General features: G+C 46.2%; 1 long non-coding RNA gene across 1 annotated transcript; it reads right to left on the reverse strand.

Moving 5' to 3' along the window:
* Window positions 1-3,176: 3,176 nt before the first annotated feature.
* LOC148183116 (uncharacterized) lies at window positions 3,177-53,727 on the reverse strand. The gene is made up of 3 exons (XR_015773783.1): window positions 53,689-53,727; window positions 7,636-7,740; window positions 3,177-3,198 (listed from the first exon to the last, which is right to left on the reverse strand). It is a non-coding gene; the product is annotated as an uncharacterized LOC148183116 (long non-coding RNA).
* Between the last annotated feature and the right edge of the window lie 18,362 nt (window positions 53,728-72,089).

The following is a 72,089-nucleotide window of genomic DNA, read 5'->3' on the forward strand; positions in this document are numbered from 1 at the left end:
AGGCCAGGTAGGACGGGGCTTGGAGCAGCCTGGGGTACTGGAAGGGATGGCAAGGATGGAATGGGATGGGATTTAAGGTCTGTTCCCCCCCAAGCAAGTCTGGGGTTCTGAGAACGAGCTGACTGACAAATCTAAAATGTCTTGGCCTGAGAAGTCCAGAAGCTGGAGCTGGGGAAACTCAGACACAAAGATGTACACAGCAAAGCCTGACTGGGTGGTGAGGGAAGAACAGATTCTCCTCCTGGAAACAGCAACAGGAGCTGAAGCAGCACAATACAGACTATTTAAACACAGAATTGAGACCCAATACAGAATTAACCATTTTAATGGCACACGTTATCCAGGATGTCAGACTCCTTCCTGGCCTTCAAATCCTTAACCAATGCAATAACCCATCAGTTGCACCTTAGAGAGTTTGTCCCATGTTCTTGTGAAGGATCTGGGGCGGCCAAAGCTCCACTCCCAGACTGCTGCTCCCTGTTCCTGCAGCATTTTAAAGCCCTCACATTTTAATTCTCCCCAGAGAGCAGAGCAGGCTGCTGAGCTCGCTGCAGTGAGCTCATCACCAAATACACACATCAGAAAAGCTGTTGCACACCACTAAGAAACTGGAAAAGTTCGTCTGACTGGGATAAGCAATTATTTTCCACATTCTCGCTTCAGCTGAAAATTATTGGTTTAAGCTTTTAAAAAAAATTAAAAGAAAATTAAAAAATCTAATGTCTTGTACGAGAGTTTTAACAATTCCCAGGGACCATGCAGACCTAAGAAAACCTTCTACTTTAATAATTATGATTGTTTACAGTAGTAGCAACCGTACAGAGTTCCTTATAGTATTCTAGAATCTTATTCTTCAAATAAACTGTGTAATTATAACACACTGGAGAAACCATGCCATTATCTCATTTCCATTAAACTAATGGAAATTATTTACTCTTTTGTTTTCCACAGAATTAATGCACATGGTGAACTATTTTTAACTAGTCCTAAGGCTTAAACAAGTTACACTCAGTTCACAGATTTCTTGCCAATGAATTTGACTTAATGAATTCCAGCTATTTTAAGGGGAAAATGTCTATAACAATCATTACAGCAAGGGAAGGTATGTGAAATATCCTGTGCTTCTTTTGAAGTAACAAAAGCTGCAGTCAGTGTGTTTTAAAGGAAACAGTTCCAAACCTGCAACTGAGTAGGGCTATTCTGAAAAAACTGATCCCTGTGTGATGGACCCTTCCCAAAGGGCCCATGGGAGGAGCACGTTTGACTGAGAGGAGCGACCCTGGTTCCCAGCCAAGGAAAAGCCATAAATTTGCTCCATGAGCACCGTGGCTTTGCACCAGGGTAAAGCAGGATGTGAAGCCACTACAAGGCTCTGGGAGGTGTCACTGAGGGCCACCTCCAGGAAATGTTATTTCCAAGGAGAACAACAGAGCCCTGTTTGTTTCTGCCAGTCACACACCAGTCCAGTGCCACCAAGCTCTACTGGGGCACCTCCCTCTTCCTGCTTCTCCCAGCAGAGGCCATTTCTGGGCTGTTTTGGAGAAGGGGCTGGAGAAATCTGCTGCAGTACAAAGACAGCTGGTGCTATTGAGAGAATCAGTTTACAAGTGTGTGCCTTGAGGAGGGAAACTGCAGTGTCCCAGCGGTCACCAGGATGAGGGTCTGCCATCAGCCCAAACCTTCACATCCTGTCCTTCTCCCAGCACTCCCCAGTCTGTTGCTACAGCTGTAACACAGGACACGATTTTCCCATCTCCCAAGTTTTTATGCTCCTGAGCTGTGGAAGGGAGATCCCAGAGCTAAAGTGACAGGGGCAGGAGGAGCTGCCCTTTCCCCAGGGCCCACTCTGTGAACGTGCTGCTCTCACAGGCATCTCCAAACACGCTGCCTTCAGCTAGGAAAGAAAGTTTCCAAATGCAATTAGCAAATTAACACAGTCTAAATATTGTGACTGCAGGGATTTAGAAGTGATGTGAAACCCACAGATATGAAAAGCACAAAAGGCAGGTGCTGCAAAGAAGCTGCAGCGCTGCCTGCCCGGGGTGTCTGCACACCCTCACAGCCACACGGGAGAGCAGAGAACACATTCCCTGTTTGGATACTACACAGAAAGGGATTTTCAAATAGGAAGCCTGCTTTCTCTCTCTAGCCAATTTCAACTCCCAATCATTAAAATTTGCATTGCATTATTCCCAATGTAGTGTCTATGTCCTATCTTTAAAAGTGAGCCCGTTCTAGAGCAACAAATGGGAAATTATCTGGCAGGTAACTGTGAGAAAATTATTACATAAAATCATATATTCACTAACCTAACTTTATATCCACCTTCAATAATAATTGCAACAACATATACTAAATGTTAAGAGTATTGTGACTAGAAATTGGGTTCCAAATTACTGTTCTTTTAATTGGAAGCTTGGAAATTGGGTGGGGAGAATGAAGGAGGCTGGTTTCCACTAAATACCAGCTGGGAGAATTCCCATGCTGCTTTATGGTGAAAACCGGTGACAGCTCACAAGTGCTGCAGAGACAGAAAGGACAGAAAATGTGCAAAGATGCAGGGGAACAGACAGGGAAATCCATGCTGGTTGTCTTTACTACCTCCTCCACTGCTGGATACGAGTTCCCATGGCAGCAGTGGCACCTGGGATGAGCAGCTGGGTGTCCGAAGGGATGAGGGAGCAGCAGGATCGGATCCCCTGGGCTGCTGCACGAGGAGAGCCCCTGGCTGAGCTGGGGCTGCTGCCCTGGTGGTGTCACCTGCAAACGCAACTGATGCATGCTGAAATATTCCAGGGTTTGATTCTTCTTTTGACAGAGAGCAGGGCTCCACTGAAAGCTCATTTAATAAAAATAATGCAATGCAAATGAACCTGAATCAGAAAAATTAGATTGATGGAAGTAGTTCGGTCGCTGTAATTACACAAGGTGTATTATTTCTTAAATTCTCTTTGCATTAAACATATACCATACATTTATCAAACATAATTAGCAGTTTAGGTGACAAGGATTTGATTTTCCTCCTGCAACAAAAAATCCTTCTACATGGGTATACACATCTGAAATGTATGAACATTTCCACACTCTCATTGTTTGCTCCTTAAAGAAAAATTCCATAAAATCAAAGAATCAGAGAGGAAATACTGTGTGGGACTTACAAAGCAGAAGAAGAGGAAGATGGCCAGCCAGGTCAGCCTTCTGTGGATTTCATGAGCATAAAAGAAAATTAAATCAGTCCCAGCTTTTAAGGGTGTGAGTCAAATAAATCATATTTGAAATTAAAATAACGGATGATGCCCCAGATTTCCTTCATAATCAATCTCTAGTTTTTATAATCATAGAAATAAATTGATGGAAAAACAGCAAGAGAAACAGAAGACACAAAAGAAAGTTGACAAAGTTGAATTTCCAACACAATTAAGATAATCAAGTTTTTCCCTCTCTTGGTGTTTCTTGGGGATTTTGGACTAGTGGGGGGCTTTGTTTAGGTTTCAGGTGGTCTGGGGTATTTTTTAAACAGTTTCACAGGAAATAACTGTATCAAAAGAATGGCAAAAAGCACTTTCCTTTTTTTTCCTCTTCAAATCCCCATGGACTACGTGGGGACCTCAAGTCAAAAACCTTCACTTTAGAACAATAAATAAATAAACCCGCTAAACCCTTCCCAAGGCTGGTCAACTGTAGCATAAGTAATGCAAGAGGCTGAGAGATGCCAGATAAATTTGATTACTATAAAAGATGGGAATATGTTTCTTTCCTCGGAGAATTCACAAAAAGGGGTCAACAAAAACAAAGCAGCACTGAAAGCCAACAACTTCATTTTGCCAGCAACTCAAGGCGAAAATACAATACAATTCCATGGGAGCATTTTATCACATCGGTGCAGACACCTTCTAATCTTCTATTTCTGTAAAAGGAAAATAGCAAAGATAGAGTCCAGGCAAAATGGGGCTCTTCTTTTCTGGAAAAGGCACTCTGATTAGTATATCAATTTAGCAGAGAGCTCAAGAACTGTTTTCTTCTTTCACCTGCTACCAGTGTCATGGAGGCTCTAACACATTTCAGTTGGGAAAAAAATAATCCTACATTTCATGTTATTCTTCCAGTTTGTCAGAATACCAAATCATTTATCTCAAATGCATTCAGGACCATCATCAAGAGAAAGACCCATTGTCTTTTCCTTGTTAAAGAAAAACAAAGTCCTGACTCAGTGTTAATTGTTCCAGCCCTGAGTAATGATGAGATCCAGAGATCCCCCTGCACTGTCTCCCACTCAGAGATAGTCCTGATTTGCACATTTTTCCTCTGTAAATAGACCAGCTCCTGCCAGCTGTTGTTACAACACCACCAGTAGTTTGCAAACATCTCTGGAATTACTTTTTCCTTCACATATCTGGCAGTGGCACTTGATTTTTTCACAAACACATCATGTTGGTGGCACAGTCGTACCACAGTCAGCTCCTGGCCCCTCCTCCCAAGAAAGGGCTACTACCCTTCCAGCCAGCAGAAAAGCCATTCTTACTTGAATCTATTTGATTTTACCTTCTTTTCATCATTTCTTCAAAGTCATCCAGTTGTTCCTATTTAACATCCCAAACTCCTGCTCCATTAACAGCATCTCCTAGCACTGGGTCTTCAGCCCAGTTCCAGTAAACCACAGGTAACTTATACAGTAGAGCTACAATGTATAAAAGAAGGTTGATTTTTGAAGAACAAGTAACTTCCAGTCAGCCTGATAAATCCACTTTAGGCACACAAACATTTCTTGCACAACGCTTCTTACAGACAACCTGCTGCAAAAACCATTTTCCACGGGCTGACAGCACCAGTTGCTCTGCATGACTCAAGAAAGGACAGGCTTGCAGCATTTTTTTTGTGGGTATATTTTTCAGAGACTAAGATCCACACCCAAATTTGGTCAAAACCTGTTCAGATTCAGTATTAAATGCTCTGCAACAATCAAGCAGAGTCCTTTTCTGTGTCAAACAATTTCAGTTTAAAAAAACAGGTTGACTATCTGGTTTATTCATGCTATTTTATCATGGTCTACTACATAATTGCCCTGCAAATATCAGGTAACTCCTTATTTCCTTTTTTTATATTCATTCCAAACCCCTCCATTTCAAGTAAAGCAAAGTCTAATTCATATTTGCAATAACCCATACAAAATACTATCTACAGTAAATGATATTAAAGGTAACACCTTCATTTTCAACTTCAAGGTCAGAAGACACCCCAGCCGGGAAGGAAGAGCTGTTTCCTCAGAAGAACTAAACATATACCAGCACATTAAGAACCATCCCCAACCCCAAAGCCACTTCTCCAAGGCTGCCCCCAAGGCAAGGAACAGGAACAGGAGAGTGCCTGGGAGCAGCTGGTGCCACAGCCCAGCCAAACACAGCCTGGGACCTGCTGAGGACACCTGAGACAGGAGAGCGCGAGGAGCTGGGCTGGTGTGAGAGCACCACCAGCACCAGGGAATTCAAGGGTTTGTTCATCACCTCAAAGTTCTGCCCTTCTGCTCTGACAGGAGAGCTCAACAGCAGGGAAATTCAACTGCATGGATCAGACAGGCAATTCAGAAGCCCCAGACACTGAATGAAGGAAACAATACTGAGGAACTAAGAAAAGGGCAATACTGACTATCATGACAACAAACAAATCAGCTGCTGCCTTTAAAAGCCATCTATATGCTGTTCTCTTATCTTTTTTCTTTCTAACCATGAAAAGCTTGCTTGCATCAGCACAGCACAACAGCAGAGATGGAAGGAAGTCTGTGCTTTTAGAGAGCAGAAACACAACGTGAATATGCTGAAAAAAACACCAAAGTACAATTTATGAAAGTGTTCTCAATTTCTTCAGACACTGTGTTCTCCTTTCTAAAAAGCCTGATGGCACAATATAAAAACTATTTCTCTTCCAGTATTGTTTTCAATAATAATGTAAAAATTCCTGACCACCAGCAATTTAAAAACACAACAAAATTCTCTGCTAAGAGACTTGGGGACTCAAATATGCAAAGACTACACAGAAAGGGTGCTGAAAGGCAACTTCTAGAACATCTATAAAACCAAAATGCAAAAGTGTAAGGAGTTGCCTGTGCACACATTCCTTAAATGCTCAAAACTACATTTGCAGACTGGCACAGACATATCAAACTCAATTGCTAGAAAATACAGATGTTTGACTAACCAAGATAATGTTACTTCGGATCCTTGTGTGTCTCTTATAACTGAAACCACCTTATTTTTCCCTACAGGAGCTGCATCATGAAATGCAGGAAGACAGTTTGGGTGACTAAGCTGGAAAAAAAGAATGTTCTGTCCCCATTTGCTGCCCTGGAGCTCCTGCTCTGTGTCAGCCACGCAAATCCATCTCTCCCCCAAACTCTGCACTCCTGCTTTTCCAGTGGGCATTGCTCTTACTCCATTCCTGCTCCTAAGCCCACTTTACCTCTCAAACAAACCACTGCACTCCTGATCTTGAATCCCATCATTCAACTTTTAAAATTCTCACTTTAGGATAGTTCAAAGCATCCTCACCAGCAGCCTCACACTGCATGGCACTCTGTAAAGCAGTGCTGCTCAGGCTCAAAAACCCACACAAACCTAGAAAACTGCCTTAGGATATTTATTGATGCACCATCTTGAAAGATTTTTCTAATAAATTTTGTTGCTGTGAAAGTCTTCTGCCTTTAAAAAGCAGAAGAGTTTTATAAAAAAAATCAAAAGTTGGAATTTCTGAAATATTACCAGAAAAACTTGAACAACCTGGTCTAGGGGAAGGTGTTCCTGTCCATGGCAGGGGGAGGAACGAGATGATTTTTGAGGTCCCTCCCAACCCAAACACCCTGTGAGTCTGAAATAGCCTCTGCAGCAGTGATTTCACAGACTTCAATGGCTCCGCTCGCCCTGTGCATCAGACAGGAATTTTTCATTTCATACATCATTTAAAACTTACTGCAGTGATTCCACAAACCTGTCTACGAGCACCTTCTTTTCCAGCCCCCTCCAATTCAGGTTATTTTGGCCAAAAGTGAACATGCAAGTAGACTAGCCCAACACTGAGACAAAGCAACACTTAGTACTAGATAATGCAGAGAGAGATCTTGTACTCCCAAATAATATTGCATCTTGTATTTGAATACACCAAAATAAAATCACACTGACAACATCATCAGCAAACTTACCCCAAACATCCCAAAGCAAGCAACCAGCATTAGCACACAGCCATTTCAGTACTTCTAAACTCAGATTTGCACTTTTGTCACATTTTCAGAAATTCCTCTCCCAGGACAGTGTAAGAGTGGAGACAAAACCTTCTCTTTCCAAAACCACTTGTTTAGATATCTGTATTCTAGAGCCATTCACACAGACAGATCACTGACTGCTGCAGCTACACAGATAAAATTATAAAGATCACGATTTTTGTTGCATTTATTATTTTTTAAATAGGCCTTTAATGCTCAAATATGGAGATAAGTTCTGAAAATACAGAATTCCATAACCTACATGCAAAAACTCCAATTCACACATCTCCAGACTGAGAGCTGAAAATCAGACAGCTTTTCCCTAAAACTCATTGAAACAAAGCTGAAAACTCAGTGTGGAAATCCACAGCTAGAGGTTTACTCACCATTTATGAAGGACTTCTGAACTGCAGCATCAAACACAGGACACTTTCTGCCTGGGTGTTAATTCAGTAGTTCCTCTTCTCATTCAAGATAAATCCAGAAAGTAGCTGGCACAAAGAAATGGAAAACACACATTTATCTGGGGTTGGATGTGAACAAACAGAATTTCTTCTTGTCTATATGACTAACAATAATCTTCCATAACATCTTTCTTTTCAGTCAACACCAAAACATTTCTGTAAGCGCTGGGAAAAAAAACTTTGATTTAAATTAAATGAAAAGGTACAATGATTACCTGAATACTCCTAATACATTTAAACATGATGGAACACATGTGAGTTTCAAAATGTGGTAAGTCATAGCGCTCAAATGTTCTTGAGTCAGGAGAATTCTTGTGCACAGCACAGCATGGGAACACAAGGAATGTTATAAAATCTAAGACCACTCAATGACAGCTTCTGGAAAGCTTCCCACATTACTTGTCCCCAGTAACCACCCACACAATGAAAGATGCTACTAACCACAAATAAACACCAAGGGTTATTTGGCTCTGCCTGTGCAGGCAGTATGGGAATGTGCCAGTGTGCTCCCAGCCCAGGGCAGAGCTTTAGGGCACCACCAGGTGCTGAGGGCAGCGGAGGTGAGAGCCAGCAGGGACAGCCTCTGCTGCAGGTGCCTCTGGCACAGCTCCCGCAGGCTCCCCACCCGCTACGCGTCACAAAGTAAAGATCCATAGCTCTAAACTGTTCCGCTTCATCATGAACTTCTCAACTCACCAATCAATACAATATTGAGCAATAAAGAAGCCAGAAATATTCTTGAACAGAAAAACCAAGCCCACCCTTATTCAGAGCTGTGAATTGTGCAGCTCACACGTTTTCCAACGTAAGTTCAGGAAATAAAAATCTCATTAAAGCTTTAGCCAAAATTTCTAATTCATCAAAGGACCATGTTTTGAATACCAATGAATTTCATGAAAAAGAAGTGCTCCTTTTTTTTCTTGTCTGCACGTCTGTAAAATCTCTCTCAGGTTACAAAACCAAATCTGATGACACTGAAAAGTCTTTCAGGAACAAAGACAGATGAGTAAAACAACCACCAGATCTCTTTAATTCCATGCAAAAGTGTCAACAGCAAAATCACTGCATCTCTGCCATAGCAGAATATTAAATAGTTCATTAATATCCATTTTCCCTTCTTCTCTTTTCAGAGGCTACTAAAATTGTTTCTGTTTGATTTTACATGAGTGAAACTCCTCCCAAATGAAACAGGTACAAGGATCTTGAAAGAACACTCAAGTGCACATCACTCAAGCCCTTGGCAGGCCCTATCTCTGCGAAACAACAATAGCATCCCACTAATAACAATGACTTGCTTAACTATTCATTTTGGTAAATAATGGAACTGAAAATTATCTAGTGATGGATTTACACTTTTACAATGCATCTCGGGGATGAAAATGAATAGGGACGGAGAAATTATGTGTGTTACAATGGCTGACGCCACAACTTCAGATCCTGCCTCGCTCCACAGAACAACACTAGCTGGAAAATGTGGCACTGCAGTTCTGAGCATTTTACCTTTGTCTAGTTCTACTGCAAGACACCCTATATATATTATTTGTATTATAGAAGCACTTACAGACACCAATTAAAGTCCAGACACAGCTGCATTAGGGAGAAATAGTATGAAAATTACAATAGGTGTCATTGCCAATTTTAATTCCAACTGCAATAAGGCCCCGTTCCTCAGATATTCCTTCTTTTATCAGTTACCAATGAATTTCACATATTAAGGTTTCTGTTTGAGGGAGCACTAACAGAATGGCCTAGGCAGCCTTTGCAGCCTGTTTTTATTTGAAAAACCACATTAATATTTTCAGTGGAGGCCCAGAGGGACAAAGCCTGGTGACACGAGACTCGCTCTCCTTCATCACCTTCCTTGAGAAGCCCGTGGAACCCCAAGATCGTGTGGAGCAGCAGGTGAAAAATCAGAATTTTGGACGCAGGAAGCTGACAAAGGCAACAACTTTTGTGGAAGCAGTGGGAAACACTAACTTTCTCTTTTAAAAGTTAAAGATTACTTTGTGTTTCAATAACAAATGGCAAGTGTTTACCTGTGACTATTAGTTCTTTCCTAGGGAGTTTATTATAAACAGTATTTCAAACACAGGACTTTAAGAGACAAAGTATAAATATTTTAAATGGTAAAATATAGGTGCTGGCTTTTTTTGTACTATGTCCAGAAAATTTGCACAAACACATCAAATTCTCCACCTAGGGAATTTACTTTATTGTTAAGTTTGCATTTAAAACAAATGTACATGACCTATTTTGGGGCTAATATAACTAAAAGGAGCCTATTTGTTGTTTATTATTTATAGAAGATTCACTTCAGATTAGGCCTTTTGCGGACGTGTGTATCTGTGTGGCATCACAAAGCATCTCCAGATCGCCCCAGCACTAAAACACACAAGGAAATGACAAGTTAGGATGTATCCAGTACACAGAGTGTTTTATAAAAGCCAAGATTAAAAGCTGGTTTTTCCCTCCTCAGAAAGGCCACATGAAAGAGCCACTACCCTGGGTAATGCATTGACCTTCTGGGGCTGATAATGACAAGTTCAAGTTCCTGGAGTTGGGGAAGATGTGGGACTAAAGTAAGTGCACTCAAGCAATGAGTCCATCTGCTCTGTTAGAATCCCACTCATAAACCAGCCCCATGCAAAGAAATAGGAAAACAGTTTAATTTTTTTTTATTTATATAAACCAGGAGTTTTTCTACACATCAGCATGGCTCAAAACTCCTTTCTTAGAGGCTTAAGTCTAAGGCACTGATGGTTTCTTTCCATTTTAATAGAAAACCTAAAATTATTTCATATAAAAGGTGTCAAATTTATGAAAATAGAGATGCAAAATTGCTACTCATGTCTAAAATTTGGCATTTCCAGCTTTTTCTTGTAAATGGGGAAAGAGTAAAACATGGCAAAATCATATCTATTCTGAAAGAGATAAAACATCTCTTAAAACTTCTAGAAAATCAGAAATGCATTTTTGTACATCAGCTAAGGAAAACTAGAGTGGACACAAAGCCTCTCTTCCTACCAGTCATTAGTTTTGTAGGGTTTTGTGGGTCACGGTGCCTGGAGCTCTTCAGGGGCAGAGAAAACTCCACCACGATGCTGCTGGCAGGGCTGAGGTGTGGAAAAGCAAGCTCAAATCTACTAATGGTACGTAGCAGGATGTTCTACTGCTGCACACACTTGACTGCATGGTAGCACATTTTGCATTTTCAAATATTTATATTTCAATTTACACAGTGATATTACAACTTTTACATCTTTGTTTAAGTTATATAAGACAAAAAAATAAAGGCTAAAACAAATGCTATGGCTCCAGTTGGTATAAATCAACGTGTACATCATCAGGTTTAAATCTTCAGCTCATGTCAAATGGTTTACATTGAAAGATGCCTGCCAGGACAGGCAGTGAGCACAAAGGGAGTAAAATAATTCCAAAATAAATTCTCTCTTAAATTTCACTCTAACACAGAATTTCTAATTTCTTCCTCCTTGCCCTCAATTCGATTTCACCTCAAAAACATTAATTTATTTAGAAAGACAAATTCATCAAGGGCATCTCTAAAGTCGTGGGTGATTCCAGGCCAGTCAATTTTCGCAGATTTTTTGCCTTTCCTTAGAAAACACTGTGATATTAAATACAAAGCCCCACACATTCAAAGAACACTAACATTACTGAAAGAAGATCTTGAGCTGAAGTTAAGAAATTGCTATAATTAAACTTGTCCAGGAAGACAGATTAAGGTCAAATATGTCTATTAATTTTGGGGATCCAGCCTAAGCCACCTTAGACTTGATTTTTTCCTCTGAAGCGCGGCGTTTCCCAGCATTTAACAGGTTCCTATCTGGTTTCCAGGGCAGTGATCTGCCAGCCCCCTCGTGCCCAGGCAGAGATGTGGGCACAGGCAGGAGCGCTGCTGTTGGAAGAGTCCTTCACTCCCGGAGTCCCCGCTGCCATCCCTCAGCACAGCCCTAATCCCAAACGCCACTGGGGCAGGATCTCCTCCCCCACAAACCCAAAGCAGCCCGTGGCTGTCTCTGCTCATGGGGAACCGATGGTCTGTGGGGAACCACAGCTGTCCCGGGCTGTCCCTCTGGGTCACCACCCTGCCAGGGAAGGACTCCATATCCCAGTATCCCATCCAGCCCCACCCCGGGCAGTGGGCAGCCGCTCCCTGCAGGCCTGAGAGCGGTGACGGGGCTGTGGAGCCACAAACACTGGAGCAAGCTCAGCCCTGCGCCGGGAGAGTGACCCCAGCATGGCCGAGTGTCCCCACGCTCAGGAAGGCCATGGCTGAGTGTCCCCACGCTCAGGAAGGCCATGGCTGAGTGTCCCTGCTCAGGAAGGCCATGGCTGAGTGTCCCTGCTCAGGAAGGCCATGGCTGAGTGTCCCCACGCTCAGGAAGGCCATGGCCGAGTGTCCCCACGCTCAGGAAGGCCATGGCTGAGTGTCCCCACGCTCAGGAAGGCCATGGCCGAGCGTCCCCACGCTCAGGAAGGCCATGGCTGAGTGTCCCCACGCTCAGGAAGGCCATGGCTGAGTGTCCCTGCTCAGGAAGGCCATGGCTGAGTGTCCCCACGCTCAGGAAGGCCATGGCCGAGTGTCCCCACGCTCAGGAAGGCCATGGCTGAGTGTCCCCACGCTCAGGAAGGCCATGGCCGAGTGTCCCCACGCTCAGGAAGGCCATGGCCGAGTGTCCCCAAGCTCAGGAAGGCCTGCAGGGCTCAGGGGACATCCACAGCCCCTCACCTTGTCCCCACCACTTTGTGTGGGAACAAAAGGCACCGCTCCCACACCCCACACAAAGGAGCCAAATGAGGTTCAGCCACCAAGGGTGGCCAGGGGCTTAAAAACCGAGGTCGAAAACAAATGTTTCCATAATCAACACTTACCACAAGCAACGTTCACAAAACTACAGGAAAAATAATCATTTTCTGCAATTAGCAGAAAAACGTTTTCTTCTTTAGGGTGAAATATCCCTTTTTTCAAGCATGTCTTAACCTTTTCTATTTCAGGTTAGCTTGGAAAACAGAAAAGAAAAGGCTACCCTGGGTTTTATTTTTAATTTGATGCAATAAAAACCAAAATACCTCTCTGAAAATCCTACAGCCTGTGGCATAACTTCTTTATTTAGATAAATTCTAAAGTAGCTGCTATTTACCCAGAAACCAAAGAACAATCTGTACTATTAAGATTTTTTTTTTCCAAGACATAACATTATTTGCAACATTCCTAAATATTCATTATGGGAACACACAGCCTTTATAAAGCTGTTTGTTTCTTTCATTAAATTTGGATACTTGGGAGGATTCTGTGCACAAGTTAGATAAACAGATATCTGGATAATTTTCAAGTGACTGTTTAAAATATGAAGAATATCAATCATGACAAAATCAGGTACTCCCTGTCCCAGTGCTGGTTCCTCCCCAGCCCCTCGAGGAGCCCACCCTTCCCCTCCCAGCCCTGCTGGACTTGCAGGGAGCTCCTGAGTTCTCAGCAACTCTCTCAGAGGGAAGGCAAGAGAATTCTGCTGGTTCGGGATCTTTCACGATCCTGCCTGCGTTTGAAGTTCCATATCTGGTATTTTTAAGTCACATCCTCCTTCCCATCACTCTGTGACACGGAAAATGTCACACTTTGCCCAGACACAATTTCAACAATTTCATTTATATCAGAGGGCCCTTATGAGTACATTCCTTTCAATCAGATACTTATTGGCATTCAAAGTTACTACAAAAAATTTAAGTACTAGAAGAGTTATACAGTGCATTAATGTGAGCATAGTAAAGTCCAGGAGCTGATCCTGAAACACACACTCTAAACTTACCTGTTGACTTTCTACAACTGTACACAAAATTCAAGTAATTGCAGAAAAAAAAAAAGGATATTTTTATAACCTGAGCCAGCCTGTTCCTAACCATTTGTAGGAGCAACTGCTGAGTTTGCACAAGAAAATACCATTTAAAAACAATGTCTGAAACTACATCCCTTTCATAAAGTAATTTTTAATGCAAATTAATCCTTCGTAACCTAAATGGTTTAACCCAAGCCAGAGCTGTTGGCCACCGTGCAAACCAGGGCAGCAGACTTTTACCGCCGGAGGAGATCGGGTCAGAGATGGCTCCTGGTGTCAGATCAGTCACTGACTGCCTCAATTACCTTTGGCAAACCATTTAACCTTTCTGTATTAATGGTTTCCTGCCAGTAGAATAGTTCTTCATCATGGTCAGGAGGAGTTTAGCCTGTTAATTAATAAAAATATCTCTAAAAATACTCTTCTTTAAATTCCAGTAGCTATTTGCACTGCAGGATAGCGTAAACTCCGAACTCTTCTGCACATCAGGTAGAAACGAGCTATTTCTAGGAAGTGGATGCTATTTCAGAGCAGATTTTCAGCATCCACACACCAAAATGGCTTCATAGATTAAGAAGAACAAGGCTCACGGGTTTTTCGCAGCTCGTGACTAACCACAACAAAAAGAAACAGCAGTTTGTCCTGAACTAACAACTTGCATAATTTAGAATACTTCCCTAAGTTTTAATGAGCTAAATGAGTTTAAAAGGTATCAGTTGTGAAAATCACACTGATCTGAAACTTTCCATGCCATGTTTCAGCCTAAACAAACTTTATTATCTGGAAAACACCCCTGGAAAAGGGAGTTTCTAAGGGAAACAGCGACAGCACGCAGCTCCACTGCAGCATCCTGATGGGGACCACTGCAATACAGTCTATTCCAGAATCATTTTTCTTTTTATTATTTCATTAAGTTGTATTTCACTAAAGTTCCTCCTAGGATCTCTCTCCAGCACCAAATTTTTCATTGAGAAAACTATAAATCATAGGCCTAAATTACAATTTAATTATAAACGCCTTCCCTTCTAATGCTGCCTGGGACCTTTTACCCTCCTACATAATTCTAAAAAATGACCCCTGTCATAATTTCCTTCACTAGAATAATATGCAGAGATCTAATCCTGAATCCTGCTGTCTTATAATTTAATATAAGAGGTAATTATTATTCAAAAGATAATGTTGCAGATATTGAAAATATTCTGAAGTTTAAGTCTAAAAAAACCTTCCCTTGGTATGTAAAAGCCTCTTATTTGACTCTTGCAAGAAAGGAAATAAATAAAAAGATTTTAAGACTTTATGCAAAATGCTAGAAATATTATTTGTAGCTGAGATTTGTCAACTATAATTTCTATAACCCTTGAACTACAGAGAAAACACATGCAGCAAAAGCAGGAAGGCACCAGACCATTTATTATTGATCTCTGCTTTCTGCCACAGGTTAGACAGAAAGTTCTGGACTGCTGCTATTCAGCTGAAAAATATGGTTTAGGTGGTTCCACATTTTGGAGCACAAGGAAGTCTAAGGTGAGCCAAAGTCAAAAGAAAACCAAATCAAACAAACAAAACCCACCATCATGAAACCACCTTCTTACCCCTCAAATTTTATTTTAAATTGATCACATCAAAGGCACAGTTACATTTATCCAAAAGACTCCTGTGCATAATGAAATTTTAAGGAACTAGTACATTTTTCCCTAAGACAGAAAAGCAAGGAGTAACACCATAATGTCAGTTCATCCTGCACAAGAGACGTGGATTTAATCTCAGCCCAGGAACACGGCTGGTACTGCCTGGCTGTTCCCTCTACATAGGAAGGCTTTGACCTTAAAACTCTTCTTTCTAAAACTGGGATTCATCAATAAAAATGTGTTTTCTTTCAAGTTAACTCTTTGGGTATGCAGGAATATCTACCAAAGAGAGGAATTGAGTGCAGCTGGAGCAGGAGAAGGTGATGATGAACGTATGGAGAGAGAATTAACAGAAAGAATTCAAGTATAGTAGAGTAAAATTCACAAAACTGGAATGTTTTTCCTGTTTCAAATTCAGGGAGCGAGCCCCATTTTTTCAGGTAAATGAGATATCAAATGAGCTTTATTGCTTCTAACCATATCCAGCTCCATCAGTGAGAACAAATAAAATCCCCTAACTGACAGATTCAACATCCTGAAGAGGGAGAGGCCAGGGAGGTTATCAGAAAATGGGGTTCACAAGAGGTAATTATAGCCTGTGCTCACCCTGCTTAGGTGAGGCAGAACATCACGATACAGCTCCATAAAAATCAAACTATATAATGCAGAGGCACCAGTTTACTGCTCTCTTTGGTTTTGCTTTGGGAGCAGTTCATTTAAGACATAATAAATTGAAGTTTTTTTCCTCCTGTCCCTCCATAAATCCAGGGACAGTGCAAATGAGGAGGTGCTCATTATGGGCAAAGGAAAGGGGCTCCCCAGACAGCGACATGAGCTGGGAGCACCAAAGCTCTCATTAAAGGGAGCCCTGTGCTTTTTTGTAATAAGGAATATTACTTAATAACACTCCAAGCATGGTTCACTTCATACTGCTGAAGTGAGCTTTTGGGGGGCAGTGAAGGGGAAAAGAGGGAGCATCCACAGTACCACAAACATCATAAAAACAGAGATGGAATTTTGCCTGTAAAGAATTAATAGTAAGTAAGAAGCGTCAGTGACTGCCTCTAACTGAATGGCTTCATGCAACACACAGATTCAAGGATCCTAGGGGGATTCATAGAACGTGTTAGCCTTTACTCCTAAATGAACAAACAAAACCAGACTGGAGGGACACAGGCAGAAGATGATTTCAGTTCTCAAAGCAGAAGGATAACAAAAGGTTTGAAGCTACCACCGGGGCAGTTGGCCAAGAAACCACTACTATTAACACATTAAATTCATTGTGCACATCACAAACTTTCCCTAAGATGATCTTGTGGTTGTCCCTACAGAATTTAATTCTGTTTTTGCCGCACCATCACTCCCACCTGCCAGATTATTTTGAGTTGTGCTGCTATCACTGAATGTACTCACTAGCCCAGCTTTCTGTTGTCTGAAAGCTCAGTAAATATATTTCCTACTCTGTGATTCAGCTCATTAACACTGCAGTGACCCAGGGTCAGGACAGACCCCTGCCAAAACTCAGTGTGTACCTCCTTGCATTCTGACAGCGATAAGTTTACCCTAAAAATGATTCTTCAACCTGTTCTACACCACTCATCTCAACCAAATGTCCTCAGCTTGCTAATAAATAAAGTCATGTGAGGGCTGTCAAAAACCTCTCTAAACTGGAGCTGTAGGACAGCAAATGCTCCCTCCCTGCCCACACCTGGTACACTGTACAAGCTGCTGTGTTGCCTGGACAATATTTTTGCTGTCAAGCCTGTGTTTGTTATTCATTCCCGTGTCATCTTCCAAGTGCTCATGAATAGTTTGGTTGCTTTTCCCAGAGTTTCAGCAGGAACTGGAGGTTACCTGGCTGGTCTATAACTCCTGTCTGAAGTCAGGACACTGAACTGTGTTCCAGGATTTCACCTTCCCTGCTTGAATCTTCAGAACAAGCCACCTCTAGGTCTGAGTTTATTTTGGCTCTACATGTTCTTTTAATGAGTTTTGAAACCAACAGTTCTGACAGCAGCTCTCTTGAACACTTTAAGCTGTTTCTTCTCTCTTCAGGACTCAGATCTCACCCCTTTGGCAAGGGCATTAATTAAGGTAACTGCTGTCCCACAGGCAGCTTCAAGAGAGAAGATACAGAAACTTCTGGCTGTCTCAAAATTTTCTTTGCTCTCCACATGGAGTGGACATCCTACACTTTTCTTTATTTTCCCATTCCTCATGCTCTTAGCATTCTTATTTTCGGTATTTTGATACATCTTGCATCCTATTTGATGTATTGACCTCTCTGGTTTTATCATGATGTGCTCTCTGCTGTATTTTTATACTTACTCATGCCAATCCTCAAGGTGGTTCCTTACACCTGGCATCCATCCTCTGCACTAGGATAGTTTGCATTTGATAAAAATATTCCATTTATGTCATTATTCGGGTTCCAGGTCTGAATAATTCCCAATAATTGTCCCATTAGGTGTCCGAGTCTTTCACTGTCACTGATTATTCTTAGTTTTAATTGCCCTCTAAACACAAAACTTGCTGCCCTTTTGCCTCTGGTGGCCCAAGGTTTGGCTTGGCTTTCTGCCTTCCCTTTGGCACACCCACTCTACATTCCAGCAAGCATTTAAGTTGTTATACACTACTGGTATACGGGGGACTAACGATATTGTCACTTTTTTCCTGTCTGTAACTGGAGGCCGCAACACAGAGAGAAAAATCAAACCCAAGCCTGCACTCATTGCTGATGGCAGCATTTATTCATGGGTCCAAGAACATCCATTCCTCCAACTTTGCAGAAGTACTTTTGCAAATGGAACCCAGCCCCAGCACATTTTCTCTCCCATTTAATAGGCTGCTTTAAGAGCACGTTTACTTAGTCCTCATCAAACACGGGTAATTGACAGCTCTCCACCTCCAGCATCCCCACTCCGAGAAGGCCGTTTCCCCAGGAGCCGCCTCAAACAACCTCAAACACTTTATTACTGGTCAATTTGGGTTTCCTGCCCACTGTAAGTGGCAGTGCTGAGGGTCTCTAACTCTCTCTTGTCTCGCTAATCAATATAAGCAGTCACTTCCAGGCGTTTCCCTGCTACTCAGCAAGAAGGACGAGAGAGTGCCACAGGGTTGTAAATAGCAGAACAGCCTCAGTGGAACATCAGAAAGTTAAACTTCAGAAACAGGAGCCTGCTTTTATTTTGGACTTTTGGGCTTCTTTTGGGATTTTTCTGATTTGATTCTTTCCAGGCAGAGCAAAGCCCTGCACTTAGTTTTATGCCATTCCCACTAACAGCCTCCTGGGTGGGGAGGGTCACGCTCCCCCCTCCCAGGAACAAAACTTGTCTGGGAGTAACACGTGGCTGGAGAGAGCACCAAGAAATTCCATAAAGTGCCAACCACAGCTTTACAGTCATCATGTTATGGGTATAAGAAAGTTGGGATTAAACAATTATTGCCTGGAACTAAAGCAGTAAAATTTGTTTATGAGGTAAATTTTAACAAGAAACAAACAGTTAGTGTTGTTTATAAGCAAACTTGAGCTGTAAAATCCAGGGAATGCTTTGTAAATGCCCGTCCATGGGCCAGGTGAGGTCCTGGAGGGAAGCTCCCTGCTGCTTGCAGCTGGCTCTCACACACACAGCGTGGCCAGCTCCAGGTGACATCAGAGCCAGTGGCTTTGCCCAAGGATGGGAGGGACAAAACCTTCACTTGCTGGTGAAAGGTGTTTCTCTTCACAGGTCTCCCCTTGCACTGCATGGAACAACCCCCTTGTCCTGTCCATCCCCAAAGAGCCACAATGACTATTCATGGTATTCTGATATTGGTTAGGTTGGAAAAGGCTTCTGAGCTCCTCAAGTTCAACCATTAATGCACTGCTGCCAAGGCCACTGCTAAACCAGGTCCTGAAGTGCCACCTCTGCATCTGCAAGATGCCAAGAGATAGAACTCTATGATCCAGCAGCAAGTAAGTCAAGCAGAGTCTGCTCGAGTCCCCTCTGGGGTCCAGCAGAGTGCTTGGATCCAGTCCTAAATTCAGGATAGTCTGGCTTCCCACTGCCACCTTGTTTAAGAGGAATGGCCCATGTTCTTACTCAGCACCACGTACTCTGTTTTAATGAAATTATTTCATGAGGGTGAGCCCCAGGAGGACTCTGGGGTGTCCCTGCAGGGCAGTGACCCAGTCCAGTGACCTCAGAGCAGCACAACGAGGAGCAGCCGCTCCAAGCTGCCTCCTGTAGCTGGGCAGTGGAGATGGAGCACCCAACTTCCACACCCCAGCACAGGATGTCCCAGGGATGCTGCAGCTGCGGACACTAAAGACCAGCCCCTGAAAAGCCAGAGCCAAAGGCTGACGTGGAACAGCAGGGACACAGATGTGGGGCCAGAACAGTCCCTGCAGCACAGCCACCCTTGCACCTCCATGGCCACCCAGTGAGCCCACACGAGCTGGGCAGTACCCAGGAGCGTTACTGCTTTCATTAAAACATCTTGGCATACTTTGAGGAAGGAAGTCCACCTTTGCTGATCCCACTTTACTCTTCCACAACAAGAAAGAAATAAAAAACCTGGGGGAAAAAATGTAACATTATTCTTTTTACTGCACACACACGAAAAAAATCTTTAAAAGTGAGTATCTGCCTACTGCAAAGTATTGAGGTGAAAAGGGAGGTGTTATCATCCCCGTTCCCCCAGGATCTCTTAGAGCGTGTGTGTTTCTGTGGTGGTTGGCTTGTGGTTTCGTTGTTCACTACAGTTTCCCAGAGCCCTATATTTTACTGAAACATAAGTACAGGCCCACCAATTTGCTGACAAGCTGATCTATTGGCTCTAGGACACTGAGGGGAATTATGCTCCTGCCGCCCTGATGCTCTCCTTTGTTTAGAAAAAGAAGAGAGAAAGAGAGAGAGTGAAAAAAAAAATCCTCAATCGTTTAGTACAAGTCATTTTACATGCTGGGATAATGAAGTATAAAAATGCCTTCAAAGGACTGATTTCCTACTTTTAACTCACTACCAGCCGAGCTCTTTGTGAGGCCCTCTGGAACATGCATTCCCAGCCCCACTCAAACAAAAGAGCTGCGAATTCATTAAACTATTTAATTATGCCTTTTTATTTTTCTCCATTAGCAAGCCCTGCCAGTACAAAGTAAATAAAGCCACCATGGTCTTTCCCCAGCAGACACACTGACTGTTTTTATTCTTTATTCAGTTTACAATATAAAGGGCTATTTTTCCCCCCTCCTCCTATTCTTGGCGAGTTTCCTAATACAAGCCCTACAAACAGAAGCATCCAACTGTACATGCGACGCATGGAAGCCGGGAGCAGCACTCAGCATTGCGAGCACATACCCCAGACAGCTTTCAAAGCACCAGCAGCCAACGGCAGCCTAACAGCACTTTGCAGCCAACGCGGAAAAGATATTAGCTTTTTTTTTATACTCTAGTAAATTTGCTTTTTACATCTATTTCTTTTCAGAAGGGCTTGTTATTGAGCTTACTGTCCACAAATTCCATTGATCTCAGGCTGTGACTCAATCCATATGCTCACGCTTTGACACCAGCACAGCAAGCAAGCGATACAAATCCTGTTCAGGCTACAAACTTATTGATTTTATAGATTTCCCCCAAAGTTGTGATAATGATATATCATTGTTAAATTTGGTAGAACAAACTGCTTTCCCAATCTGTCAATGCGAGCATGAAAACCAATTCACAGCCTTGTTTAGAAGGCTTTCCCTTCAGAAGAATAACTACTGCTGGCGGAGGCAGATCACCAACACCCCGCCGCTGGCAGTGGGGTGATGGATGTCACCTTTCCAGTTGCCCTTTCCTGACCCACAGCCCGCTGCATTCCCAGACTTGCCTCCTGGTTATGAGAACCACCCTTATTTTTCAGAAGCCTTTCTCAAATTCATTATTTAAAACTTGCAGTAGATGTAAACCGTAATAATAGCTTTTAAACATATTTCCTTTAAATATTTTAGATGCATTAAGATGACATGAGAATTATTGATTTTAGCAAATCACTTTTGCTTGTTCTGTTCCTGGACTCAGACAAATGGCAAAGCCATGCTTTTCCCTTCCATGAGAGGGAGACAGAACACTGGCTTAAAAAGGAGTGGCCTCACTCCCTGCTCCACCACAATTCTTCAACCTCCCAAGAGTGGGAACAAGGGAACATGTCCCTTCACAGCGCCTGCCTTCCCCTGCCAAACCCACTCGGGCATTTTCCCCATGGTGTTCCACTGCCAAAGCAGAAACGTGATCCGCCACATCTCCCAACCAGCCAGCACGGGGCCGTGCCAGAGGCATTAGGAAGAGAAAACTCGAGCTGTTTCTCAGGTTCTGAGAGCGCGACATGAGAAGCTCATCAGTCCTTCTGTGCTTATCACAGGACAGCAAGGCTCTCACCAGCACCACGTCTGCGGGGTGCAGGAGATGGACACAAACTGTAAACAGCTGTTGTGTTTTTAACAAACCATGAAATAGCTCCAACAAAACCGTTTGCTGGAATGACAATGTCAGCTTTCATTCCCACATTCTCCTCCAGCTCTGAAGCAGCTATTAGGCCTCCAGAAGGAGGCCTAGAAACCATGAACAAAACACTTGGCAAAGAAACTGAAGTTAATAAAAAGGCAAGACTTACTAATTTAAACAACTAAATTTAGGAAATCCATGCGAGTAAGTAATTTTCTCTCTTGAAAACCTTCTCTTTTCCAGCCCAGCCTTTCTGCCTGTTATTTATCCATCTTCACTCAACATTCAGCTCTTAGTGCCGGAAAAGCAGCTTAACTCCTCCGACATGATGTCACTGGTTCAACATACCCCACACAGTGAGAGCTTTACTGTGCTCTCCCCAGTCCTGCTGGTGAGAAGTGCCCACATCTGGCAGCACAGCCCTGAGCATTTAACCATGTTCCTAGGACAACAGCTCAGAGACACATTTTGAAGGGTTGAACATCTCCCACCAGTGCCTATCCTTTCACTTCTGATTTAATTCAAGGTGATAGGTGCTGAACTCTTTTACCTACTGTGGCTTTTCCTAAACTTGCTGAACGCCCTTTCCAAATATGTCTTTGTGAAAAGTCTTTCTGAACTTCAGGGCACTTGAAATTCAAGCCTGCAGTCTTCTCTTCTCCATCTCCCAATTCTGATAAGAAACAACGACTCTGATACACTTCTCATTCATCTGTGGTATTTTCACTGTTTTCTCACTGAAACAGCAATGTCAGGCTAAGAAAAAGGTGACAGAAGCACAAATTCAGGTATTTTATTATCATGTTGCTGAGGAGCTGTGCTTCATGCTTCTCTTTCAGAGTGTGGGCACAAAGGGCCTCACAACAACAGACTGTCTATTTGCTGGGCAGAGGAGCTTCTATCAATAACAGAATCAGCATTCAGCTGCTGCTGTTTGAAGAAGTGAAGACTTTAACCCAGGAAGTGTCATCACAAACTCACTTGTGTGATGGGAGAACAGAGACTTGGTGAAACTGCAGGACTTACCAAAGGCCTCACATGAAACCAGTGGTAAGGTGGTGCCCCAGGGATGGAGACCCTCACACAGTGTACATTACACCCATTCTGAATCATGTCAGCTCGTGGTCTTCTTCAAGAGATTGACAAAGGGAACATCCTCTCATGTTCCTCATTATTCCTTGTTAACTGGACAAATAATGACTTTACTGCAGCCAGTCCCTGCAGTAGTAAAGGCATCACAGGCTTCTCCACTTGGTTCCTGATGACCTTTCATACCACTTGATACTGAATTTATATGACCTCCACAATAGGAAAAACCTGTTCTTGGTGTTCTGTGGTGTTCCCACTCAGGGTAACATGGGGGAGGATTAACATCGTGGTTCCAGATGATGACAGAAGGGAACTGCTGTCTCAGAAAAAATTAAGTCTGAATGTGTAACAGGAATGTAAAGTCATCCAAAGAGTGCAAGTACTTCCAAAATTATCTTAATTCCTTCCTTGCCCTGTGCCAAAGCAATCTGTTTGGACAAGCCACAGAATCTCTGCCTTCAATTTACACTTCTGGAAAAATAAGTCTTTCCTTTCTCGCATCCCACTCTTTCTCACTTTTCCACCCCCCCCAAAAAAAGGAGAGAAAAGGGAAAAGAAAAGCCCTTCCTGATAATTGCACTGGTCCAAATGTGCAGGGCTTTCATACAGAATGATGGCTTCCCTTGTCTCCTGCATTTGTTCATCTCCTTTGGGAGGAGCAATTTACAGAAAGCATTATCGATTTTTGCCATAATAGGTACAGAGATGCCTCACTGTCCCCGCTCAGCCAGCTCACTCTCTGCATCACAACTGTCAGGCCAGTTTGTGAAGCCCGTCATTATTTTTTTTCAAGTAAATCCATCACAGGAGTGGGGGAAAAGTGATGAAAATAAAATTATTTTCACCTTGCCATAAAAAAGAATGGCCGTGTTCCCTAACAGAAATAAGTGCAAATGCTGTCAACTAAGAGAGCAGAAGGGAAATTCAAAGCAAATAAAAGTGGGCTGGGGGGGAGGACAGGGAGGGGGGGGTGCGAGGAGGCATGGCAGGAGCTAATTTACTTTGAACACATTCTGGAATTTTCCTGTTAAAGCCGCTATTTACAACTCTTCCAGTTGTTCTTCATGTTCTCATTTCTCAGGAAGTGCTGAAATCTATACTTTATACAGATATTTGCTTTGGCTTTTAGGGTGTAGAGGAGATTGGGGGTTTGGGGCTGCAGTTATTAAATATTATTGGTCTGGGGGATGAAATGTGCTGTGAAAGCTCCCTGTGAATGCAGACCACCCACCCGTCCCAGGATTACCATCGCTCCTGCTCCTTTGTGCGGGGTTGGGGGCTTCTCCTGCTCCCTGGGGCGGCCTGAGGCCACCAAACTCATTCTGTCCCTGATCAGCATGTGAATGTTGTGGGACACTTACTTCAAATATTTCTGAAGCTAAAAAAGCCTTTTAGAAATCACATCTAAAAACAAACAATTCCCCCCTGCCCCTCGCCTGCATTACTGACTCCCCGACAAGCCCTTTGGTATTCATCCCTCCTCCTTGATTAGTTTTTGCTGTACCCTTCATGTTGGTCACTTATCTCACATCTTGAAGGTCACACTCTGTACTCCCCTATTCCAGCGGCCCTGGCTTGTTTTTTATTCCTGAAGACAGCCTTGTTTTGGGCTCAGAAGGTTTAATCCAAGAATTGGCTCTGGATCTAATTCCCAGATCCTCAGTTCATTAGCCATGAAAAGTGATAGCTGCTTAAGATTTTTATGAGCCATTGTTCCAAAGCGGGCCACAGGAATGGCACAATTACCCAGCGCAGCACACAAAGCCCCGGCTGCCTCTGGCACTGACACGAGGAGCTCGATAGCAATCAAACAGCTTAATGAAAAGCAGCAAGTTTGCTCTTGGTAAGGAGTGAGGGATCTGTGAAGTTTGTTTCCAAGTGGTGCTTTCTGTAAGGACACTTGTTAGGACAAAATTTAAATCACCCTACCCGTCCTTCAGGAGCCCTGGTGCTAAAGGAGACAACTTGGCTTTTTGACCCTTCCATGCAAGCACTTGTGAATATCACAGAGTCCTTTGGGTTGGAAAAGGATTTAAAATCATTAAGCCCATCTGTTTCCCCAGCACTGCCAGGGCCACCGCTAACCCATGGCCCCAAGTGCCACATCCACACGGCTATTAAATCCCTCCAGAGATGGGGACTGCACCACTGGCAGCCTCTGCCAGTGCCTGGCCATCCTTTTCATGAAGAAATTCTTCCAGATGTCCAACCTCCCCTGGCACAGCTTAAGGCTGTTTCCTCTTGTCCTGTCCCTTGTCCCCTGGGAGCAGGGAGGAACCCCGAGAACAACTGGACTTCCTATTACCTCCAGAATTTAAAGCTCAGCTGTCCTGTCCCTCTGGACTCCCAAATAGATCTAGACATTAATAGTGAAGCTGGAATTCACTGCAATTAGGCCAGGCAAATAGTGACAAAACCAGCAGGTTTTGTCTGGACAGAAACATCAGGGGATTGCTCCCAGGCAGGGTGCAGCAGAAGCCCAAGAGCAGTCCCATGTCCCAGTAATTACAAGGATGCAGTGCAGGCCAGCAAAATTTCAGAGGTTTAGAAGTAAAGCAGGCACTCAGCTGAGCGTGGGTCCAACGCAGCCAGAGCAGCACAACTCAAGCGCTCTCAGCAGCCCTTGGGCCCAGCCCCTCGAGCTGGGCTGCGGCAGCCTCCAGGATCTGCTCCCAGATCTTTACATCCCACCTTAATCCACCTCGTGGGCCACCCCACAGCTGGCAGCCCCGTGTCTGAGCTCAGCAGCATGTCCTGGACAAAGGGATGTCCCTGTGCCTGGATCTGCTGCCCTTGCTCCCAGCACATGCCACCACACTGCAAACCTCGCAGAGGGAATGTCCCTGCCCTGAGACTGCCCACACAGAGAATCAGCACAGGGCAGCAGTGATGGGGACAGCAGGCACAGACAGTGCTGTGCACTCCTTTTGGGGCTCTCCAGACCCCACAGTGACAGTGACACCCCACCCACCAGCTTTGCATCTGCCTCAGGTACCTATAGAAATTCAAATCCTGCTTTCTCACCAGAAAGAAAAAAATAAACTTTGTCATATAGATCAAACATATCAGTACAATTTTACTGGTTTATTAATTGTATCTCACACTCTCTGCGGTGCAAACAACAGGGCAATCCTGTCAATGAATTACCATCCTAGGGGAAACATTAGTTGAAATTAGTTTAGTTTGTTCCTTCCCTCTAACAAGTACACACGAGATTGTAATTGTTTCTAACTCTCTGCTCGCTCTGTCCACACCGAGGGCTGTGTCAGGGCAGGCAGCCACCTCCTGGCTCTGTCATTTAGCCAATATTGAGCTGCACTTCATTCCTACATATGTTCAGACACAGCCATCCCCGCCCGGAACAGATGTACCCACACACACACATATGTAGCTGCTGGTTAATGCAACAAGCACAGCAAAAACAGGACTGGGAAAATTTGGAAAACAGCCTGCAGAAAAACAGCTTTCATTTAACTTTTTAATTTTAAACTATATTAAATTAACCATGATCACAAGAGGAGTAAGTGCTGAAACCAGACGAGTTCGAGGGTTTGACGCCAATGTTTACATTTGGGAACAAATGGGATTTCACTGTGGACATGGAACAAGTGCAGACCCACCCCTCTTCCTTCCCACTGCAGCGTTAAGTGTAGCTTCACTCTGAAAAATTACAGCAGGAATGGCAACTTCATACTCAAAGATTCCCTCCCCATACGTAAACATGATCAAATCCATTGTCTTTAGCGACAAAACAGCTATTTGCCAAATTTTTGTGATCCCACATCCTTGAAGATACTGGTAAATGTGTAGTAGCACTCCATTCTCCATATTTACAGTTCTAACTGCAGGGGCAAAGAGAGGGACAAGGAAATGCCCAGTTCCCAGGACACTCAAACGAGTGACTGACTCGGATCTTACCAGAGGTGACCCACCTGCACCAGTGCTTGCTTTGGCCAGACAGTATTTGCTGGCATCTCCCAAGGCTTTTCTTTTCCCTTTATTTTTTTTTCTAAGAGACAGAAATTAATTTCTCACATGTCCCTCTACACTCCCTGGGTTTGTCACAACTGGCAAATCCAACTGTTGTCAAACCTGTATTTTAACAACTTTGTTTCTTTTCATGTTTTGTTAAGTCTGACAGTGTCATGCCACACTTCTCACCTACACTTCAAGCACGCTGTTACCATTAAACAAATAAAATATAAAGAGAAATTAACGGAACTGCTCATCTTAGAAGAGATAAATAAAACTGAGTATATAATTTAAATGAGCAAACAGGGTGAGTGATGCACCCACCTTGCGGATTAAAACACATTCATTGAATTTCCAAGGGTTTGGTGGCCCACCACCACACAAAGAGTGAGAGTTGGAAGGAAGAAAAACATCTCTTTTTTTGGGTGGAATTAAACTAGGAAGGGAGTACATAAGAAAGACAGTTGTTTGTGGGAAAAACACTCTGGCTGAACACTAGGGCAGAAATTGAGTCTGCTGTGCTGCTTTGTGCTCAGCCTCTGGCTGTCCAGCTGGTAACCAGATCATGTGGAACGCAGGCCTCTGAAAGGTGGAAAAAGATCTGAAATATGAAGCACTGCTGTTTTACTGCTAATTCAATAGGGAAAAAACCCTATAAAATATTAAAGAAAGTATTTAAAAATATATTAAACACAATTTGTACCATAATAGCTTAACCTGACATCAAAACGCAGCTTACAGCTTGTTTGTGCCGAGTTCCAGAGCGTGGCTAGCGGAATCACAGACAGAATGTTCCACACAGCCTCCAGCGTTCGGCAAAATAGGATTTGGGCTTCGTTAAAACAAATTCCAGGTGGAAAATTGGGCATGCTGATAAAAGCAGTGCAGGAAAGAGTGTTAGCTCTGATAGGGTAGGATGGGTATTGAATTCACTCTTAACATTACAAGACTTAATTAAAGAGGTTGACCTGAGGACCCCAAGCGGCGCTGAGCTAATTCTGAGAGCCATTCCTGCTCCAGTATGGTGTTACCAAAGTTAATTCTCGTTAATATGACTCCAACTGGAATGTGCAGAGAAACATCCTAATTCAGGGGCGAAGGCTGCATCACTGCTCACCAAGGGAAATAAAGAACACACAGATGCAGATAATGCTTCAGCAGCAGCATATTCAAACGCACCTCTCATCCAGGGAAGACTAATTTTTATTTCTGATCAGAATGTTATGTAGCATCCCAAGGACACACAGCATTGTCTTTCCAATGTCCCTTCTTATTCCAAAGGTACCAAAAGGACGGCATGAGGGCTCAGGAACACCCTTGATCTTTGAAGGTGTGGCTCAGTGATGCCGACTCTCAGCCAGCAGCCACACTGGCTGCTACAGCATTAACATTATTCGTAAAGAAAAGCCTAAATTAATGGATATTTTTGAGACAAATTCCTCTGTGATGAATTCTTTTGGTTGAACATGAGTCATGCCAACAGCCATGCCTGTGCTGGACATCGGCACCTGCTGTCCCCCACCTCCTTCCACTCGCTGTCACCCATCAGTGCTTGGGGAAACCACCAAGAAACCACCGAGGTTCTTCAGTAAGACAGGGAGAGGAAGAGACTTTTGTGAGGGGTGAAAATCCTGGGTAATAGGAAGGCAACCCTGCCTTCACCCCAAGGGAAGATGAACTGTTAACATTCCATGTTTGAAGGCCACCAGAGTTAGACAGCACTGGGTTCCTAATGCAGTTCCAAATAGGTTGTTTTGCCCTTGGTTGTGTAACGCTTGCCTGGAGTCAGGACAGGAGGAGATGGGATCAGAACACACCCATGGCTGTGTCCCAGCCCCTTTCTCACAGGGATGGACCTACAGATGAAGATGAGGTTTCCTATCAGGAAGGAGATATTCAGCTGAGAACATTCAGCTTGTCACCCTTCATCTCTGCAGACCCAGGATATTTTATTTCACTAAAAAAAATGTGCTGGAAAAGCTGGAAATCATAGAACTCACAACATCTGCAGAAGTTAAGGTGCAACAACAAAAAAAACTTCCTCCTTTGATAACTTCCTCATTCACCAAACCAGGCCCTCATCAAAATCTACAAAAAGAATTTCTGAACAAAACCACAGTGAGCCTAAACAACATCTGGCCAATCAAATTTACAACAATAGAAAAAGCGCAATAAAAGTTTACTTCTTTTGAAGAAGAAAGATGTATTTTTAAAAGCTTTATATACAAGCCTGAAATTAAGATTTCTAAACCAAACCTCACTTCAGCTGCAAGAGTGGATGAAGACAAGGAGCAGATGAGAGTCAGCCTCTAACTGTGCTCTACCCTCAGCATTAAAACCTTCCTCTGCTAATCCTTGGAAAAACCAAAGAACACCATCAGCAAACTCAAGGCCATTTGTTGTTGTGCCAACCCACAGGGATGCTCTGAGAACCCCCTGGATGACCACCACCACCACCCTGATGGGCCAGCCTGGGCCTGGGCAGGAGCCTAAGGAGCTGTGAGGGTGAGAGCATGACCAGATCTCTGCTGTGATGGCCCCAAGCCATCGCACAAACAGCACTCAAGTGCAGCTCTGCCCTCCCCAGATGACCGCAGAGAGGAGAACGAGCTGCACTGGGTCCCTCCAGATGCCCACCCAGCCCCCTGCCAGCATCCAGCAGCCTTCAGGGGCAAGTGCTCAGCATAAACAGCAGACAGCACTGCTTCCCCCAAAGCCCCAGCATGGGGACCCAGGCCCTGCCCCAGAGAGCAGGGCAGTGTTCAATAGCCTGGATTTCTCCTGCCCTGCACATGCCCTGTCTCCCTTGCACCTACACAAACCTGCAGTATCCACCTCATCTGAGGGGTGAAAAGAGGAAACTTCCATCTCACTTTCTGCACTCCTACCCTGTTCAGCAAACTTTGTGAATAGCTCAAACTTTGCAAGTTCTCCAGTGTCTCTCCTCAGGAAGCCATTCTGATGGCAGCCAGAATCCCTGTTTAACTCCATGATTTCCCCTCTTTACTTTTAGAGAAACTGTTGGAAACTTGTTTTTTGGAAAAGCTGGAATAAATAGCAAGGAGACAAGGGCTGTCAGTGGTGTCTTCCTATGGTAAAGAAGTAACTCCCACAAAAAAAGAAACCAAATCTAGTATGCCCACCAATTTCCAGTTGCCTAGTGCTTCATCACACCAAAAATTAAATGAAGGGCTCTTCATCACTGTGGGCTTTGGCTAAAGAATCCAGAGTGATCCATGTACTTGCCTTGGCTAATGGAGGACAGAACTAGAGATGTGATTATGCAAAGATTACTAAAAACCTGAAAAACTATTTAAAACCCCAACAAACCTGTAATCTGTGTAGGCTGACTGCTCCTGGCCAGAATAGAAGCATATTTTGGAACTACAGAGAATGACTTCTCTTCCCCTCTAAAAGTTATTACCAAGCTTATCCTGTTTGATATTGAGCATTTATTATTATTATTCCATATTTATGTTGTGGCATCATCTTCGAGTTCTGTACCAGCAGAAGAAGCTACAACTGCCTTTGGAACTGACACGTGAACCAGCCAGCAGGGGAAGTGGGTGGGACCGGTGATGGGAGAGCATGGACTGCCTCAATTCCCGAGGGAGCTGGGCCCCGGCCACTGCTGAGAGCTTCAGCGGGCACCGAGGGGCCCGGGAGAGGTGTCAGAAGGGATGGCAGCACGTCTGGGGACTCACACCCACCCCAAAGCACACCAGAGAACTGAGCCCTGGCAGAAGCAGCAGGGGACTGAAAGGCAGGGTTCTGCTGGGAGCAGCAGAGCCGAGGGAGAGCCTCACCCAGAGCAGCAGCCGGGGCTGCGGAGCCGGACACACTGCACAGCCCCGACACAAACCAGAGCAGGATGGTGTGCCACACTTAGAGCCACACTTCCCATGGAGCCTGGCTGTCCTGAGAGCAGAAACAGCAACACAACAGCAACAGTGCACAAAACACCCTTTGGCACAAAATTACTACCTCTGCTCTACAAGAACATCTCCTCTCCACGCCTCTTGTGCCGATCACCCGGCACTTCCCATTTGTCCCTGCATCCAAGCATACAGGAATTTTCTGCCCACAGTCCTTGATCCCTTTGTTATCTGTAGAAAAACATATATTAAAAATGTGTTAACCACACACTTTAACTGAGGCATCAGATCACACTTTTTCCATATAGTTTTGGACCTTCTTTTGTGCCTTGGAAGCACGCACATGTTTTGGGAGCAAGCTTACTCCAGAAAAAATTCACTAGCAGCTTAATTCTGAAACATGACTCCCACGATAAACATGTTAAATCTTGTACCTTAAGTTCAGTTGGTTTTACAGAAGGTCCAACACCATAAATTCTCTAATCCCCAGTTTTGGTCTCCTGTTTATACTGTCAGTCCTCTCTCCTGCTGCTGACTACCCATCCAGGATTTTCCAAACAGTACAGCTGTGCACCCTTCTCTCAAGCTTATGCAAACATCTGGAGAGCCGAGACTGCAGCATGGAAGCTGCAGGACACACTGTGCCCCAGCCCCCTCCTCGAGACAGCCTGAACCGTTGCCTTGGGGTGTTGGAGCTGCCCCGATCTCCTCTGAGATGGGTACAAGGCACACATCGTTCCCTCTTAGGTGAGCCCACCGGTGCAGAGAGAAGGATTGGTCCAACGCCCATCACTGCTGCTTCACCTCACGCCCAGCTTCACTCCTACAATTCAGGCACAGGGGATGAGGTTAAGAACCGGCTGTTTCCTGGGTCTTGCCTCTCTGACGTTCACAACTCCCTGACATTCAAGGGTATAAACTTCCATTTAATGCTACTTTGAAACAATTCCTTTTCCAGAAATGCTGCTGCTACCCCAGAAGCACCAACCTCCCACAGGCAAGGAGCAGCCAGCACAGCCCACAGATACAGATATTTACACTACTGCTTCAGAAAACAAGTAGGAAAATATTGAACACCTTGGGCTTTTCAGCCTTGGGTATGACAAGTCAGAATGAACTTCAGTTTTCCCAAAGAGCCTAGTGCAGGTCAGGCTGCAGCGACAGCCATAAAATGGTTTGGGTTGGGAGGGACCTTAAACCTCATCCTGTTCCATCCCCTGCCATGGGCAGGAACACCTTCCACTGTCCCAGTCTGCTCCCAGCCCTGTCCAGTGGCCTTGGGCACTCCACAGCCTCTTCACAACACAAAGGGAGAGCAGCTCACTGTAGGAACACTGGACTGTCTTTCCGCTCCAAAAGAAACCCAAAGCCCAGGCCAAGCACGAGCAGGTGGCACCTGGGAGCCAACCTGTGCCCACCCCAGGCTCAGCACAGAGCACCTCTCGCTATAGGTGTCGCTGTGGACCCATCCAGCGCCCCGAACATATCCGTGTGCCAGGGGAGAAGAATGAATACTCGAAAATTAATGATGTCAGCCTGTCTTCATATATCAAGCTAATTTGAAAGGGCTTTAATTTTCTTAAAGGATAAAAAAAGGTTTCTTTGCTAGATTAAACTTGCAATTGTCATTCATATATTGTTTATAAGGTACTCATCTCCTCACTCGCTATTTTTTTGTTTTTGATTTTGTATACTAGTTAGCAGTGAAGACTTGTCTGCGTGTATCAGAAGGAATAAAGAGAGAAATGTCCTTAACTGTCAGTTTTAATAAGAGGAGTCAACATGCCTCTATTCAGGTTAAATATTGCCCTGTCACATTTCAATAGAGTCAACAGATTTTTTAAAGAAAAGTCAAAAGCACTGTGTTTGCAAAAAATAATAATAAAAAACCCTACCCCCCACCTCCTTGTCATAGAGTGTCAAAGCCCTTCTTTATTTGGGGGGGCGTGGAGGCAGGACAGAAAATTCTTTTGTAAAATGTGAAAAATTACTACTCATAATTGGCACTGACATGAAAAAGGTTGGGGTTTTTTTGTTCAAAAAACAAAGAAAATCTCTAATTTAATAATCACCTGCAAAGTGTTATTGTGATGGGAACAAAAAACACACAATCAAAGTCATCTCTTTTAAGTAACTATAGTGTTTTTAAGCAATCACTGCGCTTTACTGCAGCTCACACACATAAACCGATGATGTGCAAAGTATAACACGACACTCCAAATTCCTCAAGTAAAGTTTCTCAAATAACAAGTGACAACCTACACAGAGGAAGAGCAAGAAAGGATCTGTCAGGTAAAAGGCAATCACCAAAAGGATGTAAAAGGAGGAGATTCCACAGCGATTGATTCCATAGGAAAATGTGCAAGAGTTGACTTAATCCCCTGGGCTGAGCCTGCCCGTGCCCACAGCCTGGCCAGGAGGGTCCTCGTGACCTTCAGATGCAAACTCACGTGGGCTCGTCCTGCCAAGACTGGTCTAACTCTGTGGAGGAAGATGAGACACAAAGCAGATGGGTTGTAGAATAAAATGTAATTTCAGACCTCCTAATTTACTTTGAGTGACAGTGCTTGAAGCCCAAGATCATTATTGGAGTTACTTGTGCTTTGTTTCCTTTGGTGATGAGAAACATTGTTCTGGAGCTGGTTCTTGGTCTAGGCTGCCTCAATTGTTCATAATCGCTACCTATCAATATTTAATAAATCAGCAGAGCACACAGACGTAGGGAACTCACATGGGCCCAGAACTGCACCAGCAGGGGATGAGCACAGAACCAGTTCTCAGGAGAGGAGTGTGAACTAACTCATAATTCAACATCTGTCCTTGTGGTCACCCAGCTGATCCCTGCTCCCCCTCCCATCGGACCCCCACATCTCCACCAGGGCAGCTGCTCAGATGAACTATGAGAGCCCAATAAATCCTCAAGCTGCATGTGAGGCTTCATTTTCATGGGGCAATCACCAGGGTGACACCACGTCCCACATTTGGGGAACACACGGTTTTCACAGCAATCCTAACATCTGTAAAAGTGGTTTCATGTGAAGCTTCCAAAGCAAAGCTCACACAGGTCAGCAACACCAGAAAACCTCCTTCAGTTCAGGTAACCCACACCCCCAAAATCCAGGTGGTTCCCAAGATTTTGTTTTACAAGCCATCTGCCAGATGCTTACATTTCATTTCGCAGACTGTCTAATTTTCGTGAAATGGCCCTAAGATTTATTCAGTGAAACCGAATCCTGCTGCGCGTGGAGCCAGGCGAGGCTGAGCGGAAAAGCAGAGCTCGGCTGCTCCGCGTGCTCCAGCGACCTGCTCGGGATGGCTTTTCCATCCTGCCTGCAGAACCCTTCCTTTGGTGCCTGCTGCCGTGGTTACAAATCCAGTGAGCAGCACACTCCCCTCTGACTCCTGCCAAGAGACAGCCGGCAGGGACCTGACTGTCTCCTGCAGCTCATCCCACACCATCCCATCCCTCCTGCTGGACACAGCCCCATGTCACCCCGTGCCCCAGGAGCACGGGGCACTTGGAAACACCCATCCTGGCTGCTGACAGCCAAACTGGGACAAACAGGAGCTACAAGAAAAACCCAAAGAATAGCCAAAAGTGGCGTTTCATTAAAAAGAAAAGCTAAAAAAATGAGTGGAAATTCATCCATCAATGTCACACATAGATCAATGAAAAATCCTCCACCAGATTGCTTAACAATAGAATTGTTTTCCCATGAAAATTACTTTTTTTTAAACTATCCCTAAACTCATGGAAACATGCACTAAAAAAGCATTGGAATTTCCAGTGAAAACAGCTGTTTACCTGAAAACAGTGCACAGCCCAAGTAAAGCCATCAACATGCAGGGATCAGGTCACGTTGGTGGCCCCAGTGTTCAAAGAGTTCTTCATTAGAAGATTCACTGGAATTAGATTCCCTTGCTTTACTGCAACTTTTAGGGAAATAAAAACCAACTCTGCTTATCATGGAGTCATAGAATGGTTTGGGTTGGAAGAGACTTTAAAACTTATCCAGTTCCTCCCCTCTTCCACTAGACCAGGCTGCTCCAAGCCCCATCCAACCTGGACTGGAACACTTCCAGGGATGGAGCAACCACAGCTTTCAGTTTTTATTGTTTATTTACATACTCTACTTGCTGCCAAGCTTCTCCTATATGCTGCTTTCAGCTTTATACTTCCTGCAAATGAAATAAATTTGGTGGAACTGCAGAGGTTCCATCCTCCTGCTTGTTATCTAACATCTCCCAACAGCGGAGGATGTTCCACGTCAGAACGTTTCCCATTCCTGCAGGATGCTCTGTCATTCCTGAAATCATGACCTGATGTCACAGGAAGTTAATTTTTCTTGGCGTTTCATGTTTAAATTCAGCCGTTCACACACACTGCACTGAAACAGACAGAGCCAGTGTGACTTCATAGAAACAGACAACAAATATTTCATAAATTAATCTTCACAAGACAGGGTTCATTAATCTGTAAAAGACTCTGGTAGTGTGTGAACCCAAAGGGCATAACACTGGAATTCTGTGATGCCTTCTGACGTACAAAAGTAGTTCCAAATTTGCAGTCATTATCCAAATAAGCCTCTTGGTAAGTCACAGACATCAGATACTTGGTTTGGGAAAAACCACAGAAATTCCACTAAATCCTTATCTTCACAGGTAAAACACATTTAATTGTACAGCCTCAGAAAGTGGTGTTTAATCACAGTTTGGGGGATTTTTCCTCAGTGTATTTGGGCACTCCATCTCTGGCAAAGCCCACAGTGACAACTGTAGGACCTAAAAATACTGAGTACCTGGTTCAGAAACTCTTCCAGAGCTACAGCCTCAGCAATTAAAAGATGACACAAAGGATTATCCAACTCCTTCCACTTGTTCGGGGGCCTTTGTTGGATTTTTTTAAAATTTGTTTGGCTTAGTTTGGTTTGATGTCCTGGTTCTGTTTTTTCTTTTTGTTGGTTGTTTATTTGTAGAGTTTTATGTTTGTTTTTTTAACTTTGGCAATGTTTATCTTTACCCCCAATATACACAAGAAACTTCCTGGAGTTTGCAGAGAGGAAAGTTTTCAGGGCCTGGGGGTGATTTCTCTGAGCTAAAATGAAAAATGGCAGAAAACAGCTCAGTATTTACCTGAACACAAATTAAATCCCTTATCTGCAGAGGTGCCCAGCTGGCTTGCCCATGGCCCACATTTGCCAGCCACAGGACGTGTGCCAGCAGTTTCCTCTCTGCCTCTGCTCAGTGCCTGGGGATGCCAGCGAGCCCAGACGTTCTCTCTCTGCAGGTGCCCTTAGGAAAATCTGGATTGATACATCTAAAACTGCCCTGCCCCACAAAGCCTGGAGCCTTTTCCTTCCCATGCCAGCACTGCTCCCCTGAACATCACCATTTTTCCCTTTTTTCTCCCCACATATCACATTTCTAACTTTGGAGCAGTACTTTTGACTCTCGAAGGAACCTAAAACGCTTCAGCAGGAACAAAACTCTTCAGTGATTACTGCCCACCCCGGATTAAATCCCACAATTAGGAACTCAATTTGCATTCTCAAAGTGAAATCCATTGTTATAACCACAGCCACAGTTGACACAGTAGAATAAGCTATTGTTGAAGTAATTCCTGCAAAAGGTCAGACAATCAAAGCCTTCAATTTTACTTGACAACCTCTCAGAAAAGAACAGCACAGCTGCTGCGGGTCCAAATAAGCCACACTGACCACCCTGTTCACTGGAGCTTGGACTGTTCTCACCCATCACAGACTGTCCTGGCTTCAAAATACGCTTTGGGACATTTGAGACCTCAAATCCACGATCCAGAGAATATTGCACTCTCTCAAGGACTGGCACAGAGCAGTTCTGCCCCAGCAGTGCCAAGGGTGCCATGGAGAAGGGATGCAGAGTTCCCAGCTCTGTGCTGGACCATTACCATGGCTGCACTTGATGACCTCAAGACCCAGTGAAGCTGTGGCTGCCCAGCCCCAACTCCTGTCTCAGCAAAAAGACATTTGCTTTTTAACATACTTAAAACCTGCATCTATACTGCATTTTACACCCCTTTTAAACCACCATTTCTGATTGCTTGGTTGGGTTTGACTGATGGGTTCAAACAAAATTCTATTTGGTGGAAAATGTATTTGTGGGTATTGTTGTGATTCATACAATTAAACTTTTTATTTAGCATAGGTGCCTTAGTCAGTAAAGTAGAGGAGAATTTCATAGAATATCTTTAGTGCAGTTACCATGAGTAAATAATGTTGTCAATAGCTTGGAAATTAAAGTACTTTTGTGAAATGAATATTCCCTTCTCCCTCCCCCCAGAAAATCTGGCTGACCTTCCCAACGCTGCTGTTTAGTGCAGATCTCCTCAGTTTAGGGCCACAGCTGCTGGTGTTACTGCTCAGGTGTTGAAAGCACCCCCGTGTACCCCTGCCCACACCTTGGCTGCACAGTGAGTCAGGAAAAGGAGGATTTGCACTCCCAGAAACCATCTCACACTCAGGTACAAACCAGAAACCAGAGAAAAGGCTCAGGAAGAAACTGCAGCCAAACCTGACTGCAGTGAGCCAGTCTGTAATAGAGTTAAATTTGGGGAAGGGTCAATCACAAGGGACAAAACTCCCTAAAGAGACTCAAATTATAATCCATCCAACTAATACTACTTTAATTATATCAATAAGCAGAGAGAGGAACAGGCTAGTTTTGGGGATAGAATATAATATATGCATAATTTTTGTGCTATTTCTAGTCTGCTTTTAAAGAACATCCAGAAATTATCAGTGTGAGCAAATCCATGAGGTAAAATTTTAATAATGTAGCAGCATCATACAACAATTAATGTGTCTTTCCTCAATGAGAAGAGCAGTGACCAAACATTGGGCATTTCTTCAAAACAATTTCCCAGCTGCAGAAAATTGCCCAGCTTGGATTTAACATATTTCTAGGTACAAGCCTCCCAGAATGCTTGAATTAAATACTGTAATATTTTTTTAAGTCTGAAGAAATCCACAAAAGGAATGCAATTAAAACATACATAATGTAACTAATAGGTCCAAGTTAGGTGTGTAATTATAAATAAATTCTAATTAATTTCCTACCACATCTTGGCTATTATCCCTGTTTCACATGAACCCATTTATGTTCATTTGCAAATGAGGAAGGGAAAATAGCTGATGGTCTCTAAGGTGTGTTTGTTTTGTTATCTCGTGGCTCTGCCTCCACACAGACAGCTCCACGCTCCTGTCGCCTCCCAGGGACCTTCAGGGAGGGGAGGCACCGATCTCTGGTACCAAAATCAACATTATCTGCCCGAATGAAAGTAATAAACCAACCAAAGAGCAGCCCAGCTCCCTCAGGCACACACCTTCCCACTGGGTCTTGCTCTGAGTCTTCCTAAAATTCAACACAAACTTGGAGAGAGTGAGAGAGGTGTTCCTCACACTCCTAAGGAAAACACAGATCCAAACACTGGAGCAGCCACACTGAGCAGCCCTTTGGCCTCTGCAAGTTCTGGGAATTCTCTCACTTTTATTTATTATGCTGAAATCAGATTTTTTTTTTTTTTTAAAGCTTCAATGGATGAGCACACAGGATTTATTTTCATTTATCTTCTCAGGTGATCAAAAAGTAACACATTATCCATTCAGTGCACATGGGGAATATATTTTCTAGTGGATCAAATGAAACCATAAAATTTATTAACCATTTCTTAGCTGCCACATGCCCCAGCCAGTGGAGGCAAAGGGCACACGGCTGAGGGGCACAGGAGGAGAGGAGAGCTGCCCCAGCCCCAGAACCAGGGCAGCTGCACTGGGGGACACTGGGGGGCACTGGGCTGCCTCTCCCCTTGCCTCTGCTGAGGGAGCTCAGCGCTCCCCAGAGCTCTCACACAGGGAGGAATCTCTCCCCACACACCCTGGACACAAACACACCCCAGCACATGGGAAAAAAGCTCCTGACATTTGGATTGCAGTGGGATGGTTTGAGTGAAACCCATGACAGGTTCTTTTCTGACTCATTCCTTTGGGCTGAACATCACTTTTGTACCTGAAATAAATATTTTTAATTTCTCTGGGTTCCAAAAGCTAGCTTCCAACCCCCTGGCACTTCCTACTTCTGATTTTGAGGCCAGTCTTAATTAGCTCTTTTGATTTTCTTTCACTAGAATCATGGAACAGTTTGAGTTGGGAGGGACCTTAAAACTCATCTGGTTCCACCCCCTGCATTTCCTGTTGGGATTTACCAGCCTGGTAACCCCAAAGGCAGAGCATGAGCTTTCCTTTGGTGTGCCTTGATTTCTGTCATTTCCCCATGGACTTTTACCAACAGACCCAGCTGCTGTGAGCTCCCAGACAAGCTGTGAACTCTTTTTTTCACACCGACAACTCAGAATAGGAAAACAAAAATCAGGATGGAACAGTTTGTCTCCAGTATTAACAACATAAAACTTTACCAGCTATTTACATTTTAGCTTATCCATTTCCATGCCACACCAGGAACCCCCAAACTCAGCTGTTTCTCAGCACTGCTGGGTCCTGCTGCACCTGCAGCATCTCCACTGCTGCTCCTGCTCCGGGGGAACTGGGTGAGTTTACCTTAGGATGTACAAACTGATTCTATTTCTCAGCTCAGGAAAATCAGATCCTCTGCCTCCAAACAAAATAAATAATTGCACTGTAAGCAGCACAAACATTCCCATGCAACCAGGTTTAAGATAAAAGCACTCAAAAAAAAAAAAAAAAAAAAAGCAAAAAACCAGCAGTAAATAAAAAGGCATCACTCCCAAGGACACCTGAACCCAGCCCCACATCTTCGGGGGAGAATAAAAATCTTTAAGTACAACTGAGGTTTATTGCTGTCAAGCGGCAGGAAGTAGGCTTTTCGGATTGGAATATCATCAAGATAAAGAGCAGCCTAGAACAAAAGCGTTCTGCAGCAAAGGGCAGTGTTTACCCTGTCTGAGCGCATCTCCCCTCGCACAGGACCGCTTCTGTGCGCCCCACCAGGGGGTCTGTAAGGGGGTTTGTAAGGGGGTCTGTAAGGGCACGGCTGCCCAGCTGCCCTCGGGTACCCGTGGGAGGCAGAACGAGGGTCCGGTGCCCGTCTCGCCCACGGCCCGTCCCAAAGCAGAAATGTCCTGAAGCAGCTCCGGGTGCTGCTGCCACAGCAGAGCCGTTCCCAGCGGGCACAGACCCCGGGCCAGGGACCCTCCCCGGGCCAGGGACCCCCCCATGGCCAGGGACCCCCCCATGGCCAGGGACCCCCCCCCCCGCACGGAGCCCTGAGCAGGGACCCCCGGGCCAGGCTCTGCTGATCCGGCCTCACCGGGGCTGCTGGCGCTACCTGGCCTGGCTCCGCACTAAGCCCCCATTGTGTTGGGGCAGCAGAGGAGAAAAATAGGGATATTAACCTCTAACACTGATGAAAATAATAGCCACAATAAAAGCGGGTGGAAGGCACAGTGGCGGTAATTATTCTGCTCTCATTTAGGCAGGAGCGAGCAGGAACTGCTGCTCCCCCTGGCCGGGCACAGAGGTTCCCCCAGGGCCAGGGGACCCCGCTCCGGCAGCCTCAGTGAAAAGCACCAGCAGCGGGCTGAGCACACCCAATTCCGGCTTTGCAGAATTTCCAGCTCTTAAATTCCTACAGACCTGACTGAGCGGGGGGGCCCTAAAGGCAGCCCATGAAACCAAACCAGACCTTCCAGGATTTCTCCTGTGCACACGGCAGGGAAACCAAAACCCCTCGGATTTGTTCTCTCCGTATTCCTTGGTGCTCCTGGTGCATCCGGATCACGGCATAGAAACAAACACCAAGGATAAACTCCCAAGGATGGTGTCGAACACAGGCTTTGTGTGGGGACAGCAATAAGTATTGCTATTTAAAAAGCAACTGTTTCTTCTTCCCCACACACTTTTTTTTTTTTTGAGATTCTCCATGTCTGTAATTAATTTTTGACATAAATAGCACAATTCCTTTCCATGAGTGATCTTAGTTATTCTCAGGTTTAAATGTCACTCTTCTTTGAAATCTTCTCATTCAATAATCAAGTTGGAGCTAATAAAAAATTCAAAGGTGCATCTAATAATAATGAAATAATAGCAAAAAACATGCACCTGCATTTATGCCAAAGAACAAGGGATAGAAGAGACAAAAATGTAGGGAAAAAAGAAATTAGAGGGGGAACCATGATATTGCTCAAGTGCTGCTCTCACACTAAGACCAGGGGGATTGGGATAAGGCTAAAGTTAATTGCATTTCCAGATGACAAACCTCTCACCTCTGAACTGAATGGCTCTTTATAAAAGCTATCAGTAATAAACTGTAAATCTCAGCTATGATTGCAAATAAAGGTCATCCCTTTCATGCTGCCACTTTCCTGGGCCTTATTATATTCCTGTCTGAACCTTTCTTACTTCTTAAGGTGTGCTAGCTGCCCATATAAGCAATCAGGGAGGCTTTTTGATTTTATTTTGAAAGACACAAGGCGATGGGATTTACATTCTGGCACCGCGCTGATCCAAAATGGAAAATCACTGAATTCTGACAAGCAGACAGAATCCTGCTAGCAGAATTAATCTTCATCTTATATTAATGCAAAGGAAGGCAATCCCTTCTTCTCCTTCCCTCCACTCCTGAAATCTGTATTTCCTCCTTCACCAGTACAAACGGGCATCTCCAATTTTCTTCTAGCCAAAAGTGAAGATTATTGTGATAGCGCTTGGGGCTGAAGCGACCCTGCACCCCATCCCCAGCAGCTCCTGCTGTCATTCAGCCCGTGCAGGTGCTCCTGGAGCTGCCTTCCCACACTCTGCAGGGACCATGTGGGATGCTGGGCCCTCACTGCCTATTCAGAAAGCAAATTCTCCATCAGAGAGAAAATTTACCTCAGCACAAATTCTCCCGAGTGATTTTTCTCTGCAGAATACTCCATATTTGTGAACACTAAGATTTCTGACACAAACAATCCACCCCTCAAACCTGATACAGTGAGAACACAAGCCTGTTCATTTCAGAGGCTTCAATCTGAGTAAGCAGAACATTAAATAAAGAGCAGGATGAATTCCATTTCCACTCTGTGCCATCCATTCACCACAACAGCTCGCTCCTCATAAGTCCTTTGTGATGGGCTGGTGCTGGCAAGTCCAAGCAGCAGGAATGTCAGGAAGGGTGAGGGGCAGCCCATGGGACAGCACAGACCTGGGTCCCATTCCTGAGCCATGAACTGCAGGCTCAGAATGCAGGAGCCATCCAGGCACTGATTTCAGACCCTTGGGGGATGTGCTGCACAACCCCACAGATGTGACAAGGCCAATGCCCTTCTCCTCCTGCCCATCCCACTGAGCTGCACCACAGCCAAACTCAGCAAGTCTGACCAAACATAGGGGACATTTGCCACATCTGTCCAGCAGGATGGGAGCCCAGAGATAGCCAGGGACCAGCACAGCAGGTTCATCTGCAGATCTGCAAGGTGAACTGGCACATGGGGAATCCAGGCAAACTTTACCAAATGTTTATGTTTGCAGCATATGCAAACAGGGAATCATTTGAGCAGCAGCCTGGAGCATCTATTGGACCCTTTAAATAAGGAGGGAAAAAAAAAGAGATACTCAAATTGCACAGCAACTGGTAGAAGGAACAAATAGACTTGTCTATGGGATAGGATAATTATCTTCCACATCTTCAGGCTCTTGGAAAATGTGACAATGGCATCTCTGAATGAGGCTTCTGACAAGTCCCAGATGCAGCCATGTTTCTTTTCATTTAGCTTTTTATTTCAGCTGCTCATTTGAAAGGGATTCACTGATAGCTCTAGTCAGAGGCAGGAAGGACACACTTTGGTACAGTGCCCCAGCAACATTTCATAAATTACACTGGCCCCAAAGCAGCGTTCCTCCAGCCCTGCATGATCCTGCTAAGGTACCACACTCCTCATCCTCTCCATCCCTGAACACCAGTCTTGGAAAGATAAGAGAGACCTGTGATCAAAGGACTGCTGCAGCACACACCAGTTTTCTATGTGTTTTGTTTCCTTGGCCCTTTTTACACACACTCAGGTAATTTGTGCGGAGAGAAGCAGCTCCTGGTGAACACCTGGCCCCAAAAAGCCCCCCAAAGTAGGAGTGACTCCTGGGGCAGGTGCTGGAGACAGCAGGTGCTGCTGGGGGACTCAGTGCTCTTTACTGGTTCCACTTTTTCTTTGACCTGTAAGACAAAGCCCTGGGTTTTGGCAGCGAGAGGTGAGCAGGGACCCCTGAAGAGGCTCTGTGTGCCAGCAGCAGCCTCATGCAGCCAGAGACAAACGCCTTCCTCCACATTTCACCTCCTGTCTTCTCACAGCCAGGAAATCACATCTTGTTCCACACTTCCCACTCAACCTTCTGTTTAGAGGCCCAGAAAAATCAAGCAAACCTTGTGCAAATAATGCAAGGCATTAGCACTCTGCAGCACATGATAATTACCAGCCTTCCTCGTGTGGGAACATCCCTGCTCCGGGTGTGCTCTGCAGCTGCAACCCTGAGGAAGATTGGCTTTTACAGAATACATTCATTAGCTGTTCTTTCCACGACAGGGCTGTTTGCAAGAGATCTCATTTAGCACTCATGCAGGTGCTTACTCTTCCCAGGAAAAACAGGAGGAATGTGGTTTGGGAATTCCCATATGACTAAGGATGTAGGACTGCAGTTACATCAAGTCTGTTAGAGGAGGATCCGCTCTCCTGTCCCCTCCTGGGCAGGTCCTGGCCATGCTGCAGATCCCTGCTGGGAGCATCCCTGGGCAGAGGGGGCTGAGATCAGGCCTAGGGCTCTGGGAGCGCTCAGCACGAGCCAGGGCTGATTCCTGCTCAGCACAGACTCGCCCGAGGTTCTCGCACCGAGGACAATGCAACGAGCACCTGGGCAAACAGGCTTTGAAACCTGACTTGGCAATGAGATGTGACTGCCTCTGCTGTGTCTAAGGCCAAATGCTCTTGACATGGAGGAGAATTAATCTGAGGTCTTGCTGCAAGCCCCACAGCCTGAGAGGCTTCTCCTGGCAATCCCTGTCTTTCTGCACGTTTGCATCCTGAGGATTAGAACAGCTCCCAGGTCCATCATCAGCTGCAGGACCTCGGTGGTGAGCTGGGCTGGGTCATCACCACCACACCACACACAGAGCCTGGCACAGCCTGCTTTAGCTCTGGGAGTCGAGTCCACATTTTACCCTGGACCGCGCCAACATCACCCAGGGCAAAGAAAAATTGTTGCACGTGACAAGATCAACTTTGACTCCAGCAAAAGCCTTGGAGAAGAGTCCTGCCTGCCAGGTCCACCTTCCTCCCTCTCCTTGGGATGAGGGCCACAGAGGCAGGAACAGCTCCACGTGCCCACGGCAGGGATGAGCTGCTGGGGCTGCCAAAGCTCTGCTGGGAGAGGGGCACTGGGCAGCCCCAGGACACTCCTGGGCTGGAACTGGGAATGTCTGGGAATGTGGCCCTGCCCCAGGGCTGCAGGGACTCCAGCCTGTCACCTCTCGTCAGTCCCCAGCACCAAAGGGCACCTCTGCTTTGACGCTGGCTGGACACATCATCCAACACATGTGCAATTGGATTTACTGCTATTATTAAAAATAACTACAGCACAAAGCAACCACGTAAAACTGAACTAATTACCTGAAATAGAATAAAAATTCTATTGTGTGTATAACGCACAAATCTTCTGAATTTGTGGTATCCCAAAGAATTATTTTTAAATTGCTGGTATAATAAGTATATATCAAGGCATCAGTATCCAACTCAAATGCTGAAACATAGTCAGCAGAATATTTTTTTTTAAGCTTAAAAATACTCCCTTTCTTGAAAACGGGCACTAAACCCCTAGGCAATGTAACCACTGAGGTTTTACTATAAAATACATTTCAAAAGAATGGCTGAAAGACTTAGGAGCACAGGAGATGAAAAAGAAGAAGTAAACAAGCTTTATTCCACCATTAAATGATAAATTAAAAGCAGTATTTTGCTGTTCTGCCTCATTTTTTAATCACAGTGCTCTGGCTATGGTGGTATGGGCTTTCCCATCAAAAAGCACCTTTTACTAAAGGGTTACAATTTGACATAGCCATCATCTGTCCCAGACAAAACACAGCCAGGTAAAAACCTCATTCCAGATCCAAATTTCCATTAAATTTACAGAAAAAGCACTGTAGGCTTGACATTATAGGCAGAGCCACAAATGCCCCTCACACACGCCCTTTAAAAATTTGAGTAATTTCAGAATGCAGGCTTTCAGAATTTTAAGAATAATAGAGGAGATACTGGATGTGCTGTTGTTGCTATCAGATAAAAAGCTAAATCTTAATCCTCCCTGCTATCTTGCCTCGGTGCAGATTACGCCACAGCCTATCTCTGTAAAATGCTGGAACAAATACCAGCCAGATACTTGCTGGGAAAATGGAGATTTACACAGTGAGAGGGAAATGGGGCTGGGTTTACAGTCTCCTGCTCATTCATTTTTTGTTAATTAATACACAATTTGGTTTTGTTTGTACTGTAAATCTGTAACACAGAAGTACCAATGAAAACATCTGGAGCTGTAAATCTGTTCCTAAATTTTTGAAGACAGTGTGGGTGACACCCACATTTCTGCATTTCCAGCCTCCAGCAGCCAAGGAGATCTGAGTCTCCTGCCCATCCCGGGCAGCTGTGTGGCTCCCATAGAAGCTGGCTCTCCATAGCTCATCCTTCTGGAAACAGTCACACCTCCAGGGAGCACTGTGAGCTCTGCCGGGACTGCCAAGGTTACAACAGGACTCAGCTAGAGCCAACACCCTGACATGGCAAAATGTTGGAACTGGATAATCTTTAAGGTCCCTTCCAAACCAATCCAAGATTCTAGGACATTTTGTTCACAAAGTGTCCTTCTGCCCTTACTTCCCCCTGGAGAAATCATGGAAACACTGATTGGTTTGGATTGGAAGGGTCCTCAAAGCTCATCCTGTCGCACCCTCTGCCATAGCAGGGACACCTTCCACTACCCCAGGCTGCTCCAAGCCCTGGCCAGCCTGGCCTGGGACGCTTCAGTGAAGGGCAGCCACAGCTCTCTGGACAAATCAGCAACACTGAATCAAAAAAGAGAACTGTGGGCAAAATAAAAGTGAAATTCTATTAATGCTAAGCACACTTTCACTTTTGGGTTTACACTCCTGCTGCTGTAACTGTTTCCAGACAGTTCAGCAGCTGTCTGAGCAGCGAGCTGGGAACAGCCTGCACCTCCTCAGCACCGAGGGGCAGAACCCTGGCCACAAACACAATTTATGGTTTTGATAAGCTCAAACAAAGGTAAAGACATATTGAGAAGTGCAGGAAGCAAAATTAAGAATGCATTCAGAAAATAAGCCCCTGGCAGCTGAAGAGTTAAGCACAACCTTCTCCCTTTTAACACAGCCTTCTGTAGTAGCTAATGAAGGTAATGAAATATGACATGTAGTTTGGCCCCTGACCACAGCGAGCACCTCCCTCCCCTCTGCCGGCGAACAAAGCCAAAGCAGATGGAGCTGCTGGGGCCACGGGGCTGGGCACGGGCAGCAGCCCGGCTCTGGGAGCACAGCCACAGCCAGAGCTGCTCTGCCAGCCTCCAACACACCCAATTCCATAAAAACCTGCTCCTTCCTGAGTAAACATGAATATGGAATGCTAGAGGAAGGTGTCCCTGCCCTGACTGCAGATGGAACAAGAGGAGCTTTAACATCCCCTCCAACCCAAATCAGTCTGTGATCCCATAAATATGGGTTTTATGCACCCAACTAGTTCATCTACTGCTAGTCTAAGTATAATCTAACAAAAAAGCACTACCAGTAAAAAGGAGAAGACAGGGTATTGCTTGGGCAGGGACAGGCTTCACCTCCCAAGCAATCATCCTCCTACCTCAGAGAACTGACCCACCACAAATATGGCACTCAGCATTTCATTAGCACAGAGCCAGGGACAGAAAAGGCATTCTTCAGCACTTCAAGAAAAAGTTTCAAATTCACAAAAGACTACAGAACTTATTAACCTTTGTAAGTTTTTTCTGAAGTCCTCCCTCATGCTTGCTATCAGGTAACAGAGTCAACCTTGCCACACTCTGGGCTGATGCAGCTATAACCTTGAGGAGGTACCAGGTGAAAATGTGTGCCAAGAGGTACCACAGACACCTCATCCTCTAGAGACTGGGAATCTCCATCACAGCTGCTGGTGAATACCAAATGTGTGGATAATGATTCCTGCTGGACCAGTGACATCAGCTCCACCCCTCCTTTGGCTAAGCATCAGCTGCACCAGGGAAGTGTGGTTCCTCAGGGCCAAGGTCACACATCCATCTCCCCGAGCACCCAGCAGGGTTTGGGGGCACGGAGGGGCACAGACAGGGTGGGACACCCGGCTCCTCAGGAAGTCTGATCTCAGCAGCCGCTGCTCCCTGTGGTCACAGGAGGGGACGACGTGGCACGGAGTGGCCGAGGACAAATGGCTCCCCAGGGAGGGCCAGGCAGGGCCCTGAGCCACTCCCCAAGGGTTCATCTGTCCCCACACTGAGCCCTGAGCGCTGTTCAAACAGCTGCACCCAGCTCCCCCAGCAGAGACACCACGCAGCAACATCTGTGTCCTGCCACCGCTCCTCCAAGGGAAGGACAGAGATCCCAAGCGCTCAAACTGCAAAAGACCCGAGACACTCAAACTCCAAATGCAGAGTGAGCCTACAAAACAAAGGTGTCTGGAGATTGTTAAACCCGCAGATGCAGCAAGTGAGCAAAAAGTGTCCTCCAGCCCCACAGCCAAGCCAGTTGAGTCAGCCACCTTCCCAGTGTCCACACATTCTCCATGGAAAACACTGGCTTTTGTGCTGCCCCCTCCAAGAACCGTGCATGGTGTTTATTTAAGGAAAAAACCCAACTATGCATAAAATGCTTAAGTTGCAAAAAGAAAATACTATCATTAAATGCACCTATTCACCCTTAATTTGTTCCTGTGTTGCATATGCATTATTACATGTGCCTGAATGCTATGCTAATTTGCTATCATTGCCCAGGAGCCTGACCCCATTTAGTGAGCACAGCAGGGTATGCTCTGGGGTGCTGCTGAATCACCACCCAAGTTCTGTTGGCTGTAGACACACAGCCTCCTTTTAACCACATTCAGGTACATAACTCCTGCACAGGACCTTAACCATGGCAATTCTGCTGCCTGTGTGCAAAAAGGACTTAAAAGCAGTTTATTTTGGCTTTATACCATATGATAATACAGTATTTCACAAGGAAGTGTTGAGGGTGTTCTCCCAGCTAAGTCCCAATGCCACTCAACAGGTGATGAATCAAGAAGGAAAGGATCAGTGTTGGAACCAGGGCATTATCCAGCTCGTCTCCAGTGACCAACAGAGGCAGAGGGAATGGAGAAGGTGGGATGTTCCCACCTTCAGCCCCTCTGCTCCCTGTGCCCACATCAGCCAAGGCCTCCCCAAGAGCAGCCCCAGGAGCCGATGGCATTTCAGGCTGGGTCAGGGAGGGCGAGTCAGGCTTGATGTGCAAACTTGAGCACTTCCAAAATTTTTCAGTTTGTTGCTTGATTTAGCAACCATAACAACTGACAGGCACACAGAGCTTTGAACACTGAGAGGTGTGAGACCAGCTCTCCAAAGGACTTTCCCAGGCTGAAGGTGGTGACAGTGCTGAGCTCCACTGCCCCAGCGCCCCAGCTGGCTGTGAGGGGTGGCCAGGGCAGCGGCCAAAACCAGCGGCAGGCTCTGAGCCGCCAGGGATCCGCTCCCTCCCCAGGGCTCGGAAGCAAGGAGAAGCGGGGCCCTGGAAATTGATAGCCTGTTCCAGGCATTATTTATCATTCCCAGCACAGACACTGACATGTGCCTTTTGAAAGGGGATACTGTACCTTTAACCTTGACTCTGAGCGCGTTGGTAATTTGGGATGCGAGCCCGGGTTCAAGCTGGGTGACCTTTTGGGGGGAGGGGAGGGACTGCATTTATTTATGAGGCACTTGGAAATTTTTGACATCACATGCTAGTCCCATTATTCACATGTTACATGACACGAGATTGGCCCTTTTAATGCAACAACATCGCATCAAAAAATTTGATTTTCTGCTCTGACAGCAGGCTTGTCCTCTGCAGCTCCCCAAAATGTAATCTGTGGGGGTTAAAGGCCACAGGAAAGTGATTTAAAAATCACACAGAACGTGGAAGAACAGGCTCTGGACCCTGAGCAAGAGCAGGGATGCTCAGGGGCTGGTGAGTGCAGCCCTAGCCCAGTGAGGGGAGTCCTTCCGTGGGACCCTGGGCTGTGGTGCCTGGGGGTCCCCACCACCCCTGCCCAGCCTGGGGGGTCCAGCATCACTCCAGCTCCCCCCCAGGTCACCCTGTGAGGTGGATCCCACCTTCCCTCATTCCATCTCCCCCATTCCAGAAATCCAGCCTGTGCAGTATCATGTATCCACACACAACACACCCACCCTCCTGAACCGCAGGAAAAGCCTTTGGAAGCTTTTGCCACACAGAACACATTGAACACATTTAGCAGGAAAAAATGGGGGTTCCCTACATAAAAAAAATACACAAAAAACATCCCTTAGGTTTACCCCAATAATTTAATCTGGCAGTAATTGTGTTTTCTGTGCACAAACTTCAAAACTTCCCTTCCAGGGCTGTGCTATATTTACACTGAAGTGGAGTGCTTGCTACTCCAGCTCTGGAAGAACGTGCCCACACTCTGCAAAAAGCTCAAGCTCAAAACTACACTCCCATTTTCATAGAATTTAAAGTATCAGCTAATGCACTTAAAGCTAATGAAATATATTTCACAATAATGCACCACAAAGCACATATATTAAATTACTCATCAGCTAATTCCACAGAGAGAAGAAAAGAGTTTATATGTTTAATTTTTCTAAATATCCTTGGTTAAGGGCAGGCAAGGGAGGAATTTTGATTTATATCTGGAAAAGCGTTTCTAAGATTGCTGTAATTTCTTTTCAGAAATATCACATGATGGTGATGATGAGGTTGATACTAAAATAACAAGTAAACAAAACGGGCTAATTTTATCAATATTTTTATCAATTTAAACACAGTGTTTTCTACTGTGTACATGCAATGAGAGAAACAAAACCCAAAAAACAACCAGGTTGGATGGGGTTTGGAGCGCCCTGGGTAGTGGAAGGTGTCCCCACCCATGGCAGGAGGTGGAACTGTGAGCTGTAAGGTCCCTTCCAAAACTATTCCATGGCTCTAATTTTAAGAATGAATAACTCTCTCTCACAGACCCAAAGGATGTTTGTTCTACTCTTGCAGCAGAATTTCAGGTGCGTTATTCACTTCAAGGGAATCAGATCAAGGGCAGGACAGGCCATCCCCAGCTGAGCCAAGGTGGGCCAGAACAGCCAGGCTTATGAGCCAAAGCTCAAACACCTCCAGGAAAAGCCTCCTCCAGGAGTGGGAGGAAGAGACTCCTAAGGCAGAATTACACTTTTACAGATTTATATGGGTTTTGAAGCCAAGTCCCAAGAATGGCAGAACACAGAGAGGGATTTTCTTCTTATTAAAAGAATGAAAAGACCCACCATTGATTTTGTCCTTCATGACCACACAAAAACCCCCCCAACCACAGCGAGGATGACGCTCCGGATTATCACAATGCCGTAAATCAAAGTGAATGTATTTATTAGGTCGCCTCTCTTTGTTGCACACGTGCGTGCTGTTTGTTGGCCCATACTGTTATTATTTTAATTTATGGTTTGCTTTTTCCACTCTTTCCTCTCCCTCACAAGACTGGAGCCTGTCCACAAGTTCTCCTCATGCCAGTTAAAATCAGCATAATGAAATGTCACGGCCAGATGCCATTGCTCTGCAAGGACGGTGCAGGGACACGGCCCTGAGTCCAGCAAGCTCCGCTGGGCCAGGCACAGCCAGCTCACCAAGCCCTCCTTAGCTGCTTGGCAGGTCTGGCTATAATTAAGTGCAGTAAGTTTAAGCAGTTTGCAAATCCCTCCTCATCTTTCCTCCCCTGACAAGCCCCATCTCGTTAGGAGTGAGCCATATTCCCACAGAGCTGCTCCGAGCAAGGGCAGCCGGGCTCTGCCCCAGCTGCATCTCAGCCACACCTGCCAGCCCAGGACAGCACCACTGCTGGCATTCACCAGGCACACAGACACCCCCAGGCATGCAAATTCACAGCTGGCTGCTTGGAAAGCATGGCATTTCCCCCAAAACACCCACTTTGGAGTTCTTTATCTAAACTTTTGGGGTGATTTGTTTTAATTCTTTCTTGGAAATACAAAATTTTAGGCTATTTTCCAAGAGTCTGGAGAATTGCAGGAGTGGACAGAGCAGAGACCAAGTCACCTTCCAGCTGTTGGAGCTGTGGCAGCTCAGCTGAAGGGCTGGATGGGAAGACAACACTGCTCCTTCCCACTTAAGAGACCTAAAGACACTGCAACTGTAATAGCCAGGCAAGTCAGAGAACCATAAAATCATTAAGGTCAGAAAATACCTCTGAGATAATCAAGTTCAACCCTCCACCATGTTTAGCACTAACCCATATCTCCAAGTGCCACATCCACACAGTTTTTTAACACTTGCAGGGATGGGGAGTCCCACACTGCCCTGGGCAGCTTCTGCCAGGGCTGGACAAGCCCTTCCATGAAGAAATTTTCCCCAGTACCAAACTTAAACTTCCCCAGGTGTAACATGAGGCTGTTAATGCCCTGTCACTCGTTATCTGGGCAATACACACAGCTGTGAGAACAGAGTGCAGGAGTTCCTGGCTGCCAAGGCTTCACTCAAACTTTTCCAATTCAGAACCTGGAGATTGCAGCAAGGTGCCTTTAGGGTGTCAGTTCATGTGAGCTGGAGGATTTGGCTCATCCCTGCCCTCCACCCACTCTGAGGACAAGCTGAGTAAGAAGGGATCTGGGTGTGAATAAAAGCCAGCATCTTTGAGGAGGGGAGAATTTCATCAAAACACCTGATTGAACATCAAACTGAAGGAACAGCACAAAGCACCACAGGCATCTCCATTCCCAGGATTGCTGAGGTTACTTTGTAGCTGGTTGTGCCTTTGGTGTTTTGTTGGGCTTGTCTCAGGAAGAGCAGAGATGCCAGGCTGGAGCTGGTGGGGCTCCTCTGCTGGCCCCTCCTGCAGCAGGCTCGCTCCCAGAGCCGCTAATCCACTCTGATGCTCCACTGCAGAGCCTCGAGTTTTCACGGATTTATGCCCTGCACTGCTCCCAGCTCCATCTGCTTCACGGTTATTGTTCTCACCGACTCTACTTCATCATTTAAATTATTAACAGCAGAATTACACCAACTGAGAGCTGGAATGGGCAGCTTTAACATACAAAGGCTTGTATGTAACATGTCAAGACACACTGAGTGGAGCAGAGAAACTGGGGGAAGTTCAGATACAGGGGTCAGTGCTTCATTTCAGGGCTGATCTGGGGGGAAGTTAGGATGAGAACAGCGGTGAAAAGAGCTGGAAAAGCTCCTGTAGGTGGTCACCCACAGACTGAAACTCACAGACCTTCACTCAGTGAATAGCCTGGAGCTGCCACACTTCACCTTTATCACTGTCTGGCCCCTCCAGGGCTGGGCAGGTGCCCCCGAGACCCTGGAGCAGCACAAACCTACAGCTTGGGAGGAGCGTGGCTGCCTCCAACTATGGCAATGCTTGCAAAGCACACACCTGGTACAACCATGAGCAGCAAAGATGTAAATTACACACTGATGTAAATCAAACCCCTAGGGAGAAGGAAAACAGGACAAGAGCATCAAGAACCTTGTGGGTTCCAGCTCACTGAGGTCTTCATCATCTTCTCCTTAGGCAGATGAAATAATTTCCTACCTGTTATACCTCTACTGCTGTCATTAACTATTCAGAAAAGAAAAATCAAGTGTCATAACTGTATGAAGTCTCAGTAAAGCACAAAATCCCAAGCAAATCCACTTCTTCCCTTTAACTACATTTTTCCAAATGTAGCACACAGGAATGGGTGATGGTCAAAACCCACTTCTGTTCCAAAGCCACTGAGCCCCACCTGCTGCCCCTCAACTACCACAAGCAGCTCCTCCTGGCCACCAGACACTGCATTCAGGGGCAACTCCACATTGATCCTAGAATTAACAATATCCATTAATAACAGACCAGACAGTGCCCACGTTCAGCCCGGCCATATGGTTTGAATCCAGGGAATTTGCTTTTCCCATGCACTGCATTACATATTTATACCGAAATAAAAGCTCTTTTCCCCCTATCCCCACTTCTGGAGTAATTGGCAGATGGATCCGATTCCAAAAAGGGTAATCAGTGCACTCAAAGAGCCTCAACCCATGCTGCTCTGCCTCAGCTTCAAATGCTTTATTACACAAGGGTCTGAGGACATTTTTTAAAAATTAAAGTTCCTACAGCTTTTCATGGGAGATTTTCTTTTAAAAAACTCCAGCCTGCTGCAGCAAGTTTCCCTGCAATCAAGTCAAAAACCCAACACAGCTTTCACAGTACTAATGATGAAAGTCTTATGTGCACAAATAAGTTCCTTTCAAGTAAAAATCATGTGTATTTTTGTTACCTCATACACCCAAAGCCACAGTATTCCCCTGGACACCCCAGCAGGAGCTGCCTGAGGTAGACAGTTTAAGGTGCTTTCATAGCCACCAGGTGCAAGTGACACCTGAGCACACAGACTACATTTCAGACAGTAATAGTGAAAACAATATCAGGAAAAAATCATACTTGCATGGAGGAGACAACAACACAGGAGCTTGAGGAGGACTTAGCACCAAGAGCTGCCAGGATATGCTCTTCCACTAGAACAAGGCTCAAGAAACCCTAAGTCCCAAGTGCCCTCAGCCACACCACACACATCTCCCAAAGCCCCCTCAGGACAGGGGCCACAAAGCACCACTTCAGCACCCCAAACACAACAGAGGCTGGCTGAGCAAACTCCAGCAGAACCTTCCCTGTCAGGGCACTTATATTGCACAAGGGCATCTCATCAGAAACACTTGGAATTAAAGTTATCCCTTCATTCCTACAACTACAGAGAAGCTCAGCCAAGAGCAAGAAAACTCAATGTACCTTAACTCCTCTCAGAACAGCTCCTTTCCTCCATCTTCCAGAGCTCCTCAGAGCTCCCACCTGCTCTACCCTTACATACATCCTCTCCCCCCTGCCCACAGGACACCTGTGCTCCCACTCCTGAGCAATTTGGGTAACGATGCCACCAATGAGCAGCAGCTGATGCTCATATGGTCACACCAAGGGACCAGGTGTAGCTCGTTGCCCTCACCCCTTTGCAATAAAAGACCCCTAAAAAAATTAGCAATAAACCCAGAGGAATCCTTACGGCCCTAAGTCCCAAATAAGCTCCTTTATCAACAGGCTCTCACAGCAGAAATGCACCAGAGAGGCTGAAAGCATGATTCTTCCAGAAAAGAATTCTGTGTGTTTAGCACACTTCCCTTCCCTGATTATTCATGATTAGACACCTGACCCCAATGACCAACCCTCCCCACTCAGACCTAGCAGACAGGCTCTGGCTGCCCCACGGAGCTGCACTGGGCACAGCATTCTTCCTCCTAAGGCAGAACAGGTCCTGATGACACTTCCCCTTGGCAAGAACTGCCTCTGCTCCAAGGAATAAATCAACCCCCAGTCATGATGCTGCAAAAGGAGGACTACAGGGCCACAGAGCCAAGATTAGGAGTCATGTCTGCAGATCGTACAGTCCAACCCCTCTGCTCCAGCAAGGTCAGGCAGAGCAGGAGTCCAGGACCATGTCCAGATGGAAATCTCCAAGGATGGCAACTACACAAGCACTGTGGGCAGCCTGTGTCAGTCTGACTGCCCTCACAGTGGAAAAGGCTTCTCTGGGGTTCAAATGGAGTCTCCTGGGTTTCAGGTTGTGCCCCTGCTTCGCACTTGAGGGCTCACCAAGAACACAGTACAGGTGTGCCAGGAGATCTCCCCTCCATGGGCTGAGCTCTCCCTTAGCAGCAGCTCCCAGGCTGGGTTACATTTAGTACTAACTGGGGGGAGCTGAACTTGAACAATTCATTTGTGCCAACTGTACCTGGCAGCCAGCTGAGGGCTACAGAGGCTGGTACAGGCATCTGATTTTATTCAAACAAGCACCACCCCAGAACCCTTCCCCAGACAGGTGGTTATTGTATGGAAAAGGCTCTGGAGATGTTGGTAGGCAGCCACACAAGTGTGGCTGGGTGTCCCAGCAGTGCCATTGTGAGGACCGCACGCACGGCAAGAACTCACCATGAGAGTGAGTTCATGAAGTTTATGTGTGTATTGTTCTCTTTTAGATCAATTTTTTCCCAACAACACCTATAATCAGAGGGGTGATAAGTAGTCAGTACACATTAATCCAGTTAATGTTTCCTTTACTCCCCATGAATGTGAGTTCCCAACAAAACCAGTGCCTGAGCTGCAGAGGGAAGGCGACCTCAGCCATGCCCCTCCTGCCATGGCCACATGTCCCCCTGCCACATTTCCCAGCCATGTCACCACGCTGCCATGGGGTCCTGCTGCCATGGGGGCCCTGCTGTAATGGGGCCCTGCTGCCATGGGGGCCCTGCTGTAATGGGGTCCTGCTGCCATGGGGGCCCTGCTGTAATGGGGCCCTGCTGCCATGGGGTCCTGCTGTAATGGGGTCCTGCTGTAATGGGGCCCTGCTGTAATGGGGCCCTGCTGTAATGGGGCCCTGCTGTAATGGGGTCCTGCTGCCATGGGGGCCCTGCTGCCACAGCCACCTCCCTCCTGCCTCACGGGCTCTTCCAGCCCAGGATCACCACAGAAAGCATTAGGCATGCTCTGGAAACCCTTTGCCCAGCTGCTCATTAGGACTGCATTAGTCTGTAAACTCGAGCGCAGAACGCCTAGTTCAAGTTGCTCTTTCTTGATGTACTTGAAAGGTCCTGGGAATTTATGGCAGGATAATGCGGAGCACAGCACCTATTTATGAGTTGATCATTTGTACAAAACCCCTCTCAAAGCACCGAAGGTTACCATTCGACCAAGAGCTGCACTTAGCTGCTCAGAGGGCAAGAAAGCCAAGTATATGAAAGTTAAAAGCATTAATAAAAGTGTGACTTATAAATTACTTCATCTTTGTCACCCTTTTTGAAATGGGGTGAGAGAGGCCAGGGTAAATTTATTTTTTAAGTGCTTTCTGAGACCTGCAAGGGTCAGCCCTGAAATGCTGTACTCTATAAATCATTCCATGTGTATCTGAGAGATGCGAGTGCATCATAACACTAACAAATATTGATTTGTTTATCATTTGCAACTGTTTATCGCTAAACAGCTGCCTTTATACTCTTGGTAGGGAGAAGAAACTTTAATCCCTGAGAATGCAGAAGAGAAGCTGCCTTGGCTTCAGGAGGAAAGAGCAGCCCCCATTACCCTGCCACCCGACTGCCGGCTCAGTGGACACGTTACTGTCGTATTATGAAACCAGTTATTTCATAAAATGACTAAAATTTCCAGGCGTTCCAGGGAACCGCTCGTGTCGCTGCTGAGAGCCAAGCAAAACCTCACATTAGGGGCTTGGCTGAGTCACAGCACGGAGAGGCAAAGCAGAGCCAAGGATGGACAGAGCCAAGGATGGACAGAGCCAAGGATGGACAGAGCCAAGGACAGCTCTTCTCCCTGCCGGAGCAGCCTCCCCTCCTGGCACAGCTCCAGCCAGCTCTGCCACACTACACAGCCCCTCCCAGGGCCACCAGCAGCCCTGGCCCCAGGCTTCTGGCTGCAATCAATGACTCAGGAGCAAGCATCAGCCCCCACAGCCCTCCAGGCTGCCCAGCAGGCGCTGAGCACCATCACTGTCACTGCAGCCCAGCCACTGCTCCGCAGCAGAAGGCTGGAATTGGATGATCTTTAAGATCCCCTCCAACCCAAACCATTCTGTGACTCTGTGACCCCATGAACTGACCTTACATCATCAACCTTGCCTGGTTCTAGACCTGACAAAACAGGGCAGCATCAACTGGTCTGTGTTCTCCTTCATTTAATATTATACAGTGGGTTTTAAATGCAGGAAATACACCTGGAAAAGGTTGGGGGAAATTTCAATAAAAATCTCATTACCCTAATGAGGGAGACAAACTATTTGGCAAACCTCTTTGCAATGCTTTAAATCATTACATATTAGGTATAAACAAAACCCTTTTGTTAAGCAACTACACTTAAAATAGGTTGTTTTCTCTCCCCTCCTTCTTTTTTTAAGTCACACAACTCTCTGCTTTCATTTCTTTTTAGAACTAGGCTCGATAACCGATTTCTCTGCAGAGTCACCCACCAACAAACTTCACTATGTGGAAACTCGCTGCTTTATCTGTGTGCACACACCCTCACTCACCAAAGCTTCAGGGAGCTCCAAATTAAGTATTTGGTGATTTCCCTGAGAGAGGGTTGTGCTTTATTTGCAGTTCTCCTTATCTGTAACTAAACATTGGTAAATTTGCAAAATCCAGATGTTTTATAAGCCTGTTCTTCAGGCTTAGTTCCCAAACCATTCTTGTAATAAAGCAGCAGAATCAAGTACTTTGGAACACAGAGCAAAATCTGGAGGCACCACAAAGCACACACAAGTGGCATCGATTCCCCACCTGGCTGGTGTCTCCTGAGAGAGCACCCAGGGGCTTCCAAGCTGCAGAATTAAGACCTGGGTTGTATCTGAATAGCAAGGTTAGAACATCTGGAGATGATCTCCTCGAGTCCTGTCATACTCTTCCTGGGCAGAAGGGCAGCACGAAGCGACAGCTCCATGTCTGGAATGACCCTTGGAGGCAAAGGGCTGATTGCTGGCTGGGCTGGTGGGGAAGGGGTGTGGAGCTGGCCCCGGGACAGGCAGAGCCCTGCTGGGGCCGTGCTCTGAGCATCGCTCCGGCACCCGAGAGGAAACTCAGCAAGCCCCACTCTTACCAATTACAGGGCATCAATATTGACTATCTGAGGGATTTCCATGCTCAGGAAGCAAATTAGAAACTCAATACCTGAACTATTCCTAAATGCAGTTATCAACTTCAGAGTTTTATCTCATAAAACCAATTCAGCTTAGAGTTTAATTCTATTAAATTAGGGCTTAGAAATAAGATTTGCTCGGAGAATGAATGCATCATTAGTTTTAAAATGCAATATAGTGAAACCCAAAATGTGCGGCATTACAGTTTGAAGAATAAATGAGTAGAGATGGCACCCAAATGTACTTCTCCCGAAATATATTTACCAGAAAAACCCATTGGCTCATTAGGACAGTGTTTTGGTGTGGGGAACGTCCACCTTCCTTTGGGAATCATAATCCTCTTGTGTCTCCCCTTGGCACAAGTATTTTCTTTGTTCTTAAAATCTTCTTATTTCAGCAGCTGACAGAGAAAAAAGAATCAGCATCCTCTTTCTTAATAAAAATGCCACAATGAGACCCTGTCGGGCTTGTGCCAGGCATGTCAAAGGAGCAGGGACTAATACAGGAAACCTCAAGAACTCCCCGTTTTGTGCAAGTTACAGTACAGGGAAGAGTCACGTAGGGCTGGGTTTTAAATCAGGTTTGCAATAGATGAAAAGCACCCTTCCATGGGGTGCATGTAATCTCTGAATAGGGCCCTTAGTTTCCTGTGGTATTGTATTAGAAGGGATGTTTGATGCAATAACGTGGGGATAGAATATGCTCAAAGAGGGGGCGGGGGCCCGGCCCCGCGTTCCGAAGCCGGCGGTTCTTTGATGGCCGAGCCAGCCCAAGCTGGTACCTGCAGCACCTGCGGGCCAGGGCTGGGGGAGAGGCCACGAGAGAGGCAGAGCTTAGCACACACCACAAAGTCCTGGCCAGAAAGGAGCCCTTGGCTCACCGCATTCCGCTGCTGTTTCCTGCTCCGGGGGGAGGTCTCTGATGGTCCCATGAGTACAGCAGTTGCCTCTTCAGGCCCGGCCACACACCTGGCGTTTTCAAAAGCTCCTTTTTCAAAAGCGAGCAGCCCTGTCCACAGACAGGATTGCAGAGAGAGTTACAAACTGGGAAGTGCTGCCACAGCACCACACTAACTGGCAGCCCTGTCCCTCGCACTCACAGGCTGGGGTAAAGCTTTAAAGATGTATTTTAATAAGTGCTCATTTCCTGCTTTTACTTAAGTAGACTATAAGAGTTTTGTTCTTATTAGAAGTACAAAATTAAGACCGACTAAAATGATCTAATTATAATTTTTGGTAGCAGAAGAGTCATATGGAACAACCCAATTGACTATTGAGCCTAAAATACTCCCCAGTATGCATTTTAATGTACCAATTCCCTTGAAAATAAATGCAGATCTGTGGGAGAGAAAAGGCTGAAATGATAAATGTGAGATGTGTCCGTGGCATCGTTGTGCAGCAGCTCTGGGGGTGCTGCCCACACCATCACCCCATCTTCAGTCAGGGCCTGATTTCACAACCACTGAATTCTCATATTCAAAAAGGAGCCAGAGAAGCAAAACGTGGTCATGTGTTTGTGGTTTGCCATATGATCTTCCTCTTCCTTTATTTTTTATTCTATTTAGGTCAAAACAGTTCTTGTATTTTTCATGAATGCAAGCCTCAAACTCTCCCTTTTCTATTCCACCCTCAAAAGCAGAGAGGCCACTGCCCTGTGTGCCAGGCCACAACTACAAAATATTGTAGTTTTGCTACAATTCATGTTTGCTTTTGGTTTTCATTGAGTAGAGTGACTTTATCTGTTCCAAACAGTAAGGCAGAGCAGCTCAGCCAAGATGCTACAGGGCTGCTGACATTTGGAATGCTATTTTCAGTCCTGTTTTACATATGCTTTCAAAATGTATCCTATGAAAAATAAAAGTCTGATACAAGAGGGGCTGATTGTGTCTCTGGCAAAACAGATGACCTACTTCAGCCAGAAAGGTGCGGAAAACCCAGGGATATTGGCAGGGAAGTGAAGACAAGGGAGGAGTCAACACCAAAGCCTGTGCAAATGTCCAAGGAAGGAAAATCCAGCCTGGAATGGGACACTGGAGAGGGAGGAGGTGCCCACGTGGGGCCATGGACACCATGGGCACACAAAGTCCCTTCCTCCTGATCCTTGTAACAGGCAAAAAACAGCTGGGAAACAAAATGGTTTGATAAATGTAGCCCAAGAGGAAACATTACCTTGCACACCTTTCAGTGGTGAGCTTCCCAAAAATCCAGTGTGTTCCCCATTCTGGGAGAAGAGAACCCCAACATTCTTCACAAAAGGAAACAATTTTTTTGCAAAGAAAACCAGAATGCATCAAGGCACCATCTGAGAAAACAGATTAAAGGGAACAATAAAATAAAAAGCTGTTAAAGTTATTAAAAATGTTTCCATTTGAGGCCAAAGCAGCACCTCTCAGCTCCTCCCTGATACTTCCCATTCCATGTGGCTCTTTCTGCCTATAAACAAATTGTAAAAGATAGCAACAGCTAATTTAAAAAATAAAATGCGAAGTGTTGCAGCGGAGTCTAAATTGAGTCTGACAACCAAGGTCACATAACTTTTCACTTTTATTTAAAGGCATTGCCTTGATTACTGAAAAATATTGCAAGATATATAAACACAAATCTGGGGGGAGGCCAGCCAGCCTCTGAGGACTCCAGACATGGCTCCTTGTTCTTTGCTTTAAAAGGAACAACAGGAATAATTTTTTTAATTGCCAAATGTTGTGTAATTATCAGAATGTGGAAAATTGTCAGAAATCATTGATATAATTTTTGGAATTATGTTTTCAGTGTAAGCAATATGTCCTAACCTGTCCTGTTATACCTAAATAAATTTCAGTTATTTCTGGAAGGTTTAAGAAATGTTTGCTGCTTTAACTCCTGTAAACATTATGCCTTTGATTTTTTTAAATTGTATTTGTAGTGTTCTGTGCCTTTTCCTGTAAACTTTGAGAAGAATGTTAAATCTGTTTCTGAAAGTCATGAGGAGAAGGGTGGGAGCAGCAGCAGGGGGCTGGCACGGAGGGACCCCAGCTCTCAGCCCAACCTCCCTCTTCCCAGGGTCCAGCAGAGCCCTTGGAGGTGCAGCTCACTTACAGCTTTGCTTAAAATTAAAAAACCCATGGATTCTGAGGAGAACCATGGCCTGTTTGATGTTCTGCCTCTGTTGTCTCCAGGCAGATCTGAATGAAAGCTTGGAATTAAACTGTCTTTGAATATAGTTTTCATTGCAAGTGATCTAAAACAAAACAACCTTGTTTCCACATCCAGGTTTGCAGAGCCAGCTGCCACATTCCACTTCATTCATACGCTTCCAAAGTTATATGATTGTAAAATTAGGATATAATTTTGTCATGGATTTTTTATGAATTAAAGGCAATAATCAGCCATTTTATTTTCCTTTGTAAAATGCTTTCCCTGTCGCGCCCCCACTGCAGTGCCCGAGCAGCCTCAAATTTTCACACCTGCCCTGGTCTGTGAGAAGTTCCTGTTGAAGTCATTAATACATCCTTTAACTAGGAAACAAATATAAGGTGACTGATACCAAGTGATTTGAAGCACACAGGCGGACTTAGACCAGTTCCTCACTGAAGCCCCCAAAATAAGGACCTAGACTTGTTGGAGTGAGTCCAGAGGAGGCCACAGAGGTGCTCCAGGGCTGGAGCCCCTCTTCTCTGGAGCCAGGCTGGGAGAGCTGGGGGTGCTCACTGGAGAAGCTCCAGGGAGAGCTCAGAGCCCCTTGCAGGGCCTAAAGGGGCTCCAGGAGAGCTGGAGAGGGACTGGGGACAAGGGATGGAGGGACAGGACACAGGGAATGGCTCCCAGTGCCAGAGGGCAGGGATGGATGTGATATGGGGAAGGAATTCCTGGCCCTGGCACAGGTGCCCAGAGCAGCTGGGGCTGCCCCTGGATCCCTGGCAGTGCCCAAGGCCAGGCTGGACACTGGGGCTGAGAGCAGCCTGGGATATTGAGAGAGTGAGGGACAGGGAACCGGCAAGGACAGGGCTCCGGCTGAGGGCCACCAGGTGAGGGACACTGCCCGAGGGACACTGACCAATGGACACTGCCCGAGGGACACTGCCCGAGGGACACTGACCAATGGACACTGCCCGAGGGACACTGACCAATGGACACTGCCCAAGGGACACTGACCGAGGGACACTGACCGAGGGACACTGCCCGAGGGACACTGCCCGAGGGACACTGACCAATGGACACTGCCCGAGGGACACTGACCGAGGGACACTGACCGAGGGACACTGCCCGAGGGACACTGACCGAGGGACACTGACCAATGGACACTGCCCGAGGGACACTGACCAATGGACACTGCCCAAGGGACACTGACCAATGGACACTGCCCAAGGGACACTGCCCGAGGGACACTGACCAATGGACACTGCCCGAGGGACACTGCCCGAGGGACACTGACCAATGGACACTGACCGATGGACACTGCCCAAGGGACACTGCCCAAGGGACACTGACCAAGGGACACTGCCCAAGGGACACTGATTGAGGGACACTGACCAAGGGACGCTGACCGATGGACACTGACCGATGGACACTGGCTGAGGGACACTGCCCGAGGGACACTGACCAATGGACACTGCCCAAGGGACACTGATTGAGGGACACTGACCAAGGGACACTGATTGAGGGACACTGACCGATGGACACTGACCGAGGGACACTGACCAATGGACACTGCCCGAGGGACACTGACCAATGGACACTGCCCGAGGGACACTGACTGAGGGACACTGGCTGAGGGACACTGACTGAGGGACACTGACCAAGGGACACTGCCCAAGGGACACTGACCAAGTGACACTGACCAATGGACACTGCCCGAGGGACACTGCCCGAGGGACACTGACTGAGGGACACTGACTGAGGGACACTGACCAAGGGACACTGACCGATGGACACTGACTGATGGACACTGACCAAGGGACACTGCCCGAGGGACACTGGCTGAGGGACACTGGCTGAGGGACACTGACTGAGGGACACTGACCGAGGGACACTGCCCAAGGGACACTGACCAATGGACACTGACTGAGGGACACTGACTGAGGGACACTGGCTGAGGGACACTGGCTGAGGGACACTGACTGAGGGACACTGACCGAGGGACACTGCCCGAGGGACACTGACCAATGGACACTGACTGATGGACACTGACCAAGGGACACTGACCAAGGGACACTGACCAATGGACACTGACCAAGGGACACTGCCCAAGGGACACTGACCAATGGACACTGGCTGAGGGACACTGACTGATGGACACTGACCGATGGACACTGACCGATGGACACTGACCAAGGGACACTGCCCGAGGGACACTGACCAAGGGACACTGACCGAGGGACACTGACCGATGGACACTGACTGATGGACACTGACCGAGGGACACTGACCAATGGACACTGACCGAGGGACACTGCCCAAGGGACACTGACCAATGGACACTGACCAATGGACACTGCCCGAGGGACACTGACTGATGGACACTGACTGAGGGACACTGACCAAGGGACACTGACCGATGGACACTGACTGATGGACACTGACTGATGGACACTGACCGATGGACACTGACCGATGGACACTGACCAAGGGACACTGCCCGAGGGACACTGGCTGAGGGACACTGACTGAGGGACACTGACCAAGGGACACTGGCTTGGGCAGCTGTGGCCACGAGGCAGCGCCTGCAGCCAGCCTGGAGCCATTGGAGCGGTGTGAGCCGCCCTGCTGGATCCATCAGGAGGAAGGAACAAGGAAAGGAGTCGAGTTATAAAAAGAAAAGGAGAAATCATAAATTAAAACAGAAATGAAAAGCTCTGCTGAACATTTTTTCCTGGGACAAGCAAGAGAGGGGAAAGCATTAAGTACTGCGCCTTTTCTTCACCTAATGACACAAGAAAAAAGTCTTTTCTGCAAATAATTGAAGTAAACAATCTCCAGAAAGCATGAACAACAAGACCAAATTCCTTGAAATTAGCCCAGCTCCCAGAACACGGTGGCTGTGCTGCAGGAGGCTGTGGCTCTGGAACAGGGGAGAATGGGAGTGGGGGGGGGGGAAAGGGCAGAAGAACCAGCCCCTTCTTCATCCTTTATCGTTTACCTGGAGTTTAGTTCACTGTAAATTTTATTTCAAAGACAAAAAACCTTATGCCAAACTCACCTTGGCTAAATATCATTAACTGATTTCTAACAAAGATCTGATCCACTTTCACTTGCAAAACACTTTGTCACTGGTTTGTATGCACCACTTCCAAAGAAAGGAGAGAGAAAGGAGAGATTTTTAGGTCAAATGATTAAGGAGAAAAGGGATTTAAACCAACAATTTTTTTTAAAGTTCTAATTGTTTGCTTATTGACACCAATTTACATGGAGCCACTTAGTGAATAAAGGTTTTCACAGTACATGGCACTTCTTTATGTCAGTTTTTAGCCATCATGTCACAGCCTGGCTTGAAAAGAAGAAATGCTGAAAACTCGTAGGCCAGAAATGAACAGCCTATTAAGATCTGAAAAGCTGTCATCCCTGCTGAAAAGACTTGCGTCAGCCACTGAGGATATATTTTAAACCGCCTGTCCGCAAGAAAACTTTAATAATGCAGCCTTGCTCTAATGTCTTGTGAGAGGAGAGGCAATTTTACTTCTTCTATTAACCCAACGTGATTACAATGGCTTATTTCATGGAATATTAAGTTCAAATTCTGCTCCCTAGGAGGACAATAAAAAAAAAGAGTGTGCTTATGACATTGCCCGAAATAGCCACAAGGACCGCAACTCCTTGGTGCTTTTAATGCATCCAAGCCATAATCCACCTTAATTTGCTAATGGTTAAGTAAATTAGCAACAAAATAATAAACCACAAAAAGGTATCAACACAGGAGCAAAATGCTTTCCTCTCAAAAATATTAAAATAACAAACTAATGTTTTCCTAAGGATTGCCGTGGCCTTTCAGCCCTCTCCCTCCCCCTCCAACCAGTTGCAGAGACAGACTCCTTGTGTCGGGTGGGCTTTGGCCATGAGGTGATCAGGAGGGAAGGGGTTTGTGCCCAGACCACAGCTGGGATGGCTCTGTGCAAACGGAGCCATGAACAACCTCCCGGGAGCCACAGCCACTTCCCAAAGTTCTCAACAGCCCTGCACCCACACCAGGAAAACAGGATGCCCAAGAGCTGGCTGCTTGCCTGGGGGCACCCTGCTGCTGGCATCCACTGCCTCGAGCTGGCCAGCCCAAGGGCACCCTGAGCCGTGGGGCACCCCTGAGCCGTGGGACACCCCTGAGCCGTGGGGCACCCCTGAGCCATGGAACACCCCTGAGCTGTGGGACACCCCTGAGCCGTGGGACACCCCTGAGCCGTGGGACACCCCTGAGCCATGGGGCACCCCTGAGCCATGGGGCACCCCTGTGCAATGGGGCACCCCTGAGCCGTGGGACACCCCTGAGCCGTGGAGGCACCCCTGAGCCGTGGGACACCCCTGAGCCATGGGGCACCCCTGAGCCGTGGGACACCCCTGAGCCATGGGGCACCCCTGAGCCATGGGGCACCCCTGTGCAATGGGGCACCCCTGAGCCATGGAACACCCCTGAGCTGTGGGACACCCCTGAGCCGTGGGACACCCCTGAGCCATGGGGCACCCCTGAGCCGTGGGACACCCCTGCACCACAGGTCCTGCAGATGTCAGAGCCCTGTGTCACAGGAGGCAGAGCCCATCGCCATCTCCAGGCGAGGCTGCTCTGAAAGCGTTGGGTTCAAACACCATTTGCAGGCTGCCCCCTCCTTGAACACTTGTTTAGGCCTGATCCTGACCATAAAAAGGCGCGTTAAAAACACAAATTAAAGATGCAAATGGCATTGCCACTGTCGGTAGCTCCTGTCCTGGGGGTGCAGCCACTGAGGCCAGCACGGCCCTGGCTCTGCCGCACTGGCAGTGACTCGCTGTCCCATAGCTCAGCAACTCTGTGCTTGGCACGGGGGTTGTTCCACGGCAGAAGGGAAGAAACAGCCTAAAACCCCAGCAGGAGAAACCTCAAATGCCACATTTTGGTTTCAAACTGATGTTGGATGCAGAGAAAGCCCCTGTCCGCTCCCCATTCCCCCTTTCTGGTAAGGCCTTCCTACAACTTTTTTTCCTTTTTTATTTTTCCAATGTGGAAAAAAAAGGAAATAAACTTTTCATTTAAAAAAATTAATGTATGCAAATATCCAGCAAAATTATAAATAGCCACCATAAATTTCTTTTCCTTAGTTCCACAATTCCAAAGCAAAAAGGCAAAAACTTAAATAAATACATTTAAATCTCCTGCTGTGTAATAGTAAAGAGACTCCATAAAACCAGAACAATATTTATTTTTCCTTTTCGGAGCAGCTCCCTGGTTTATTAGGCCCATGCTCCCAGCGATCTGATAAGCAGGAGCGAGGCTAAATGGCAAATGGCAAACATCCCAAATCCCAACCTGATGTATTTCCACAGCCCTGACCTTCAGATAAAAATCGCACAGAAATCTGCAAACCCACCAAATATGCAGCACCACACGCTTGTATTCAGACACAACAGTCGGGTGAAAAAAAGGAACAGAGAGAAGGGCGTTGCTATTTCCAGCCCTGAGCCTTCCCCTCCCTTCAAATTTCAGGATCCTGCCTGGATCCGTGAGTTCCAGGGGATGTGGACACACCCCACCAAAGCCAAGGGTTCCTCAAGGCCACCAAGCGCTGGGAACTGCCTGGCTGTGCCCATCAGGGAAACACCAGAGAGAACCAATAACCCCACTCCCACATTCTGTGCATATTTAGAAAAATACTTCAAACAGGAAAAAAAAAAAAATTTGCAGTGTGAAATTAGCTACAATTATGACAACTGCAAGAAAAAAATTATACGGGCAAAATTTGGGGCTGCTGGAAGAATTCTTTGATGTCTGGATTCCAATTTAACCCCGACTGAGTTCTGAGAATCAAATGAACAAAGTCTATCACACACCCCAAGTCTGCTTGTCGGTGCAGGCATCATTCCCGCTCCATTCTTCCCAGCCACACGCATTTCCGAGCCCCTCGCCGACATCTCCTCCCTCCGCGCTGCAGACGGCCACTTGCCCGACACATTTGAGCCACAGCCCAACTGTGTATTTCTTTATTCATTAGAACACAGGCATTAGTATCAATAAATATGTAGAGCAGGATTTTCTCCCTGTCCCTGCACAGGCTGGGGCTCGGGTTGGGGCTGTGTGGGGAACACACAGAAACAGATCGTATTTCATATCAATATTTTTAGGCAAAAGACTGTCACAAACACTGTCCCTGTACCTTTACATGGTGGCTGGGGAGAGCAGGAGTTTATTAAATAAGACTATAGGTGAATAATAAGGCCCTGATAAATGCCCATGAATATTTGGTGTAGCAGAGCAGGGAGGTGCTGCTGTCGCTAGCTGCTGGGAACGTCACCTCTATTTTATACCGGGGCGTCAGCGCGGAGCCTCCGCGAGCCACACGGATCCCAGGCTGAATAAATAACATAATCCCCACCATTGGGGTGCTTTGCATATAAAAATCACTTTTTTCTTCAGGTACTGAACCACTTTATCCTCTAAACCTGAACCGAGCTGCCAGATTTTTGAAGCAGTTGTAAAACATTAATAATATATCTGGGTTGTTTAAAGAATATTTCCAAATAACATGAAATATTTAGTCCATTCCCCCCCTCACCCCACCCTCAGTGCTACCACCACCGTAAAAAGATAAGATTTATCATGAAATGTTTGAGGGGTAATCAGCCATTTTTGGCCAATATATTTTAATATTTATATACCTGACATAGCTGAATATAAATGATACATCACGATTTTCCATAGTGCATGGAATTTATACAATTAACGGAGGGATCCAATGGCTTTAGGGCACACAAGGTGCAAACAGTGTTACAGTCGGTTGCTGATTATTGTTATAAATCTCACAAACCATAAAGACATTAAGGTGCATTTTGTTTACCCCATTTGTTTTCAAATATTATATACAACAATATTATTTATCGTTAAAAGAGTTACACTTTCCCGGTGCATTTATTTCACGAGATACATTTTTAGAACTATTTAAAAAATACAGCTGGCAAAATGCACGGCTGAAACAGGCAGGAAAATGGGATCGTTTTCAGTTTTTTCCCAAAGATGATGCTTTTTTCATTCTAAAATGGAGAAGGCATTTCAGCAGTGCCCATATGTGAGGTGTGTCAGTGGGGAGGCCGCTGGGCTGGAGGAAGGAGCGCTCTGGGGGTCCCTGCGCTCCCGGAGCTCCGCGGCCGCCGCTCCCCGAGCTCGACCGGGACTGCAGCGCCCAGAGCAAGGGGCTGGGACAGCTCGGGCACCACTGCCCGGAGAAAACACTGCCCAACACCGAGCCCTGCCTTCCCCCGGGGCTCTCACTACGGTCCGGGAACAGCTACCTCCCTGCTCCGCGGAGCTGCGGCGGAACTGAGCGAATATACTCGCAAATACCAATTCCCCCGCATGTTCCCAAGCGGGTTTAATGTCCCGGGATTGTTTCACTTATTCCCCTTTGGGTTTGCCGGGTTGGAAGCGCCGGAGCCCCGAATGTGAAACGTGAGCCCCGGCAGCGCAGGGACCCGAGCGCTGCAGCTGCTCATCACATCACGTTTATGTTCCTGAAATGAGTTCCTGCTGCTGAGCCGGAATTCACACACAGTCGGGGAAAAAAGAGATGGATACAGCCCCAAACAAGCCCCCTGGAAGCACGTCCAGGGGACGGCTCTTTGTCCCCCTGCGGAGGCAGCTGGGGGGATTTGTTTTGTACCTACGGAAACACGACGTGCCAATTCCACGTGTGTGCCTTGTATAGAAAATTCCCCCAAAATACACGTTACACAGGCATTGCTGGCGTTTTGTTTGCTTTGCCAGAGGTAAAGGAGTCCTTTCCCTTTCTCCTGCCCTCCTGCAGCACTGGCGAGGAGGCTTCTCACCGATATTTTGCCATCCAGGAGCTGCAGCATCATTTACTGAACACAAACCCATTCTTCCTTAAATTTATATTGTTTTAGCTAAACCAATTGGAGAAATAAAAAAAGGCAAATTTTACCGTTTGCTGCCCTTTTCCAGCACAAACAAAACCCCAGCCCAGGAGTTACCCAGAATTTGCCTTTCTCTTTCGGCCTGCTCAAAGGTTGCTTTCTGATGTCCATAAAATACAGAAATAGGGGCGGCATGTGGGAATGTACCGAACTGGCTGTTGACTTCAGGCACGGGAAGTGTTTTGTTGAGAATTCGCAGGTGCTAAAACCTTATCAATGAGTGGGAAATGGTGCTAAATACGAGCTCTGCGAACTTTATTTTTAATGATGACTTTAAAACCCGGGGATCAGCGAGGTGAATGTAAAAACTGTTAATCTTAAATTTCTACAAACCCGAGTGTCAGGGCAAGCATGTCTGGTGCATCAAGCATAACAAGATGAAAACGAGGAGGTGTGGGTGAGGAGGGGGTCCGAGACACTTGCTTTTCTTGAATCCCTCTGAATACATTTCACAATTCATCAGTTTTTGTCTTCCCTGCCACGAGTGAGGACAATCAGACCAGACACCCATTAGATTTTTCATGCAATTTTTTTTTTTCTTGTTCATGACATGTTGGCAGGGAGGATGGCAATTCTGAAATCTTACCAAATGAGAAAAATGTCAGAAACTGAACTGACAGCTGGTGGTTACTATGGTGATAGGTGATATTGAAAAAAAAAATAAAATAAGACTCAGTTAATTCAAAAGGAATCAAGTTCAGTATTTTTAAGCCAGTTGATAGAGATGAAAACTTAATCCCGATACCGGGGTGTTTTCCTGTTTTAGCTAAGAGCCAAAGAAACCATTTGCTTGATTAGATAATTAACTATTATATACAGCTAAATATCCAATGAAAATTATAGTGCAACCAAAAATAATAATAAAAAATAATAACATGTTTTTTTAAAAAAGGAAACAGCCATATTAGGAAAAATAATAAGCAGACTGGGGGAAACCTTCTGTCTGTGTGAGCAATCCAGAATTGTCCTCTCCATAATCACAATTACTGACACGGCTCTGGTTCTCTGCCATCAGTTTGAGGGAGAAAGAGTAGTTTCGCTCAGTGACAAAGACAAATCAGCTGCAAGGGAGGGAAAGCTGCTGACTGATGGCTTCAATCGAGGGAAGGCTGCGCAGGCAACTTCGGCAGGAACCTGGATATCTCCATATTTGTGTTTATGTATTTTATGGGCTTTTTTAAAATTCCCAAGGGAGCTATTTCTGGGCCCCAAATACCGCGAGATGTGCCGTTCTCCTGGCATTTCCATCGAGGAAGTGAAATACTAAAATACCATGAGAACATCACATCTCCTGTTATTTCGGCTGCATTAATGGTTCCCTCAGGTATTAACAAAGCCCCTGAAAAACAAACACAAATATTTGAAGCAGAAATAGAAGTGCTGGAATATCCACCGCCCCCCCCCGCCCAGCAACCCAATGCACCCACACAGAAACCGCCTCGTTTTTGTCATCTCACACTTCGAGGCAAAATTGGTGTAACCATACACACATAAAATTAATATTATATGGAAATCATTTGGCCACTACCTCTGTCTTTGTGGCAGGAATTGACTTTGCTCCCCAACAGCCTGGAGGAGGACAAGCTCCATATAAATGTAGGTGGGGTTTAGGGATATTGTTATAGAAAACAACATCTGAATGCAAAAGTCTCCAAACAATTTGAGTTGTGCCTGTGCTCCCTGGACAGGGAGGGGGATGGGGATGGGGATGGGGATGGGGATGGGAATGGGAATGGGGATGGGAATGGGAATGGGGATGGGATGGGGATGGGGATGGGGATGGGGATGGGATGGGATGGGATGGGATGGGGATGGGATGGGGATGGGATGGGGATGGGGATGGGGATGGGGATGGGAATGGGGATGGGGATGGGATGGGGATGGGATGGGATGGGATGGGTTGGGTTGGGGATGGGGATGGGGATGGGGATGGGGATGGGGATGGGGAGGGGGAGGGGAGGGGGAGGGGGATGGGGAGGGGGATGTGGATGGGATGGGGATGGGGATGGGGATGGGGATGGGGAGGGGGATGGGGATGGGGATGGGGATGGGATGGTCCCACTGTGCCGGTTCCGTGTGCCGGACCCTCGTGAAGGCTCCGGGCGCTCGCGCCCTGCGCGGCCCCGCGGGAACGGGGGGGGTGGGGGGGGTGTGCCGAGGCGGCGGCGCTGAGCGGGCGGCACCGCCCCCTGCCGGGCACGGCTGGAACTGCGGGGAATGCCCGGCACCGGCACCGGCACCGGGAATGGTCCGGCTCTGACACCGGGAATCACCCGGCTCTGACACCGGGAATCACCCAGCCCTGGCACCAGGAATGGCCCGGCTCTGGCATATGCTCCATGCCCTCTGAGGGCTTTTCCAACTGAAACAATCCCAATTCTGGTACCAATGCGGGAAAACCATCCATCACTATTTCACAGATGGGGACACAGCTCTCCCAGCTCTGGAGCCACCAGGCAGGGCTTGTCCCTGCTCTGTCCATCCAGGAAGCTGCAAGGACATGGACAAGGAACCAAGGGTCACTGAGGACCAGGCACCACTGCCACCATCAATGGCCTTGGCCACCTCACCTTCCACACCTGCCGTTTGCACAGCTCCTGGGGAGCTCAGCCCCAGGGGCAGGGCGCGAGGGCAGCGAGGGCAGGAGAGGACACAGGAGGAGCTCCACAGGGGGATCCTGGGGATGGGACGGGACGGGACGGGACGGGATGGGATGGGATGGGATGGGATGGGATGGGATGGGATGGGATGGGATGGGATGGGATGGGATGGGATGGGATGGGATGGGATGGGATGGGATGGGATGGGATGGGATGGGATGGGATGGGATGGGATGGGATGGGATGGGATGGGGGTGGGTTCTCTGGGTTGGAGCCAGGCTCTCGGGGCTGCTCCATCCCTTGCTCGTGGCAGGCAGATTCAGCTCAGGCAGCCACGGGAGGCTCTGTGGGCAGGGCAGGTGATGAGCACGGCCAAGATGAACAGAACTGGCTCTGCTGCCCTTTTCCCACACGGTTCTGTGCATTATCCCAGAGTGAGAATGTCATACCCAGCGCAGCCCGTACTCAGTGATTACGTCTCCAGTGCAGCAAAGCAGCTTTCTGCTCAAAAACACAGGAAAACATCCAGAAAAACAGTGGCCTGCTTCAGAAATTGCTTCTGGAACAGTTTAAGCCCAGATCCACACCACCAAATTTCGCTGCTCCTTACAGGAATGGAGACAACGCCTCCATTCCTCCTTGTCTGAATCCTAAGCACGGGAACAGACAATTTGGGACTCTTCCCCGTTTGACTGCATGTATTGCTGCACTGAACTGCTCCGGGGAGAGCAGCAAAACAAGATCCTTAATACTCACGAGAAAAAAAACTCTTGTCTAAACAACACTATTATATTAAAAGTAAAAAATACCATTTTAAAC

Source organism: Pseudopodoces humilis, chromosome 14 (genome assembly GCF_049639895.1).
Source record: "Pseudopodoces humilis isolate 2021_Gansu_Grassland_sample_001 chromosome 14, ASM4963989v1, whole genome shotgun sequence".
Taxonomy (NCBI): domain Eukaryota; kingdom Metazoa; phylum Chordata; class Aves; order Passeriformes; family Paridae; genus Pseudopodoces; species Pseudopodoces humilis.